This window comes from Taudactylus pleione, unplaced genomic scaffold (genome assembly GCF_031769625.1).
Source record: "Taudactylus pleione unplaced genomic scaffold, aTauple2 ptg000559l, whole genome shotgun sequence".
In the NCBI taxonomy this organism is placed as follows: Eukaryota; Metazoa; Chordata; class Amphibia; order Anura; family Myobatrachidae; genus Taudactylus; species Taudactylus pleione.
The window spans coordinates 1,451,174-1,523,262 of NW_028284961.1; the positions used below are offsets into that span (position 1 = coordinate 1,451,174).

Below are 72,089 nucleotides of genomic sequence, written 5' to 3' on the forward strand. Positions count from 1 at the left end.
GGAACAAATGCTTAGACAAGTACATGGAAAAATCCGTGGAAAAATAATCTGTAACAAGGCCATACTATTAATTATATGTAAACAGTATGTACAAGTTCAATAAATTTACTCCATAAGAGGCATTGTCACCTATTTATTAAACCACCCTTGAATTTCTATGTATGTTTTGATGCTGCTCACTTGTCAAAACAAAACAGCTAATAATGTGGTACCAGAAGTAATATATCTTATGGGTTATAATACCCCCGGGATCTTTTCTTGCTGTTATGGAGAATATATACTGTATATGGACTTTGATTAAAATAACTGTTATTGTCATACCCCTTTCACACTGAAACTGGAAAAAAACAAGGCTTTTATCTGGCAATTGTAGCACAGGCTTTTTGCTTGTTCCACATTGTACCCCTTTTCACACAGGAAAATTAAATTACTTGGTAAAGCACTTTTACCTGGTAATTTGCTGAGCAACAAAGGGTTTTTTATGTGCGATGGGTCAATCCAGGACATAATTACATCCCGAGTTGACCCTTTCATACAGAGCGTGCATTGGTAAATATCGTTCATCATTTTGGGGCTGAAACTGGATGATTTTTTTGGACGACTGAACGATATCGTTATCATTCTGAAGTGTGTTTCTGGTACAGTTCCATTATCTACTATTTTTTTTATTGTAAACTAGTTTATTTTTTACTAAAACTGTTATTCTTTTAATCCACTATGTGTGGATTTACACATTTTATTGCATGCCCCATGGAAGCCGATTTCCTAATTTATTAATAACACCCCATATGCATGAAAAGGTCCATATTGCTGCCCAGACATGTCTGTCTCAGTAAGCGTATTACCTAAAGGGTTACATTGAAACCCTGAACAATCTTCACATTGATTTTTTGTTGGACTTTATTCATTCATTATATTTGTTATTAGGACAGTATCACACTATTGTTGCTTTTTCTTTGATTCATATCTGGCATCAGCCTAATGGAAATGACACCAGTACTACTTCATCTTCTAAGGGAAATGTTTTTATATCTTATATTTACTTGTTTATTTGTATTTAAGCTTAGTCATTAAGGTTTAGCACCTTAAGAGGTTCCTATTTTATATTATTGTTAAATACCCTTACAAGTCGTGTGTTCAAACAAAGGAGCTCATTCAGACCCGCTCGCAAGTTGCGGCCGCTCACTGGCAAAAAGGGGTTGCATATTTAAATTAAGTGCTCACACTGTGGTGTGTAAGGATGCCCACTATGTTTTAGCGAGCTACGGCAAAGTACGCTCGCAAGTGTATAAAGACGCACCCTTTGCCACTCGCAACACACGTCATCTCCGGGAAATGTAGGATTATTCGGGACCATCGAGAGCCATCGGAGCTGCTCGCAGCCCTTGAGGTAGCCTTAACCCGCTGGAAGTACAGCGATCAGTGCGGCCTGAAATACATACAGGTGACGTGAACAATGATGCTACTTTGCAAATTATGCACGTCCTTTAAACAGAGTTTTGGCGGCCTGACTCAGCAACACCACTCCCCCATTTACAAGCACCTTCCCCAGTTACCACCCACAAACGGCACTGTCACTCAAAGTAGCGACCTGATAGTGGCTTATAAGCAACAAAAAATCAGATCGCAAAGACTGGCTTGCGCACGCGCACTGCAAATTATACACACGTGCAGACCGGTGAAAATCGCTCAGAGCAAGCGAGCGCAACTTAGTGATCGGGCCTGAATCAGGTCCAAAGTGAGTCCAGAGAGAACAAAGCAATGATTCAAGCCTGCTGTAGCCTGGTCACAATGTGGAATGTGGCTGTCTTTTGCTATTTTGCCTATTATAACTGTGCTCAAATGTGAGTCTTACCAGAGTAAGCTTAATATTGCCTGTTCTTGCATAGACTCTTCACCACGCTACTCCTTCATATAGCCACATAAGTATGAATTAAAAAAACTACATCATGCTGATCATTTTAACACATGACACAAATATAAATCTACCCATCCTCTGCACTGTATTCAAACACTCAGTCTGCATAGTCACATAATAATAAAAACTGCAACAGAATGATAATAAGAAACCCTTTTTATTCCTGATGTTTTTTGCATTGATACTTTATGTCCATGCATATGATTGAGGTAGTTATTTAATTGAGATCAATTAAGGTTACCCACGTGGGGATCTGAATCTGTGCCCAAGAAAAAACTGTAGTTGCATTGGACACATGTTGACAGATATGCCCTTATTGGATGTTTTATCAATCTTTTGCACATAACCACATTGGCTAAACCACTCTGTGTTGTCATATGCTGTACCATACATCAATCATCAGTTTCAAACCTATGATTGGATGAACTCATGTATTTGACGTCAGCCAGGGGGAGGCCACACCACAGACTGTGAGGTGACCAAGCCCCCCTAAAACCAAGGCCAAAAGAGGTGCCATCTCACTTTCCCAGTTCAGCCAGTGCTGATGGCACATGGGGACAGGCACAGTAGCATCTATTGATACTCTCCAACTTCCAGGCAACACTATTCTCTGAACACTCTCTCATTAGTAGCCACACCTTGTGTTCACTATCATGCATACCAGCAGCCTCATTGTGCTCTCTCATCCAACATACTCTGATTTCTTCATGATGCTGACAAAGCAGAAGCACTAGGGATCAGACATTCTGGACGTTCATTTATAGTAACCTACAGTATTTGATCATTATTGAACACATTAAAAAGGTTGTCAAACCAGTTGGTTGATCTGCTTGAACTCTATACCAGTAAATGCTCATGCTTATTTGATTTATTTGCAATGTTTGATGAAAAACACTCTGCCAGTTGATTGTATTGTTTGAAACTATTTCCCAGTAAGTGTTTTTCTCTGCACTGTCTGATGAAATAACCTCTTCCAAAGAATAGATGCAAAATAGGATTTTTTGTTTTTGCATACAGATTATTGCCTGTCTGTGTATTGTACCACTTACAGCAGTATCCGGTCATTAGGTCTACAGTAAAAAGGTAGACTATACATGTAAGACAGGGTCTGAAGGTGGACATGGTTTGAAGGTCAACACACTAGAGGTCGACTAGTAAGAATTTAGGTTAGTAAGAATGCCGACAGGTACAGAATGTCAACCAGCTTATTAGGTCAACACACAAATGGTCAAATTTTTTTTTTTTTTACATATTGCTACAGAACGAGTGATTCACCTTGGCTACATGAGGAATAGAACAGTGTTTTGTGCCTTAGCACATGTGATCACCAATTAAGGAAAAGGGACTTTTGCCATGATGTGTTTATGATTTGCATAACCAATGAACTTGAACACTTGTAAAAATAAGCTTTTATTATACCACAAACATTTCTGAACGTGCAATATATTTACTTAAATTCCTGGTTGGATTATTATCAAGGACGCTTAAATCAGATGTGTAATCCCATCATGAATCCTTACAGTACCTAGACTTTGCTTTACTCATTTGCAGTTTTATTACTATGGCCCATATTCAATTAGCTGTGAAAAATCTGAAAGGTTTCGCTTGTCCGACTTTCCGCCTACTTCGCGTGTTTTGGCCTTATCAGGTGCGCCCCCGCTATTTGCCATATTCAATTACAAAGCAGGCGAAAACGCGACCCGGCAAAACTGAAACAGGCGAAAAGTGCTGTAAAAACTGGGAAAATCAGCCTGAGACCCCCCAACCGATGCACTAACATTGGGGATCAATGCAGATGTCCCTGAATAACCCTACTGAAGCTATTTGGGGTAATTAAGTGCTGTCAACTGCCTGTAATTAGCGTATTTGCATAAGTGGTGAAGAATGGCATTAAGCAGTATTTTTTGGAGGAAATAAGTAGTACTGTCAAATTTGGGGTACCTGAAAATGGGTGCAAGTATATTTTAAAGTTTTAAAAGTGTCGTTTTTAAAAAAGTTAAATTTCTCAGTCATACAAGCACCTGCAATCCCCAAAACACTTGACCCCGTTTCAGAGCACGCCCAGAACCTTATTTTGCTAGTTTTTGAAGTTGTCCTCCCACTTTGTACTTTTTCACCCCCAAAATGAAAGTACTTTTATGGGGTGTTCAGCACTATTTTTTTTTTTTTTTTACATAGTTCACCTTTGGGGACTGTCTTAAGGGTTCTGGGTGGTATCGCCACCTTTGCACCGCCAAATAAAAAAAATGCACTTCTTTTCACCACCTATTCATAGGCGAATATTTTTTGCCTATTACATTGCATTGACTCTTTGGAATTGAATACGGCAAAAAGTTTCCGCCTGGCAAAATGACGTCATCCGTAATACTTTTTCACGGAAAACAGCCCCAAATTTATCAATGTAATTGCTGCTTAGGAATGAAGAGTGGTATAAAGACTTACATCCCTTTTAGATCTATATGCCGAATAGCACCAGGGAATTAGAATGCGGGTCCAACCCTGATGTGACCCAGCTGAGACCCCTTTCAGATAGGATCGGCCACATCGGTGCAGTACCGGCAGTTGGAGGTGACATCACCTGATCTTCCTATGCTGTAATGGGTTGCAGGTCAGATTACCCTGGTTACCCATTTACACTGCACTGCAACCTGGGTAGATCCTATGTTGGTTCAACCCTTGTATCTACCAGTGTTGAATGCTGGCTCAAAACAGGTTGTTTTAAGGATCCTTTCAGACTAAGCAAAATCCCGGGTTCATGTGCAATAACTCAGGATTTTGCTGCTAGTCTGAAAAGGGATATAACATCCACCGTGGAATAAAAACAAACCTCACACATGGTATTTGGTATTCTTTTGACATTTTTATACTATTTTGCTACTAGCTTGGTGTCTAATATCAAAATACCTCAATTTTTTTAATGTAATATAAGATATAAACTAGTGGCTATGTACTAATGTGGGTCATACATCTGAGCGGCTATTTCCGTTTCCACAATGCCAATCCAATCTACTCATTGGCAGACTCTGGTGATCTCAGATTTTTTGAGGAATCATAAAAATGCAACATGTTAAGAATCCCAATTAGTTGATTACGATATTTTTTTGATTGAAATTAATAAATTAAAATTTTCCAACATGTTGGATATTGCCGATCACCCATCCAGGCATCAGCAGATTGGGGGAATGGCAACAAAATAATTGCTGATGTATGAGCCCATTACGTTATTTAATACAAACTCTAATTATACAGATATGTCCTCTTCCATCTTTGCCAGTATTGCAGCATATCGCATCATGTGTTTGGGTACGCATGTTGCGTTTGCACCCGTGACTGCATGGTGCGAACGCAATGCAGGCATAGTGTAGCGCCATGCTAATAGCATGGCACGATGCATTCACATGTTTGCAGCATGATCGGCAAAGATGCAAGAGGACAATTGATTCAGGCAATTTATAAATGGAAAGATGCCATGCATGCAAACCGACATAGACATAATATACAACACAGGGAAATAAATAGAGACCTGGGATCTGGAGCTTTAGCACAGTGTGACTGTGTTGCTGGTAGTGAAGAGGTCATAGGTTAAGGCCCTTATGGGCTCTATAGCAACATTTTGAAGGCATTCCCATCCTAATGCTTCAAGTGTGACTCCTATCGCTACAGTGTTTGTTCAATGTATGCACCAAAGTAGAGCCCTAGTTTACATTAGGGTATAGTAGGTATTGGCCGCCGGTTCAAATCCCGACAGCGGCAGCCCAGCAAGGGTGAAGATCCCGATCATCCCTAAGGTAAGTATTGCTAACCTTATTCTACCCCTAACCCTATCCCTCCCTTATATGTGCCTAACCCTAACCTCCCTCCAAGTGCCTAACCCTAACACCCCTCTAAATGCCTAAACCTAACCCCCCATCCCTGCTGCCTAAACCTAAATCCCCCAGGGGGTGCCTAACCCTAACCTCCCCCTGGGGGTGCCTAACCCTAACCCCTCTTTCCCTAGCCTGAATCTAACTCTCCCAGGGATTGCCTAGACCTAAGTCCCCCTGGGAGCCCTAAACCTAAACCTACCCCCCAGAAGCTGTCCGCGCCCGGCACACCTTCGTTCATTATGCCGGACATTGGTCTTCCGGCATATGGTTAATGACATTAGTACCATGCCAGGATTAGAGAGTCTGGAAGCCGGCGTACGGCATTTAGACCGTCAGCCTCCAGACTACATCTCCTCATATTAATCCTGCTAACAGTGTCCTAGTCCCCTTAATGCCCCACAGTAGTTCCTTAGTTCACATTTTGCCCCATAGTAGTGCCCTCAGGGCCTGATTCAGACCTGCTTGCGAAAGCTATGCGCTCACAAGTGGGTCGATGGTGGCCCAGTGCGCATGCGCACGACAGAGCCGGATCCATTGTGCACATGCGCAAGACCCGGATAGCAACGGCCAATCCGTCGCTCCGGGTCTCGTACCAAAGGGAGCGTGCTGTCGATGTTGAGTGACAGCACACCCCCTTTGGTGGGTGGGCCGGGGGCGTGGCTGCCCAAACAGAGGCGTTCCTATGTGAACGCCTCTGTTTGGGGGCGGCCCCACTTACATCACAAGTGATGTCAGTGGGAGAGATTTCGGCTCTGTGAGAGCCGAAATCTCTCTGGGGCTTGTGGCAACGAGACCCTACCACAAGGGTCTTGTCGTAAGCCCGATGGTCTTGACCATCGCGACCATCTTCCTGGCCACTCATTATAGCTGTGGGAGGTCACCCACAGCTATGTGAGCGGCCAGGAGGCCGCTCTAAAAAACAAGAAGGCCAGATCTGATTCAAAGCGAGCGCTCTGTCAGATCGTCCGGCTCTGAATCAGAGCCTCAGTTCACATAATACTGCATTGTAGTTCCACAGTATACTACACACTTCTTTCCGTGTTTGTCCTCACTGACTGGTGAAGACATGAACTCAGGGAATGCTGGGATTACAGTCTCTCTAAAATGTATTAAGAATTTGGGGGGCCTGAGGCCAGGACCGTAGCTAGGGTAGTGCTGCCGGTGCCATCGCACAGGGCACCACAGGTCAGGGGGCGCTGTTTGGGCCTGTCAAATTTCTATTTATTATCATTCTCACTTGTAGTTTCCTCTTATTTCATCCCCAGCATCTCCTGGCCTCCTCTATCTCTTCCCTGGCCCTTCCCCATGAGGCCAGTCCACTTTTTTGGGTGCATTATGTCCCTTTGAAAAATGAGGGGGTGCCAAAGTGTTTTCTGGCACAGGGCACCAAAAATTCTAGTTACAGCTCTGCCTGAGGCACTTAACACACCCTATGGTCAGAAATAAGGAGCAACAAATCCCCACTATTAAACCCCACATCACCAGTGGTACATACACCCAGCATGTAATGTACAGTATGTTATAATGGTATTGCAGAGAAATGACAGAATGTATATTATGCTATTGGCACAGCAGGAAGTGATTAAAATAAAATCCTTTTGTAACCAGCGGAATCTGCAAGCTTTCAGTATATATAATTATCAGTAAATCTAGAATTCCCCAGTATAGTATAAAGTCCATTTGTGGCAATAAATAAGGCAGCCTATGGAGATAGGAACGACGTTGCAATCCTGGTGATTATAATGCATATAAATAGCAAGTGATATTGGATACTAATGCAGTCACTGCAGTGATCCCCTACAAGGCTGCTCTGTGATAATATAATGCATGCAGCCACCTGGAAATGTATTGAGTTGCCCACCGGTGGTTTCATAACCCAAAGCTTCTGTGTACAAATACACAGCATTGGTCACAGATTATACGATGTTAGCAGTTCTGAGTGAGTCTATGGTTACACAGAATGGCCGCAGGAACTGAGGCACCTGAGCCATATCTCCTGAATACGGGATTCAGATGTAGGAAGATAGATGCCATGAAAACATTTTCACTTTCCCATGAGGTGACTTGTGAGATTCCTGTACCATAGCTGTAACTGGCTGATAGTTCCTATTGTCAAAAAAGGGCAGAAGACGCAGCAGCTTGTACCGGCCTGATATGGCTTGTGACCATGCAGTGTCTGGCTACAGCTGAGTTTTGACAAGGTCATACAGGTTCAATCCATTGTCATGCTGGAGGCAGAACACCTGTTTGACCTCACCATCACACACTGCATTGTGACTTATCTGACCATGGAAGAACCTAGGCCTGCATGGCCTACGTGGCACCATTATAGGCTGCTCAGCCTGTTCTGTTTCTGCCTCCTGGGTCATTTCAGTCAAGAGATGGAATCCTAAAGAGCCCTTAGAATTGCTCAGCACAGCAACAAACCTGCTTTTACCGTTTTTAACTCAGTCACATTGCTGCAGGCAGGGCCGCCATCAGGGGGGACTGCTGGGTCTAGAGTCCCAGGGCCAGGCAAGGAGGCGGCCTGCCTGCATGCCCAAAGATGGACCTACCAGTGAAGCAGCAGGTGCCCCTTGGGAACAATGGGCCCATCAATATTCAGCACATAGTGGATAATTATCACTGCATAATCAATCCGCACTGCAGTGTCAGGCAGCCATCACTATTAGGGACTGTAGCTGCCTTGCTGTACATCCTGGTGGCAGGTGGCTGACCCCTCTCCTGGGCCAGCCATCTTACATGGAGCACTCAGAGCAGCCAGATCAGCCTACTTAGTTACCTACTTTTGTTAAAGCATGTCAGGGAGAGTGTGAAAGCAGCACCTATGAGCGCATCGGTAAAGTGGGCATGTACTGCTACATCTGAGAGGTGTGTCATACATGTGATGGGCATGTAATGCTACATCTGAGAGGCATGTCATACATGTGATGGGCATGTACTGCTACATCTGAGAGGCATGTCATACATGTGATGGGTGTGTACAGCTACATCTGAGAGGCATGTCATACATGTCATAGGCGTGTACTGCTACATCTGAGAGGCGTGTCATACATGTGATGGGCATGTACTGCTACATCTGAGAGGCGTGTCATACATGTGATGGGCGTGTACTGCTACATCTGAGAGGTGTGTCATACATGTGATGGGCGTGTACTGCTACATCTGAGAGATGTGTCATACATGTGATGGGCATGTAATGCTACATCTGAGAGGCATGTCATACATGTGATGGGCATGTACTGCTACATCTGAGAGGCATGTCATACATGTGATGGGCATCTACTGCTACATCTGAGAGGCGTGTCATACATGTGATGGGCATGTAATGCTACATCTGAGAGGCATGTCATACATATGATGGGCGTGTACTGCTACATCTGAGAGGTGTGTCATACATGTGATGGGTGTGTACTGCTACATCTGAGAGGCGTGTCATACATGTGATGGGCATGTACTGCTATATCTCAGAGGCGTGTCATACATGTGATGAACGTGTACTGCTACATCTGAGAGGTGTCATACATGTGATGGGCATGTACTGCTATAGCTCAGAGGCGTGTCAAACATGTGATAAGCATGTACTGCTACATCTGATAGGTGTGTCATACATGTGATAAGCGTGTACTGCTACATCTGAGGGGCGTGTCAAACAATTGACTTGAATCCAAATGTAAATGAGCCCCAAAGCAGTTAGTAAGATTTACTTGTTGATGAAAACACACTGATACTTTTCAGAAAATACATGTAGCCATAGGGATCATTGTGCCTTATAACCAATGCAGGGAAATTATAATAATGATCATATTTGAATGTATATATCTCAGTTTTAATTTACATATAACAGTTTCATAATGGGGGTAAGGTACAATCAGGGAGATTGCTAGGCTCTTCAAGGAGTCAGGGAGATTACTACTATTTCAGAGAGTCTCCCTGATAATCAGGCAGAGTTGGCAGGTATGGCACATGCCTTGTAGCACACTCCTGTCTCCAGGAACACAGACTCCTCCCCAGGTGGCAACAGGCAGAAGTGTGGGCCCCAAACAGAGAGAGAAATGTGGGGGGCTTACGGCTTCCTAGTACATTAAAGTTTTTATTTTTTTTATTGAGGCAAGGCATGCATGACATCATTATGTGATACACGCCAAACCACTGACAGAGGATCCGGATGCAGTGCAAAGAAAAGCAGCCAGAAGACACAGGAGAAGGTAAATGTCTGTGGTCTGTAGGGTACAGAAGGGATGTTGTTGGGGGAGACACTGCAGGGTTGGAGCTGCAGAAACAGGGCTGCCTATTTTGACAGTCCTGGGCCCCACAAAATCTGGTGGCAGCGCTGGCAGCAGGTGGCTTGGGCTCCTTTTATTTGCATAATTCATGCAAGAGACCTTCCCACAATGAAACGCGCCACAGATTTGTTCATATATTTCTTCCATCTAAAGTGATGTTATTTTTCTGTGGGTTTTATCAGTTTTAACAACACAATCATTAGTAAATCCAGAATTTCTATTGCTGTCTATGAAAAGGATTTGATGTTTGGTCTGATGGTCTAATGCCATTTTTTGCTATCAAAAGTCAGAGGGATGAAGAAGTGAAGTAGAGCCCCTGCATGTGAGCTAAGTACTTTTTTTATTTTCGGTCACTAAATGCTGACAATAATAGAGTGTCCTTTTGTTTGCTTAAAAAGGGACAAGCTGTATGGTGACCCTTATTTGATCTCCCACAATACTGAACCACTGCTACTGAGCTAAGTAGCCTCAAAACACATTATATATATATATATATATATATATATATATATATATATCTATATCTCCTCCACAGACCGGCACTCCTATGAAACACTTAGGTTACTTGCCTGGGTGTCCTCCCCCTGGTAATGCAAACGCAATCCGTATATACTCCGTGGTGAAATGGGTGGCACTCACAGGACTTCCAAACATCAGTTTAAATCACAAACAGGTCGTTTACTAGCCGACGTTTCAATCTCCTAGCTTGGACATTTTCCTCAGGGACCAACATGATACATTCCATTGCAAAAAAGTGGCACTCACAGGCAGAAACAACAAATCAATCCAGTGCTTAACTGTATCAACGTTTAAGGGTCAATACCCGTCATGTGTCCTGATGACGGGGATTGACCCCAAAATGTTGATACATCTTAGCCACACCTGTCATCGGCGTAGGTGCACAGGGGTGCTGTGCTGCTGTCTGTCAAGGGGCTGCTGCCTCTTTCAGGAGTTTACCCCAGTGTTGCTATAAGTGGATCTTCATCACAGAAGGGGACCAGGAAGAAGACTACTTTTAGTAGTTCAGGAAGTTCAACTAAACAATTTACTGTCACACAACCCTTTGTATTGGCAAACAAGTATGACAGCAAACACCCAGCTGCACAGTGGTTTACTAACGCCATAACAGCTATGCTGGTATTAGATGTAAGTCCAGTGTCTGTCATTACTGCAGTGGGTTTTACCCAGTTAAAGAGGTCCTGTGTCCCCAAAACAATGTGCCTTCAAGATTCCACTTCTTTAGAATAGCAAATCCCAATTGGTACAAGGACATTAAAAAAAAGCTTATTATTGTCTTCCAAATTGCCATTGTGCCCACTGTCCACTTAACTACAGATATGTGGACAAGTGGGACAGGGCAAACTAAAGATTACATGACTGTGACAGGCCACTGGGTAGTTGTATTGCCTCCAACAGTGCAAACAGCAGCAGCTAACAAATTCCAGCTCATTAAGAGGCAGGCTACTCTGTGTATCACCGGATTCACTAAGAGGCATATCACTAAGAACCTCTTAGAGAAACTCAGGGAAATCATTGCAAAATGGCTTACCCTCTCTTGGACTTTCCTCGGGATTTGTGATTTCTGACAATGCCAGCAACATTGTATGAGCATTACATGTGGATGAAATACACATCCAATGTTTTCCTCACATAATTAATCTGGTGGTGCAACATATTTTTCTAAATGACAGGGGCATGCAGGAGATGCTCTCGGTGGCCCGAAAGATTTTTGGAAATTTTCGACATTCAGCAACTGCATGTCAAAGATTGCAGCACCAGCAAGAACTGTTGAATTTGCCCTGCCATCAGCTGAAGCAAGAGGTAGTAACTAGGTAGAATTCTACCCTCTATATGCTTCAGTGGATGGAGGAGCAGAAAAAGGCCATCCAAGGTTACGCTACAGCCTATGACATAGGGACAGGAGCGTGAATGCACCTTAGTCAAGCACAGTGGACAATAATTTCCATGTTGAGCAAGGTTCTCAAACCTTTTGAACTTGCCACATGTGAAGTTAGTTCAGACACTGCCAGCTTGAGTCAGCTCATTCCCCTAATCAGTCTTTTGCAAAAGCAGCTGGAGAAACTGAAGGAGGAGCTGAAACAGAGTGATTCTGCTAAGTATGTGTGTCTTGTAGATTAAGCCCTTCATTTGCTTTGACAGGATCCAATGATTGTTAGTCTCTAGAAATCAGATCACTATATTTTGGCGACCATACTTGATCCTAGGTTTAAGTCATACATTGTGTCTTTCTTTCTGATGGACATAAATATGAAAAGCGGGTGGTGTGAATATTGTCAGCTCAAGTGGAAAGTGACATGGCAGCATCTCCTCCTACAGTTTCTACAGCTGCCAGGAAAAAACAAAATTTTCCTAAGAGACCCACTGTTGGTGGTGATGCAGATCAGTCAGCAAAATCTAATGACATCTGGTTGGGTCAGAAAGAACTGCCTACAATGAGTGATATGTCTACCATGACTTTGTCTGATATGGTCACCATTCAAAGAATGGTAGATGATTGTTTTAGGAATAGCATCTAAATAGGCATGTCAAACAGTCCATTTCACTACAGGGAGGAAAAAGAAGCAATTTGGAGTCCATTAAACAAACTGGCTTTGCTGTACTTAAGTTGCCCACCCTCAAGTGTGTACTCTGAAAGTTTTCAGTGCAGCCAGGTACCTTGTCAGTGTCAAAATGTGGAAAAGATGATGTTCATCAAAATGAATTACAACTTCCACGAGGAAGACCTTTACCAGAACTTAAGTCCAAAAAATACAGAAGCATCTGACTCTGTAATGGTGGATTCCAGCGAGGGCAAATTCATATTGTGTGAAGAAGAGGAGGATGCACACACTGATGGGGATGACGATGACGACATCTAATCTAATGTATTGTAAAGCCAGTTTGTGTATGGGATCATTGCCACCAAGGTCCAGTGCACATTGGCAGCTTGTTTTGTGGGGGTCCAAACAAACCAATAATTTCAGCCACAATGGGCAGTCCCTGTCACTGAAGTGATTGGTTTGTTTAACTGTGAATGTCCTGTTTCATATATACACAAAATAACGGTGGGTTGGAGGGCCCAAGAACAATTCCATCTTGCACCTTTTTCCTTTCCATTATGTGTTGGTTGGGGCATTGCTACCTGACATTTTAATGTTATAGTTTATGAATGTCCAGAAATTGTAAAGGCCACAGACAGCATCTCCTGCATGCCCCTTTCATTTTTTTTAAAGAAAACTCTGAACCAATTGCTGCTTGTGTCAACCTGATGACACAAGTCACACAACAGTGACATTCAGCCAAGGGTTCTCAGCCCTTAAGGCTGCTACATGGCCCAAAGGCCGCATCCTGCTACACGGCCCACAGGCCAGTTTTTGTCACTCCTCACAAGCCTTCAAGGCTGTAATGGCCACAAGTTGCCAAGAGTTCCAGGGCTCAAGGCTGTTGAAGGACTAATCATAGCTCAGTATTCCACTACTACTCAGCCCAAAGGCTGCATCAACAATTAACTATCAACTATCAATTCTTCAGCCAGGGGCTGGACCAATTATCAATTCTTCAGCCAGGGGCTGCACCAATAATCAATTTTTCAGCCAGGCGCTGCACCAATTATCAATATTAACTATTTTTACTTCAGCCAGTGGCTGCACAAATTATCAATATAAACTCTTCTTACTTCAGCCAGTGTCTGTTCCAACTATCAATTCTTCAGCCAGGGGCTGCACCAATTATGAAGTATCAACTCTTCTTACTTCAGCCAGTGGCTGCACCAACTATCAAATATCAATTATTCAATCCTCAAGGAGTAAACCAACCATCATCTTTGCACAGTCCTCAAATCTATTTATCAATCAGTTTTGAGCCAGCTAGCTGGATGCAACCTTTTGGCCCTTAACTAGATAAAAATAAATCAATATTGTGAGCTTGTCAAAATTGACTGGAAACAAATTAAAATAAATGTTATTGAGGTTAATAATACTGTAGGAACAAAAAAAGGCCCATTTTATGTGATTTTAGCTGTTTTTATGATTTTTTAAGAAAAAAATCAAGATCCAGAACCAACACTGAAAAACAAAACACAGAGGTGAGGTTTTGGCAAAACCAATCCAGATCCAAAACCAGGGGAGATACAGATCCAAAACCAAAACCAAAACACGGGGGTCAGTGCACATTTCTAACATAAATGATCTGTGCTCATACTCTCTGGCTGGCATAGACATGACATCAGGGAATTCTGGGAGTAGCATCACGGTCTCTCTAAAATTAGTTAAGACTTTGAGGGGCCAAGGGCATTTCACATTCCCAATTATTGTACATTAAGAGCAAAGTATCAACAAATCCAATCAACATAAATAACACTACTAACTCCCTCCTTCCCACTATTAACACACAAATAATCAATAATACATACATCTGGCATATAATAAATATCAACGGCATTGCGGAGAATATGTAAATGAATGTAGATAGTAGCAGAAGCATTGGCACAGCAGGAAACAATTAAAATAAAATCCTTTTACAATCATCAGAATCTGTAATAATTAGCAATGCAGCTGTTCCCCAGCGGCCTAGGGAGGTGCAAAGATCTTTTAATCCTGATGGTTTTAAAACACATAAATAGTAACGTTAAGTGGTTCAGTCCAAAAGTAGGGGCTACGAGGATTTCCAAGTCCTGGCTCTGGTCTAGTCACCAAGTTCAGCTACCATATAAGGAAAAATGTCTTCCAGGCGTTAGATCACATGGTTTGGATTGCACATAAAAGTCCCTCCCTCGTGATCAGGTGCCATTTTACATAGGAAAGCAGAGGGAGAGGGTCTGGGACTGAGGCGGGAGCTGCGTGCTTGTTGAAAAGGGACAGGGCGATCCAGGCAATCTAATTGTCAGTGTGTTTGTTTCATTTGTTAAACACACTGACTGCACACTGCAAACAAACAAGCTACTGTATGTGTGTGGTGTTTCATAGCGTTGTGTGCTGTTGGATACAAGCATTAGATCTGTATCCAATATCTGGCATCTGGTTTTAGACAGTTAATTGAGGTCCTGTGTCCCCTCCACCAAATTTGAACTTGATTCCATTTTACCAGAGCAGCAAATCCTCTCCTGTACCTGGACTTTAAAAAAATTGTATTCTTGTACTAGAAAATGCCATTTTACCAAGTATCCATTTAACCACTGATATGTGGACAAGCTGTAGCGACTAAACAAAAGATTACATGACTGTGACATCTCACAGGATGAGTGTATCACCTTCAGCAGCAACAGCATCTAACACACAGGCAGGCTAATCTCTGTATCACCAGCTTCACTAAGAGGCATACTGGTGGCAACCTGTTAGAAAAACTCAGGGATGTGATGGCAAAATGGTTTACCCAGCTAGGACTCTCCTCAGGATTTGTTTAATGCAACACATTTGACATTGAGAAATACACATACAGTAAATTGAGTTTCTCAATAGCACAAGCAAAAATTATCCAATATCAATGTCTAATAGGATTACATTACATTTGGAGGCAGATAACCAGTAAGTAATCTGTAAGCTCCTACTCCTAAACTTTTGGAACTTCTATTATCCTGTTTTAGGGACTCAGGACCTGATTCAGACCCACTTGCTAGAAGCGTTTGCACACAGCAGTCAGCTGTTATAGTATGCAAATCCCGCGATCGCACGGCAAGACATTAGTATGCCCACTATGTCTTAGCGTGCGATCACGGGCTGTAATTAAGACACCCACCAGCCAGTGATAAGACGCCCACTTTCCCTTCATTACACATGTCATCTCCAGGAAGTGTATGCAACAATCAGTATCATCAAGAACCATCGAACCCATACTCAGCACTTGTGGTTGACCATGCCCTACCGCAAGCACTGCGATCGCTGCAGTGTGTAACACAGCCAGGTGATGTGTACTATGATGCTGCGTCTTTATTATGCATGCCCCAGAAACAGCGTTATGACTCTCAGGCACGCCTGCGTTCACACCACCACACCCCCTTTTTCATTGACCTTCCTCTGTTACCGCACACAAATGGCTCGTCCTGTCACTCAATCTAGTGAGCCATCTATGATCAACGTACGATCACTTCCCGATCACAGTGACTGGTTCGCGCACGCACACTGCCTCTTTTACGCATTCGAGCAGATAGCGAAAATCCACCAGCTGCATGCGAACGCAGCCTAGCGAGTGGGTCTGAATTAGGCCCCCAGTGTGATCGGACTGCCCAATGTTAACACATCAAGTTGTGGATATAAGGAATTTTTGAATTATCTTAGCAACATTATTCATTGAGCAAGCAATTGCTATATACTCAGCCTACAGTCACTTTCAGTTATTGGTACTCTGCTTTACATATAAGGTGGTTTTATGTCTCTATGTAATCTTTGCTCCTGCACCTTCAGGAAATAAGGAAACACGATAACATAACTGCAATGATTATTAAACATTTATTACCAAGGAGGTTTATTATTCACATACAAAGTAACTTCAAGAAGGTAATTACATTATCACTTTACTTGCAGAATCAGAGAAGATAGAAGTCAACAAAAGCACACATGGATATAGACCAATATAAACAAATTATCAATGATTTCAATTTTGACCAATGTAGGAGAGGTAATCAGGGTTTTAACATAATTCTCATCCAGCTGTTTGGTCTTTTAGGAAATGGTAAATCCTCATTCATCAACACCTGTAAGTACGTCTGGGAGGATGGAGAATTCAAGAACTGGGCAAAGGCGAGGGGTTCTGATGGTGGAGCTACAGCTGAGAGAATACCATATAAGCTTACAGAGAACATCACTCTAGTTGATAATCTTGGATATAGCAAACTAGATTCCTACGAGACTGGAGAGATCTTTGCTCAGCTCGGTAAGAAATTAATGTAATTTTTCTGTCAGCGATTTTATGGAAATAAACACATAATTTTATTTCCATCATTAGCTTTAAAGAATTTAATACAGTTACCTAAATATAAATTATATCATGATAAAATTATACTAATCTCAGCGCTCAACCAATAAGACGTTTCTGTTAAGCTAAAGGTAGTTCGGAAAATAGTTCTGCTATGATTCTGGTGTCCCAGTGGCAGCTATAGTCTTCCCAAATGGATCCTCGTTGTATGGGTCCCAATGATTTATGAAAAACAAAAGGTGAAAGACAAGCGCCTCATAGCGTATTATATTAACCACAAAGTGCACACACCATACGTATTTAGTATGCGTACCACAAAAATGCTCATCCAGTAGCTCATACAAGAAGATCTTTGTTTCTTGAGTCTTTAGAATAGTTCTCTTACTCCCCAAGTATGGATATGTACCGGGTGAAAGAATATATTCACATAGTGTATTACCATAGGTAGTTTATTCACAAACAATAACACATACTAAAAAATGCATAATTACATCAAAGGAGAACAAAAAAGGCTTATCTGAGAAAGTCACTATATCAAGCGACAGAGGTCCCCACTTCCTCAACGCGTTTCGTCACTTATACCAATAAGGTTGGACTTCGTCAGGAGGATAGCATTATCAGAGGGATACCTTACCACCTTATGAACCCATACTAATTATCCCATGTGCCCATAATGGTCTGTAACCGGATTTCCGTTTTCGGGCGCCATTTTGGATATTATTGCGCATGCGCGGGGTTCACCGCACATCGCGAGTGTATACACCAGTGCCCGGTGACAAGCAACTTCTTAAGCACCATTGCGCATGCGCGAGACTCACCGCGCATCACGAGGTTTCAAACAGATATAGAATCGTGGACGCCATATTGACCTCCGTCGCGCATGCGCGGGAGCCAACACGCATCGTGAACACTTCAATGTGAATCAACTAAGCCACAATGAGTTCTATCTAGGAGGCATATACACTCCTATCATACCCGAGCATGTACCCCACTTACAGCTCGCTAAAGACTCATTATACTGCCGATATAACTCTCATTACTAGAGGGAGAGAAACGGCAGCGGCCATTTTGATGTAGTCTATAACAATCAATGTGTTGGCGCCATTTTGTTGGAGTGTCTCTTTGTACTCACATCATATGATATGCATAAGAGACCCAAATTCTATATCCATAGTTACAGATCATCACGAAAACATATCAACACACAATACTATATAAAATACATAAAAAATGTGTATATTAAAATGCTAAAAAAAGGGGTAATATAAAAAAGTTGATATAAACAAGTAATCTAAAAAACCAGCTGCAGATATATAATCAAGAACCTAATAAATATCAGAGTGTAAATAACAATAAAAATACAGAGAGAGGAAGAGTAAAATGCAATCATATTAGAATAATCCCTATAAAAATGGTGCAATCTCATAGGACTCATTCAACCCATATGGTACTAGGGTGTTCAAAGTAAATATCCAAAACATCTCTCTTTGCGATAGTTTTTTCTCTCTATCGCCACCCCTATCAGATAATAGTACTAATTCAATAGCTTTAAATTTCAGCCCTAATGGGTCGGCATTATGTTGTTTAGAAAAGTGCTTAGGTATGGAATGATTGTCAACTCTATTTCTAATGCACCTCACATGCTCTTGTATACGTAATTTGAGGTTCCTTTTGGTTTTTCCCACATATTTGAGTTGACAAGGGCATTCTAATACGTAAATCACCCATGTGGTGGTGCAATTCATTAAATGAGTGATGTTGTATGATATTGTATTATTAAAATTCCATACTTGATGATTCTTATTGTCCGCAAATTTACATATATTACAGTTATTACATTTAAAAAAACCTTTACTTTTCTGAATCCATTACATACTATTGTTAACTTTAGGTTTCAAAGTGCTAGGTGCAAGTTGCTTCTTTATATTCCTGGCTTTCCTAAAAGCTATATTAGGTCTCTCCGGTAGAATACCATTAAGTATTGTATCGGTCTTGAATATAAAAATAATCTAAAAATTTAAAATAGTTATGGTCCTCTGGATGAGGATAAGGATCTTAGTGTGGAACATAAGAATTTGATATGCTCCTTGATGGAATTTATTTTACATCATAACTATTTTAAATTTTTAGATTCTTTTTATATTCAAGTAGAAGGTACAGCTATGGGCACAGTATTTGCACCCAGCTTCGCCAATCTCCACATGGGAAGCTGGGAACGAAAATATATATATGGGGAACATATATTTAAAGACCAATTAATATTATATGCCAGATATATTGACGACATTCTCATTATATGGAATGGGACAGAGCATGAATTCCTAAATTTTATGGACCAATTAAGAGTGAATGAATATAATCTCACATTTACTTATAAATTTAGCAAAGTGGAGATTGAATATCTGGATTTGGTTATTGGAAGTGACACTAATGGAATTGTGAGTCGGAACCATATTAAAGGGGTAGATGCGAATAGTTATGTACATTTCAACAGTGGACACCTCACTAAGTGGAAAACGAACATACCATTTTCCCAGTTCTGTCGGATACGTAGGAATTGCAGTTCCACAGATGTCTACAACAATCAGGTTGATATTTTCTCCGAGAGATTTCGGGAGAAGAAATATCCTGAAGAAGTTATTAATAAAGCTAAGATCAGAGCAAATGAATTAGATAGGAATACCCTTTTGCAGTATAAATCAAAGGATCCTATTGATAATAAGATCATGTTTGTGACCCAATTTAATAGTAAAGAAAAGGATATTAAAAGAATTTTGAATAAACATTGGGACATTCTTAAGACCGATACAATACTTAATGGTATTCTACCGGAGAGACCTAATATAGCTTTTAGGAAAGCCAGGAATATAAAGAAGCAACTTGCACCTAGCACTTTGAAACCTAAAGTTAACAATAGTACGTTATGGATTCAGAAAAGTAAAGTTTTTTTTAAATGTAATACCTGTAATATATGTAAATTTGCGGACAATAAGAATCATCAAGTATGGAATTTTAATAATACAATATCATACAACATCACTCATTTAATGAATTGCACCACCACATGGGTGATTTACGTATTAGAATGCCCTTGTCAACTCAAATATGTGGGAAAAACCAAAAGGAACCTCAAATTACGTATACAAGAGCATGTGAGGGGCATTAGAAATAGAGTTGACAATCATTCCATACCTAAGCACTTTTCTAAACAACATAATGCCGACCCATTAGGGCTGAAATTTAAAGCTATTGAATTAGTACTATTATCTGATAGGGGTGGCGATAGAGAGAAAAAACTATCGCAAAGAGAGATGTTTTGGATATTTACTTTGAACACTCTAGTACCATATGGGTTGAATGAGTCCTATGAGATTGCACCATTTTTATAGGGATTATTCTAATATGATTGCATTTTACTCTTCCTCTCTCTGTATTTTTATTGTTATTTACACTCTGATATTTATTAGGTTCTTGATTATATATCTGCAGCTGGTTTTTTAGATTACTTGTTTATATCAACTTTTTTATATTACCCCTTTTTTAGCATTTTAATATACACATTTTTTATGTATTTTATATAGTATTGTGTGTTGATATGTTTTCGTGATGATCTGTAACTATGGATATAGAATTTGGGTCTCTTATGCATATCATATGATGTGAGTACAAAGAGACACTCCAATAAAATGGCGCCAACACATTGATTGTTATAGACTACATCAAAATGGCCGCTGCCATTTCTCTCCCTCTAGTAATGAGAGTTATATCGGCAGTATAATGAGTCTTTAGCGAGCTGTAAGTGGGGTACATGCTCGGGTACGATAGGGGTGTATATGCCTCCTAGATAGAACTCATTGTGGCTTAGTTGATTCACATTGAAGTGTTCACGATGCGTGTTGGCTCCCGCGCATGCGCGACGGAGGTCAATATGGCGTCCACGATTCTATATCTGTTTGAAACCTCACGATGCGCGGTGAGTCTCGCGCATGCGCGATGGTGCTTAAGAAGTTGCTTGTCACCGGGCACTGGTGTATACACTCGCGATGTGCGGTGAATCCCGCGCATGCACAATAATATCCAAAATGGCGTCCGAAAACGGAAATCCGGTTACAGACCATTATGGGCACATGGGATAATTAGTATGGGTTCATAAGGTGGTATGGTATCCCTCTGATAATGCTATCCTCCTGATGAAGTCCAACCTTATTGGTATAAGTGACGAAACACGTTGAGGAAGTGGGGACCTCTGTCGCTTGATATAGTGACTTTCTCAGATAAGCCTTTTTTGTTCTCCTTTGATGTAATTATGCATTTTTTAGTATGTGTTATTGTTTGTGAATAAACTACCTATGGTAATACACTATGTGAATATATTCTTTCACCCGGTACATATCCATACTTGGGGAGTAAGAGAACTATTCTAAAGACTCAAGAAACAAAGATCTTCTTGTATGAGCTACTGGATGAGCATTTTTGTGGTACGCATACTAAATACGTATGGTGTGTGCACTTTGTGGTTAATATAAATTATATCATACTAGCAGGGATACCCGGCTAGTACATCTGCAGCCTTATTGGTTACATTGTCCTTTCATATAGCTCCATTCCATTGATTCCGGTAAGGAGCCCACTGTTTGCTAACATGCATGCAGACAGTGGCATAACTACTGTGGGTGCAAGGGATGTGGCTTCTATGGAGCCTGAGCTTCCTCTGTGGTCCATCACTCCCTTTGCTCCCACTCAAACAAACAAGGTGGGCTGCTCCAGTCAGGTCTGTTGAGGGGAGCCCAGTGTGTCAGCAGTGTTGATTTGGTGCTGCCCAACCTGCTGTAATCCAGTGCACCAGCTGGCACACTGGCAGGCTGTCATGGAGAGACAGCACTGTCAGTTGCGAGGCAATCACAACTTGCAGACCAGCAGCCAATCAGCAATGATTAGCTGCAAGTTCATGAGCTCCGGTTGGTTTGAGATTCAAATTGCATCGGTGCTGAATGTCCATGTCTGCCGCTGCCTGCCCATGCATCAGCTGGAGAAACATGGGGTGGTGAGTTGCAGAGGGACATAAAGTGTAAGGGGCATTACTATAGTGTGGAATAATATTTTATATAGGGCACTACTACTATGTGGCTTAATCTGTAAAGGGCATTACTGTGTGGCATAATGTAAAAGGGGCTTAACTACTGCATGTAGTAATGTGTATAAGGTGCACTACTGTGTGGCATAGCCTGAATGGGGTCTGTGAGTCATAACATGAATGGGGGGAAATTTATGGGTTTTTTTTTTTAAATCTGGGGGCCTATTTATGTTCTAGCTATTTGGTCCACAAACTTCTAGTAATGCCATGCAAACACAGAAGTTATGGATTTAATATGAACTTGCATAAGTCATCATGTTTGCTCAGACTGAGGTTAAAAGGATACTTTTGTAGCTTACTCAAAGGTTTTTGACAGACTGACAATTTCAACTGGAGCCAGCCCCAGAACCTGGGTAATTTAAGATTGTCCCCCTTTTTAAGGATTGTGTGACAGTGTGTAGCCCTGACAAAGTTCAAACCTAGGCTTACACCTAAGCCTGGTCAAACTACACCATCATACTAAATTTGCTGGAGCCAGATTCAAAACTCTGGACTCACATAAAGGACAAACATACGGATAGACAGACATGCTATGTCACTTATTTTATAGATTTGTTAAGAATGTAACAGTGTAAGAACATTGTATTTCACTATGATTAAAGGGTTTATTCATCAAAACTATGAGTTAATTAAGTTTTGAACTCGTATTAAGTTCTACCTAAATAACGGAGGCATTCATCATCCCTCCTGTACATCATTTTCTTTTCCGAAAAACTGTCATTGTTACGGAGAAAGTATTTTAGAAGTTAGGTAGCTTACACCTGCTGCTCTCCTCCACTGATAGTCTTCGGAGCCGCACATGAGCCATGGACATCACGTGCATGTGTAGACTGCTGCACGGACACCAGGAGGTAAATTTACTAAGATGTGAGTTCTATTAAGAAGTGATGTTGCCCATAGCAACCAATCATATTGTACTTCTCATTTATCTAGCACCTTCTAGCAGATAGTACCAGGAATCTGATTGGTTGCTACAGGCAACATCACTTCTTAATAGAACTCCCATCTTAGTAAATTCACCCCCAGCTGTCAAGCTGTCACTCACACAGGTGGTAGTTTCTAAATCCATCCAGGTAACGGGGAGCATGGTGCTGGGCACGCTGGCTGCCAGGGTTCAGAGGAGGCTGCACTGAGGACTGGCAAACAGGACATGGAAAGATTCGACACAGCTGGAGGCGGAGGGTGCAGTGAGCATGGAGCTGGGGGGGAGCAAGGAAAGTACGGGGGATCTGAAAAGACTTATGTTACACAAGCTGAAGATACAATGGCAGCTTGTGCAGACTTATTAGTAAAAACAAAAACCCATTTTCTTCAGCGTTTCAGTTTTAGAAAATTCACTTTTCTGTTCTCTCTATTTAAAGAAGAGAAAACTCTGTGAAGTCGACAATTTCACTGAGTATATTTCTACTCTTAGTGATGCAGTCAACATACTGTCGGTCTCAATTGGGAGTAATCAGTTATGTGCTATTTATAGAGATTAGAAATGTTTTTATTCTCCATGCTTAACACTAAGGCGCTCGCTGACAAAAAGGGTCCGGATATTCAAATTTTACGCTCACACTGCGTGGCATAAGGTCTCCCTCTGTGTCTTAGTGAGCTACGGCACTGAGCGCACGCTAGTGTATAAAGATGCCCCCTTTCCCCTCGCAACGTTATCTCCTGGAATTGTAGGATTAATCAGTAACATCGAGAGCCATTGGAGCTGCTCGCAGCCCTTGAGGTAGCCCTACGAACAGTGCTGGCTGACATACATGCAGGTGACGTGTACAATGACGCTACTTTGCTAATTATGCACGCCCTTTAAACAGCATTTTGTTTGCCTGACACGCCTGTGTCTGCAAAACCACTCCCCCGTTTACGAGCACCTTCCCCCGTTACCACCCACAAATGGTACATTCTGTCAATCATACTAGCGAGCTGTCTTTATGCTACGAGCACTCGATTCCCATTGTAGTGAGTGGCTTACGCAGGCACACTGCGACTAATATGCATGCGCAGTTTGCAACAATCACCTGGCAGCGAGCGATCGCGCCTTAGCGACCGGGTCTGAATAAGGTCCTAAGCCCCGTATTCAATTAGATGCAAAAAGCGGAGATCCGCTGAAAAGTATTGTGGATGATGTCATTTCGCCAGTCGGAAACTCTCCTCCGTATTCAATTCCAATTGGTTTTCAGGTACGCGAAAATGCATTGCAATGTAATAGGTGAAAAAGATTCGCCTCTGAATAGCAGGAGGAAAAAAAAGTGCAGCATTTGTGTTTTTGGAGTGCAAAGGTTGGGAAACCACTCAGCACCCTTGGGACATCCCCCCAAAGGATTACTGTCAAAAAATCCCTAATAAAAAAGCAAGGAACCCCCCGAAAAAGTACTTTGAAAAAGGGGGTGAAAAAGTACAAAGTCAGGGTACAAACATAAAACCTATCGAAATAGACTTTTTGGGGGATCTGCAAGTATAGGGGAGGTGTTTTTTTGATTGCAGGTGCTTATTTAAGGTGTGTTTTTTAAAACTTCACTTTAGCAACTTTAAAACATGTTTGCACCCTTTTCTACGTACCCCAAATTTGACAGGACTTCTTATTTTAATTTAAAAAATACTGCTAAATGCTATTTTCCACCACTGTTTTAAAGGTGCTAATTAGAAGCAATTGACACAACTTAAGTACCCCAAATAGCTTTGTTAGGACTATTAGGGGGAATCTCTATTGATCCCCAATGTTAGTGTATCTTTTAGGGGGTGTCAGGATGATTTCCCCAAAACTGACAGCACTTATCACCTGGTTCACATCCGCCGGGTTGTGTATTCGTGTGTTTTGGAATTCAATATGGCGATTCGTGGGGGTGAGCATGAAAAGTTTCTGCGGCCAAAACACGCAAAGTCAGCTACAAAAGCAGGTGAAAATTTTAATTTCACCTACTTTTGTGTAAATTAAGTGCCAGGGCTATTCATTATATAGGAAATATTGAAATTTACAGATACAGCTGTATCCTCAGTGCTGTCTTAACAGCAGTGTGGGCCCTGGGCAAAGCAATGCACTGGGGCCCCTACTCACCCATTCATGGGAAAAAAATGTAAATGGTCAATACAATTAAACCCTCCTGCATGCCCACCAGACCTCCCACACATGTACAGAGACTCTGTCTGACTGGTCTGAAGCCGAAATTGGGACTGAGGTCAGAATACAGTTCACCATCGTCCGGCTTATAAAAATATCGCAAATTTACCAACTGGCCACGGCTGCTGGGGGGCAAGTTGGCGGGCCCCTACAAGCTTCGGGCCCTTGGGCAAGTGCCCAACAAGCCCAATGGAAGAGATGGCCCTGTGTGTCCTGCTACATCTTTGCTCCACACACCATACGCAATGTAGCGGGCAGTGCTATTTTTGCCCTGCCATGCTGCTGCTTTGTGTTCTAAGTCACATCATGCTGCAGTAGGTTGTACCATAATGAACTGAGGCACTGGAAAAGCCAGAGAGTGTAATACAACTTTCTGTCCACCACATGTCACTTTTCTTAAAATGCACTGCACATGTGCCAAATAGCCAACAAAGCTTCTGTAGTGCTGCATGCTGATTGGCTGACATAACTTTTAATTTGTTACACTATACAGTACCACAGCATATTTATCATGAGTCCAGAGCTGCAGGTGACTGTGTAATAAAGGATTAAATCATTTGGTGAGTCCTGTGATTTCTAAGACTACATATCTGTGTTGCTGTGAAGATGCAGACACAGCATTCCATAAAGTTGGAGCAACTCAAGTTCAAAATTCTCAAGGTGCTCTGCCGAACTCATACATTGCTCTGAACTAGCCACCACCTTTCATTTCTATGTTATGCCACACAGCTGCATTAGACTCTGAACCACTATAGACATTGTATTGTACATGTTACTTGGTGGAAAGATGCCTGCTTAACATGACATACACAACAGGTGTGACTGCTGCTATAGCTGGCTTGTGAGTGGGTGAGTGGATAAGGTGAGTGCTTTACAATGCTGGCCCATCCGGTTCAAAGCCTTGAAAGGGATATTGCAAGTTTATAAATCAGTATTTATTTATTTTTTAGCCAATAGTCAATGTCTATTGTGTGACAAAGAAAGTAGGGGGAAGTGTGGAGCACTACATAAAGTTGAGCAGAGAACTTTAAGAGTATTGAACCTGAAATGATCTCTATTATGAAAAACTGCCTGTATGTCTTTACACCATGTAATGACAGTATACTGAACAGTATGGATGGCCCATAACAAGTACAGTATAATGTCTATATCGGTTTAGTCTTGACACAAAGTGATCATTTAAAGCAGCGCCCCTGGCGTAGTGACTATTTACACTGTTGGAACATGATTGGCCAGCCTCTCATGGATCACCGTCAGTATTGTATTCAATACTGTAGTTTTCATCCGCAGAGCATTCACCACCCAGCAGTTAAACTGTGCATTTCATGGCATAGATTCTATAGCAGCATACAGTACGCCACAACAATATGCGGATTTACATGAAGCAGCTATGGGCAAAAATGTAAGACGACACATCTGTGTCTCTTGGTTACCATTCAGCCCCGATGTAGCATGCCATCCCCATACACTAGCATGAGAACCTGAGATTTCATACTGTGCACACAAGTGTTCTCATAATTATGGGTGCAACCTGGCAGAGGGTGGCTATTTACATATAGGCTAAGTGTTCTGTGAGCAATGTTGTGAATATATAGATGGAATTGTGGGCTAAGCTTATACAGAGATCTGTCTGATTGCAGATGGATCTCTATCACCGGCTGTAGTGTTGGTATAAATTTCTTTTTATCCATATTCCAGGTAATTTGCTTCCTCTGGGAAACATTGTTAAATGGAGCAGAGTATTTGACCTTGTTAATAGAATTGTGGAGGCGGAAAAAGAAATAAAGACTTCAGATTTTATTGTCCCAGTGTTTGTGCACAGGTAAGGGGATAGTAAGGGGATAACATGTTCTGTACATCTCCCCACATTATATAATATATTTATTAGGGCTGTATATCAGAAAATTGTAATTAAGGAAATGCAGTAATAATCTCACAGAATATTTTTAGTTTAGAAAATAAGTTAAAGAATTTAATTTGTGCTCCAGTCTTCTGACAGACATGATGCGCTCCCAACAGGGATCTGCCAATCTAAGAGGCTCACCAAGTTTTATGCTTCTGAAATTGTAAAGTTCTGCTGATAAGATAAAGCAGAGGGTTTCATGCCAGCATAGAGCCTTGGCATTCTGGGAATGAGACTGGGCATGCACTGACTGACAGTGGCTCCACTACCATGATCCTACTATTAGATTGAAGCTTCAGCAGTAATACTATTATTTAGAGATGAGCAGTTTGATTCTATTCAGTTACATTTGGATCTAAATAAAACGGCATCATATTGGCTATCCAGCTCTCACGTGTTTAGATAACCAATAAGATAAATCTGAAATTGCACTAATTTGGTGAATAAACATAGTAGAACCAAACCGCCTGTCTCTACTATACTGTATTTGCATAGTTGGGTGTCATGAGTCAGCATTTGGTGCCATATTAATATATGCTCTCCTGCTTAGTGGACTGCCCAAAATATGCCTTTGTGTACTGGACCCTGCTTTCTCTTGATGACAAAGCTCTGCCTGTGCACCTGGTCTTGGCTTGTCTCATTTTTTCACTACTTTGCCTGTGACCCTGATTTCGGATTCCCTGACGGTGCTCCAGTCTGCTAATTCTGTACCTAGCTATTGTTTCACTCCTATTCCATCATCTCCATGGGGCAGCTAGAGGGCTATGCTTCTTCACCCTGCCAGTCCAAACCCTGTTCTGTCTGCATCCAATCCTACAAGAAACATTATATTCGGTAAGCCTATGGCAAATCAAATGGAGCTAACACCCAACATCAGCTTATGTCTATTATTTAGCTTGATGGTGAGCTCCATCTTGTCATGCATTTCACGTTGACTTACCCATACTTTGGCCTCATCTACATGCCACCTACAACACCTATCCTGGTCCCCTTGGCACAGTGCAAATTGCTGTTGAGTCACCAGAGCAAAAAAAACACATCGCAGAAAAACAATAAAAAGTGCAAATCACTGGGATTAAAAGCAGCAACTTGCTTTACGTCTAGTTCTGAATGAGTCCATCAGGGTTTAGGTATCATCAAAGCCTCGATACTCTATGTAGCAGCTTTAGTTTGCCTGCTGGTAGAACCAGCCCTAAATATAATTTATGTTTAATCAATTGAAAAACAAAAAGCATTAGTACTAGGAAACTAGAGTCATGTGGATATTTTTGTTGTGGATTTAAAGAGAAGTTAAACACAATCAATGAGTTTATTTTTCTAAATGCAAAAACAAAATGTACCGTAGCGTGTCGGCTCCTGGAGATTAAAATTAAAATGATCACTAATGCAATCACATTACTTTTACACCGGGATGGGCTTCTATTGGAGCCTCTATACCTGGATGTGATCAATGATATTTATTGGTGCTACTAACAATCTTACAGCCATGAATAGCATTGATAAAAAAACACATATTCAGTCAAATACACAATAATTAAGTAATGGGTTCCTCTGTCCCTACAGTATATCTGAAAATGAATATTTGCGATTTCAGTAGTACATTTGGCTTATGGTAAAATCAGTGACAACACATTAGGAAGAATGATTAAATTCATAGAAACACCAATTACCTAAGTACAATGCATTTTTTCAAATCAATCAGTACAGACAGTATGCTGGCCATGTTACTTTATGTAGAAACATACCAGTTCAATGACTATTTTCCAGTAATAAACAGAACAACAATCATAAGAGTAGCTATTTAATATACTGTATTGCACATTCTAGAATTTTTCAACAAAGTTCTCAAGAAGGACTTTACTTAAAGATTGTATTACAATGAAATTATTTTATCAGATCATCCAGAAAAATCTTGTTCTGTCACAAGAGGCAAATAGAAGAAATATGCGATAAAATGTTCTACCTCTAGGAATTAGGGGAAGGTTCAGGCACAAAAATTACCACAGTTACAGTTATGCCATTTTTGTAAAGTGTAAAGTTTCGAACTATTGTCCCTAACTTGCAGAAGGCTATTACTAGTACAAAATACAGTAAGGTGCAATTCAAAAGTTAAAGGGACAGTAATAATGGCACATGATTATATTTTGAAGTAAATAGCAAAAGTAACAGGTATTTAAAATATTTCAAAAATAATAATCGTCCAATTTTAATTGAATACGGCCCACAATATTATTCTCTGTAAAGTACTATATATGCTCTGGTAACCTCATTCATAGTGTAATCCAATCAATAATTTAAGTTTAATTTGTCTTTCTTCTCATTTCTCTTGTGTAGTGTAAAGAGATTAGCTGCACCTCAAGAAATAGATGAGCTAAGAGATTTGATAAACACTGCCAAGAAGCTGACAGGTAAATCTGTAATGTCTGATACTATAAGGTAAAAACAGTTGTTTAAATTAGAAAAACAAATTCAACATTTTATCCTCCAGAAATCCCAACTGACCTATCTGAATAAAATCTGAATAAAATCCTATTCTGGCTCCATGTTGTCAGCTGAACTATTGCACAAACACCTACTCATCTATCCCATGTATTTATTAGTACCAATATGCCTGTATGTTCTGTGTGTTCTACATACTTCCATGTGTTTTATATGTTTAGCGTGCTCTATGGGGCTATTTATTAGTTGGGAGTAAGGCACAAAAGCAAGTAACTGTGCATATTGGTAAAACCATGTTGCACTGCAGAAAGTGTTAAAGAATGTTCAGACAAAGAGTTATATTTGGGAGAGGCATGTACCATACAAACTCAAACATAAATTGCAGTGCAACAAGCTGGAGTTGATAATCGGGAGACCAGCCTCGTGCTCACTATGGGGCGTATTCAATTGGAGGCGAGAATAGCAAAAATCACGCACCCGTGGTTTTTCCTGCAGTTGCTGGATTTTTGCTATTCAATCAGGAGCTTTTTTTTTGATTTTTTGAGTGCCGGGTTTTTATTTGCGCACCTCCAGAGCACGGCTAATTTTTCTTAAAATGCACAGTTTTAGGAAAAATGGTTGGGACATGGTCAATGACCCTGGTGGCACCCCCCAATGACTAATTAAGCAATTAGTCAGTAATACTCGCCTTCCAAAGTGCTGTCTTCTGCATCCAGCATTGGGACCCTGTCTCCTGCAGCAGTGGTGAGTATGTCAGTGTGTGTGAGAGTTTATGAGTGTATGTGTGTGTGTCCCCAGTGTAAGTATGCACCCCTGTAATGGGCATCCCAGCAGCTCTTGTGAGTCCATGCAGCCCCTGGATCCTAAATGCAGCCCCCGGCACTCCCAGCTGCCCCCTCCCCAGATAGAAAATAGAGAGCAGGCCACCATGAGCTGCAGAGCTGAAAACCCTGAAACCACGTTTTTAAAATTGGATACTGAGGGTATCAAGAGCATGCATACTCACGGTAGTCCAAAATTGGGCATGAGGGGTGCAAGGTTTTATCCTAGCTACACCTCATGCTCAATTTAATATGCCCCTATCTGTGGTTGAATTTTCAGGCTGCAGATCTATAGCAAGAGAATTCTCAAGGCCTGAATTAGCTTGGATCGCAGTTGATAGTAGGCATGCAGACAGCAAATTGTTATGTACTGTGCATGTTTATGCATCTTAGTGCATGTGCATGAACCAGCCACTGTGATTGGGACTGCAGTGACTACACAGACCCATCACAGAGTTATTGACAGGAACTACCATTTGTGAGTGGTGATGGGTGGTGACCAGCGAAAAGCAGGCATGCCATGGCGTTTGAACGCCATTGCAGTGGAGCGCACAAATTATCCACTGAGCTGCCCTATGCAGCCTGAGGCGTGATAGCGTGCGCTGAAGTTTTCAATTTCTGAGTAAGGTCAGATCTTGTGCAAGTGTGCATTGGGCTCCGATTGTACTCGATCTTACCGATGGTTTTGCGGTCTTGCTAAGCATTCTGGATATGTGTATGGTAAAGTTGGCATCCTTATGTAGTGCTGCGGTGACATAGCAATCAAAATGAATAATCATACTTTTGCAGTGGAACTGTATGCATATTAGAAATTTACATTAGCAATTGTGTTCCTTGCTGAATCAGGCCCTCAGTCTCTAGTCATACAAATATTGAGACTGCACAACATTTTCTACAAACAGATACTATGATGGAAGCAGCACAGACTAATTTCATAGTCCACTGTATAAGGTTCATATCAGACAAATAGGCACCTTTTTAGGCACCTTTTAATGACAAAACACAGGACAGCCATGGGAACTAGCTTTGCCCCTACTTATGCAAATTTGTTTATGAGCAGAAAGGAGTACCTCAGCATTTTGCCCAAATATGACTTTGGGGCAAGCCTATCTCTATGGTGTAGGTATATAGATGATGTTGTTTTCATTTGGAAGGGGATATAACAAAACTTTTGGAATTTCTTGACTACATCAATCGCAACAGCAATAACTTACTCTTCATGACAGAACATAGCAAAAACGTAGCTGATTTCCTTGACATCACCTTCCACATTGATAAGAACAAGATACAGTATATACCAAAACATACTATAAACAAGTTGTTGTGAATTGTTGCATTCTGTCAAACAGTCAATTAAAAAAAATTAAGAAACTGTACACATCTTTCAAACTATGAATCACAAGGACAATTAATTCCTTCCTAAGTTATATGATGCGAAAGAATTAGAAAATGCATTCCAGAAAATAGAAGCACACTGCTATATAATAAAGAGAAAAAATAGGGATACGACAAACAGATACAAGACAGATACATAGCATAGTATAGCAGATATAGCAGAAGGCTCCATAAAGATTCTCATGATACAATGGCATGTTCTACTAGAGGATGAGTTATTGGCAGACATAATTTCACCCAAACCACAGGTCAGTTTTAGAAAAGCCCCAGGTCTCTGAAAACAATTAGTGGTTAACCATATGAAGAAGAGAGAGGGCACACTGCTGACCCTCACTGGTACCATGTTTAAAAAATGGTTTTACTACTGCAGCACATGCAGCCATTGTAAAATAAATCAGACAACAACAAAGAATATCTAACATTTCACATCAGCAAATATTAAAGGGAAGTTAAAATACAAGAACACACATGGAATAGCACAGGGGTAGTATACTTGATAGAATCTTCCTTTAGACTTCAATATGTACTTTAGGCAGGACAATAAGAAAACTGAAAACAAGAACATCAGAACACGTAAGAAACATAAAGAAGGGCCTGGAATCACACAGTATATCCAAACATTTTAAGAAACATCACAGTATGAACCAAAAAGGTCTGAAATTCTAGGCATTAAACTGATGAAGAAAAACTGAGGGGAAAGAATTTTTTATGACAATTAAACAAAAAAGGAGCTTAAGTAGATGTTCACATTAAAGACATTAACACCACGTGTGCTAAATTTTGACAATGAAATCAAGTCAGTCATCACCACTTAAATCACCACATGTAACAGAACTAAGCTTACCCAATAGAATTATACACAATCCCAGTATGTGTAATATGACCCAGTATACATAATACAATTTCAGGTAGCATTTAGCATAATAAAGTATAGCTCTATCAATTTTCAAACAACAAGACATAACTGGATATCACAATATATGTCATGGGCATTTTAGGGAAAGTAGATAATCAGTGAATTACTCAAAGCTCACTGTGGGGGTACTTCTATTTTATTTTAGTGACACTGATTGCATTCTATGACACTGAACCACCCACATAGGAGGCCGTACACACATAAAGAACCTGCATCTGCATGGGGCTTATGCAAGTTTCGATGGTGCAATCGATGGTGGCATCTTGGTCCTTACACCTTCAGACACATGGATCTCTACCTGGGAAGGACTTTGCAAATGCGGCAAAAGATGCAGCTGAGGCTGCGACTGTGTCCAGCTCAAATTTGGCCCCATTTTCTGATTATTTTACCTCTCAAGTCATTTCTTTTCCAAAACTATCTGCTCATGTAAAGCTTTTAGGGGGTCTATTGTGTAAATAATGTGGTAATAGTTTGAAATATAGCATGTGATTATGGCATATTTCATATATATTTCTGCACTATTTAAATTAAACTTCTGTTGGGACAGAGCTTGCACTAAATGTCTGTCCTGGCAAAGTTCCAGGAGTTTAGCTTCACTTCTCCAAGGTGGATATCCAATGTGCTTGTATCAGTTCAGTAACCCATGCTGAATAGAGAGCCATGGGAGCTCTGCCTGGGAAGTTGTGGGAGCCTGCCTGGGAAGTTGTGGGAGCCCTGCCTGGGAAACTGCAGGACCCCTGTCCAAGAAGCCATCATAGCCCTGCCTGTGGAGCCATGGGAGCCGTGCCTGGAGAGCTGCTGGAGCCCTGATTGAGGAGCCATGGATGCACTGCCTAAGGAGCCATGGATGCACTGCCTGAGGAGCCATGGATGCACTGCCTGAGGAGCCATGGATGCACTGCCTCATTAGGCATGGAAGCCCTACCCAAGGAGTCACAGAAGGCCTGCCCAGGGAGCCACAGATGCACTGCCCGGAGAGCCAGAGGAGCCCTGCGCAGGGATCTGCAGGAGCCCTGCATGCAGAGCTTGGAGAATGCTGATTGGTAACCAGGGGAGCATTGATTGGTAGCACGCCAGGCTTTACAATGACTGGAGGTGGGGAATACAAATAAGTGACTAGGAGAGCAGTGATTGGTAGGACACTAGGCTTTACATTGACAGCAGATGCCATTTTAAATAATCACCTGCAGCCAAACGGGAAGCAGCAGCTAATAAAAAATTCTGCTTTATAAATAAAGCCCTAAGGGGTCTGTTTATAAAGATGTGCAGTACTTAATTGTTACTTATTATTATTATAGCATCAGTTTGATGCGATCTATATTGTAGATAAGTAGTGATTCATGTACCCTCACCTATGTTGCATAGCAATTTGGGGTTTCCTTCTTCTTTGTTCAAGTCTTATTTTTCAGGGAGTTATTGTTTTTTTTTCCTTATTACTTACCTGTGCATGTGCCAGCTGCTTCTAACTGCTTGTAGCAGCAGTGGTTGATGTGTTAAAAAAAAGGGGTGGAGCAACCAGAGAGGATGGGAATCGGCACAAGGACAAGCATGTTCCCTGTCCTTTGCATACAGGAGCAACACACTTCGCCATCCTGAGATGTTGAATGCGAAGCCAACAAAAAAATGGAAAGCTATGCTGTCTGTCCTTTCATGAATCACAGTCAAAGAGTGTCTCTCCTTACCCATGCTCTGATGTAAGTATTGCAGTCTCTGGTAGGCACCTACTGCTGAAGGGTTCCGTGTGGTGTATGGAGCATTAGGGTCCCGGGGCTGGGTGATGCAGCGTTGCCGAGGCTATTAGTCACTGCTACTGGTTGAGCTCTTGTCAGGGGCATCCGGCAGGCTTGGTGTGTGCGCTGTTCTTGCCGTTCTGGCTCCTGATCTTTCTTCACTTTCAGATTCCTGCCCATCTGCGGGTTTGAACGTGGGGGGGGGGTAAAACCCTCCACGGTAGGTTCCAACCATGAAGTGCAATACTTTTATCAGAAAATGGGTAAGGAGAGACACTTTTTTTTACCTCACAGCAGATTAAAGCACTAGCACTTTCATGCAGTGTATGAAATGAACTATATAAAGCCCCTCATTGAGTAACTTGGAAAACACCTAACTCTGAAACTTATCTACTAGTTATTTTGGACGCAAAATGCCTTAGGCGGTATCATTCATTGACTGTTTAAAACCTATTAACTATAATGGTTTTTATTGTTATTTATAGCATTTGTTTTATTGTTGATTTTAGTTTTATAGATATTTCTGTTTAGAGAGTATACAAAATATATGTTTTAATACTTATACTGTATTTGTAATAAATAAATATAAATAATTCAATTATATAAATCTTTCTGGCTTTTTACCAAATTTGATTTACTCATCTTAGCACATTTTATAATACATCAATAACCATCACCAATATATATTTATATATACTAATATATATCATACCAACCAGTTCTCTATATTATATGGCTTCTGCTGCCACAATCCCACATGGACTGTTTCCCACAGCAGCCTGACTGGTCTGCCTTCTCATCAGCCCACACCTGAGCTCTATCCACAAGGCAGCCCTTACACAACTTCCCAGAATCCTTTTCTTCTCTGTGTGGATGGATCTCTCCTGCCCCACACAGAATCTTCTGCTCACCAGTTCCATCTCTGGTGCTGCTGCCACATATCTCCCTCCCCAGCTTGAAACCCCTGGGTTCAGCGACATGGGTCGAGGCATTCTCATAATGAAGTCCCTCTTCATTATTCTAAGAACCATCCACTGGATCCAAGATCATACAGACTCTGGTCATTTCTGGGGTTGCATCCTCCAAGTTCTGGAGGTAATTTTTCTCCTTACTTTTTTCCTAACTTTATGGTACCAATGGTGGTAATTGCTTTCTTTTTGCAGTACTTGAGGCTCACCCTTGGGTACTTCAACAGGCATTAAGAACTTGAAGTAACTTTTTCCAAAGCGACATACTTCATCTTTACTCTTGCCACTTAAACCTATTAACGGCACATCTTTAACCTTCAGCCTTAAAGCCCTGTATTGGTTACTGGCTTATTCCACCGATGGCCCCTTGAAAGATGAGGAGCTAACATTATTCTGAGAGTCACCAGCATCACAAATTCTAGACCTTGGCTTTATGTCAACCGACAACATTCTGGCACAGTCACCCTCAGATTCCAGACTTCCATGTTTAATGAACAATTTCAACATGTTCCACCAGCACAGGTTGAAGTTCACTCTCCACAGAGGTCTTTAGTTTCCAATTTACTTTAGCTGGACTACTTGCTTCAAGCTTTATCATGTGAGACCACTCCACTTCCTCATAGACAATTCCAGCAGCACAGCAAATGACATCCTGCTTGCATGGCATATTTTCACATACATGAGTATGATTCTTTATGAGACTCCCAGAATTAATTTTCTCCAAGGTTCTGCTTTGCCCTGCAGAACTGTGTGATTGAGGTACCTTCTCACCACACTGAACACTCGGCAACAAGAGAATCTCATCTTTTGAAGCCATCACTATCTCCATAGACGTCTGTACATCCTGTACCTTTGCTTCACAGGTCATGTGATCACCTTCTGTATATGTCCGTTCTTTATTATCAACTTTGGACACAGTTTTGCAATCTGGAATTGCGCCCATTTTGGAGAACTTCATACCCTCAGCTATCACTGCAAGCTGATAGTCACTGCAAGGAATCTCATCCACTTTTTCAAGATGGACCCAACTCCAATACTTCTGTCCCTTCTTGTGCACTGGTATCATCTGGAGGACATCTCTATGGTCCCATTGCTGCTGAAAGACATCATACTGGAACATCTTACTTAGTTCCTGCAATTCATTGTTTGTCCGTTGCTCATCACACAAGACACTTGGCACCGGTAGCATATCACTCTGCATGCCAGTCTTTTCAGCAACAACTTTAAACAATTGCTGCTTGTGGTTATGTACGTCTGCCACACTGGGTTCAGAAAAGACATCGGACACTATTTTAGGTCCAGAATCCAATTTCAGAATGTTATTTAAGTTATTTTCCTCTACTGATTTTCCCACTACCGTGTGGAACTTTATTTGAGCCATAGACAGCTGCTATTCCAGCTGGGCAATTTTTGCCATGGTGCTTTCAAACTTGTTCTCTGATTACCTCAGACTGCGCTCCACAACTTCATGTTCAGCAAGTCTCAACTTTTGTACAATTATTTCAGACTCTGCCACGTCCAGTTCACTCTGCAACTCCAGTTCTTTGGTACTACTCTGCACATGGAATCTTTGCAACTGGTTCTGTGTACTTAGTAAACACTTCTCCAGGTTCTCACTCTGTTCTTGCAACTTCCACGCCCTGCCATGGGAAGGTTAGGCTCTCTCTCCAAAGATTCACTTTGCTTTGCGTCTTTATGCAGACTTTCCTCCAGGAATACATTTCTTTCTGTCAGACATTCTGAAACTGCTTTAGCTGCAAGTAAATTGGAATGGAGAGTTTGTACTTGCTCCTTACAGCTGACTTTAAGACGGACCATCTCCATCTCTTTTCCTTCATGGTCAGTTTCCCACTGAGTGCAAGTCTGCAGCATCTGGAGATACTTCACTTTTACTTCACAAAACTTTCCGCCAGAGAATTTCTCTCCAATTCACAATCTTTAAGCTTTACTTGAGTGGACACAATTAAAGAGTCTTTTTCTATTAACACCAGAGTCAGATCCACCACTTTCACTTGCATGCGTTCTACATCATTCTGAAGTCTCTGGACATATTCTTTCAACTCTTCTACTTCCTGCTGAAGTACCACACACTTTTGCTGCATATCAACAATATCTTGCTCTAATACATTATATTCTTCTAGGAGCACATCATTCTCATACTTTGTAACACATTGGAACATTTTAGCCTCCTCAAGGTGTTCAGACATAACCGCTAATCTGAGGTCTGTCTCTTTAAAAACTTCAATTTTTTTTATTTCTTCCTGCTCAAATGCCATTTTCAAAGATGACAACTCACTCTGTAATGTCTTTTCAATTTGTTCATGCAAAAGCTTCTCATTTGTAGACTTGTCCTCCAAGTTGCTTATTTGGTCGCAATAGCGAATAAGTGTTTCACGCCAAACTTCACACAGAGAGTCAACTTTTTCCATGCTGACATACTCCTCTCTGGATGGACCTTGCACCATACACTGACCACACATTGACATCTTTATTCTGCTTTGTAAATGTCTTTCAATGTAATAACATTGTTTACCCCATCAATTTGAAAGGATTCACCACAGAGGATTTCAAACAGCTTTAAATCCTTTCCATGTAATAGACTTTCTTCACATTCAGACTGAACTCCAGCACAGGTTTTCCATCTCTCTAGATTGAGAATGAAACTTTGTAGAATATTTCTTTTTGTTTCCCCATGATTCTTGGCACAAAAAATACACAGGAACAACTTGTTTTTATTTTCACTGTATCAGACTTTGTCTTCACAAGTATTTTTAACACAGAAAAACATTTTTCTTCATGTGGCACTACAATTACCAGCATGCATCAAACAGTCTCAATAGCCTTTCAACCGGAACCTCTGCTCCCTCAGCACCACACCTTGACTTAATGAGCATGAGCAATTCACCAGGATAAACCACACAATTTCTTTTAACCCTTCCAATGCCGAGGAAGTGCACATTTCTCTTCATAGACACAGTATATACTGCATAACTGGTCATTTCAATAAATTTGCACACCTATAAACTATGATTTGTAGGCATGCATACAACTTTTCCAATAAATAATTCAACAGATCTTTAATCACTCACCATCTTGACGAGCCTTCCATCACGAAGGTACACTGAGCCTCCTTTTGTCCACTTACTTGCTGTAATCCATTTTTTTCCCTTTGCAGAGCTGTCTTACATAGACCTTCCTTTGTGCATAGAATCTTTATGCCCGCATTCTCCACCAAATTGTGATGACTTGGGGTATTTAGCTCAGTAGATGGGTGTCAGTGGTGCAGTGTTTAGTGCTCAAATGAGGACCCATGCTGCTTTTCCAGGTAAAATAAATGGAAATGGTACTTTAATGTCAGCATAATCGGGAAACAAAAATAACAAATGCCTAGCCCAATCAGGGAAACTAACTCTCTTCTTCAACCCTCTCTACCGTGGGTGTAGCTAATCTGCTAATAAAGTCTCTCACAGTCTCTGTGCCTTCCCTGTATCCTCCAAGTATAGAGTCGGCCCTGGCTTCCTCAGCCTGCAGTCCAGCTGCCTCAATGTCACTCAGTCTGAGAATTTGTGGTCCCCCCTTGCCTCCTGCAAGGTCTAGACACAAGCCTCTTGGCCCCCAATGGCTTGCTCAGCTTCAATGTGCTCTTTGCTGCCACAATCCCACATGGACTCTTTCCCACAGTAGCCTGACTGGTCTGCCTTCTCATCAGCCCACACCTGAGCTCTATCCACAAGGCAGCCCTTGCACAACTTCCCAGAATCCTTTTCTTCTCTGTGTGGGCGGATCTCTCCTGACCTACACAGAATCTGCTGCTCACCAGTGCTATCTCTGGTGATACTGCCACAATAAATATAAATATATATATAAACACAACATTGTCATGGCTTAACATATGGTTTACCATACCCATATATCAGGAGAGTGCCATTTGGACAACCCCTGTTTTAAACAAATAGAAATAAATACACCATTGTCTAAACATGGCAGAACTTTCCATAGACAGGAATACAACTGGGAAATTTATCAAGAATCATGATTATAATCATGTTGTAATTTAAGTAGTAGTTATAGAAGTTTTAAATAGACTACCTCCTGGGTAGCATATCTTGCAGAAACATACAGAGATCAGTGTGATCAGTGTATGTTTCTGCCACTAATTATTAAAACCTAGTGTAAAATGGTGTGGGATTCCCCTCCAAAAGAATAACCAGCCCCATGCTCTAGGATCCAGTCCTAGTTTTAAAAATCTGGGGAACAAAGGACCTCATTCAGAGTCGGTTGCAAGCGCTGAGTGCTCACAAATGACTCGATGTTTTGGTCCTGCGCACACACAGCGGCCACACTGCACGTGTACAAGCCAAACTCTATCGCTCACGAGCTTACTACAAAAGGGGCAGCTGTCGATGTTGATTGACAGCTTGCCCCGTCTTGTAGGCGGGGCAGGGGGTGGCTACACAAATGGAGACATTCCTGATGGAATGCTTGCCGTTTTGTGGGTGGCCACACTGACATCAGCAGTGATGTCAGTGGGGAGTTTCCTGCTCAATTAGAGCAGGAAGCTCCCTGGGGCTTGCGGTTGCCGAGACCCAACCTTAGCATCTCGTTGCAAGCCCCAATGGTCGCGATGGTCTTGACCATCGTGACCATCACCCTGGTCGGTTACTAAGCTGTGGGTGGTAACCCACAGCTTAGCTAGCGACCAGGAGGCCACACAGAAAAAAAAGAATCACCCGCCCTCATTCAGAGAGAGTGATCGCTTCTTGTGAGTGCCTCTGAATGAGGGCCAAAATGTTTAGGGGTCCCCCATATTTTTTGAACTGGAACAAGCTCGTTGGCACCTGCAGTCCCACTGTAAAAAACAATAGTATTCATTAAATATTATCACTGCATTCACCAACCATGGATGCAGGGAAGAACCCCATGCTTCAGCCCCAGTCTGGGGTGCTCAGAAGAGGGGGGGACCTTTAATTTTTGGTGGGGTCCCTACCTCCCCTGGGATCCATGGATAGGGCTGACTAGTTTGGGGTGTTAATGCTTTGGCCATGGGACCTGGTAATAGAGTCTCCTGTTTGTGGCATTACACTATGGCTAGTTTGAGCCCGGTGCTGGTTTTAAAATATGGGGATCCCCACACCATTTTTCCATATACTTTTAAAACCAGTCAAACAGGTTCACAGAGCCCAGTGCTGGTTCATAAAATATGGGGGACCACTACAAATTTGTGCCCCATATTTTTAGGACCAGGACTGGCTACCAGAGCCCAGGGCTGGTTATGCTTTTGGGGGGCAACCCCATGACATTTTTATTCTAAATGTAACCCTTTATTTACACTCATTTACAAGTAGCCTGCGTGTATCTCACTGGTATATGCAGGCTGCTTTTTCAGAAGTTTTGGGCTACGGGAACATGGGTAGGAAACAGAGGTAGGAATGACCACATACACCATCAGAAAGCATGATCCAGTTAAACATGGGAGCTTATTACATTTCTGTATTTATATTAAAAAAACACGATTGTTCCTACCTGTGTTTAATCTCAGACAAACATGGGCCAGGAAATTTACTCCTAAGACTTGAATAAGAATGAATAGATATATAGGAAATGTATGTTTATAGTTATATTTGATGATTATTTTATATTAAAATCTACAGTAATAGATCTTAGTTTTACCATAAGAAGAAAACATAACTTACTGTACATACATTATTCTGAGAGGGATGTGAAATTCATAGTCACTGTTAGACAGAGGGAACCTCACATCTATATCTTACATGCCCAAACCAAATTGGTGTACAATGGTACATTATTTGAAGACCTATTCATCATTCTTTTTGGGCCAATTACACAAGCGTAACAATTGTTTCTGCATGTTTTTAGTAATGGGCAGTTTTATTATTAGGGGCTACCTAATATTCAGAAAAATCTGAGAACTAAAGGTTTCTGGAGTTTTCTTGAGGGAACCAATGGCTATCTCCTGATGGAGGTGGTTCCTCGAGCCCCACTCCTTCCAACAGTATGGAGGTCCTTGCAAATATGATCACTTTACCGCCATCACCTTCTTAAAACTCAATTGTATTTTCACACAATTTGCCACCTTAAACAACTGTTGACACATCTAGCCTACCAATAAGCCCCTGTACTCAGTATTAATGGTTTTACTCATTATTAACACTATAGTCAGGAAAAAATAAGTACGGCTGAGATTTTTATTAGAGATGAACGGGTCTGGTTCACTGAGAACCAGACCCACCCAGATCAGAGTCAAGAACCAAGCTAGGCTCAATGTTTCCTGTGTGTCTTGGACATCAAAATGAGGCAAAACATCATCCTCCCACTGTCGGATTCTCGTGGGTTTTGGATTAAATATAAGTCCCCGAAATCTGCGCCATTTTCACTTTGGCTGTAGAGAGAGAAGCTAGCAGATGTAGTCAGTCACTGTCAGTCACTCAGTGTGTGTGTCCAGTTGGGTTAATGGCCTGAAATCTGTGGCTGTGTTGTCCGTAAAGGGATTTAGGCTGCAGTATATAAAGGGGGGCTTCCTTCAGTGGGTGCTGCAGCTGCTGTGTCACTTGTCCTGTCAATTATATGTGGATGCTGCTGTGTTTTTGTCCTGTCCATCAGGCTAAGGCTGCAGTCCATGAAGGGGTGCTGTGTTCTCCAGGGGGCGGTGCGCTGTCAATTTGTGGTGCTCTTCACCAGTTTAAAAAAAATGTAAGTCCTTTTTTGTGTGTGTGCGTTAGAAACTTAGCAGCGCTATTATTTTTCGATGACACTGCCACAGTTTATTGCCCATGTATTTGTGACTCTGCAGGTGGTCTGTCAGCACTCGTCAGGGGAGCTTTGTTTTCCATCAAAAAGGGGTGCTGTCTGTGTTGTTCATCAAGGGGCTGCTGCCTCATTCAGGGGTGCTCTTCCCCAGTGTAAAAAAAATAAAAGTTTAATAAAATTAATAATATCAATATTAATCCACAAAAAATAAAATAAAATATATTTCTTTTTGTGTGTGTGCATTAGCAACTTAGCTGCGCTATTATTGTATGGTGACAATGCCACAGTTTATCATCCACATATTTGTGACTATTTGTGCAGGTGGTATGTCCACAATTGGCAGGGGTGCTTTGTTGTCCATCAATTTGTATCAATATCAATCCACAAAAAATAAAATATATATTTTTTTGCGTGTGTGCATTAGAAACTTAGCAACTTAGCTGCGCTATTATTGTTTGACTCTGCCAGCTAGACCACAGTTAATCGTCCATGTATTGTGATACTATAAGTCGTATCACAGAGTGTTATTCTAGTTCATAAATAATTAATGTAGTGACACTGTAAGTGGTAGCGTAATCTAATATTCAGCTTTTTACTTTAACTCAATTTTGAATAAATTATTAGTCTACACATCGACTACAAGACCACATCAAATTGCTAAATAAAATGTGTTATATTATATAAAACATAATGGCATTACTGTAAGTGGCAGTGCAGTGTGTTATTCTTATTCACAAATAATTAATCTTGTGACACTGTAAGTGGTAGCAGAGTGTTTTATTCTTATTCATAAATAATTAAACTTGTGACACTAAGAGGTAAATTTACTAAGATTTCAGTTTGGTGGAGATGACAATCTCGGGTGCGCTTAGGCATGTTTTTCATCTTGCAAATATACTAAAAGCAAACTTGGGTGATTTTGGGAGAGAGTTTTATCTCCTCACTAGTAAAACTCAAGTGAGGTCGCAGACTCAAATTTTCTTACCATTGGGCAAACTCGGAAGTACTTTTCATGAAAAAGATGCAGTTTGTAAATTTACCAAGAATCAAGTATAACAATCTTGGGTGAGATTAGAGCAAACTCGCATAGAAATGTAAGTTTCAAACACTCAACCTCAATACACAGATCAGTGTGTTTTGTGTATTTTTCTGCATGAATACCTAATGTAAAGAGTTTCTATTAAAAACAAAATAACGTAGGATCCCCCCCAATAGCAATAACCAAGCACCACACTGGTCAGCCATTTCTGATCCAAAATTCCAGGGAACAAAACAAGTAGGGTTCCACCGTAATTTATGAACCAGCACCTGGCTTTTAAATATATGGGGAAAATTTGTGTATGGGTCCACCTACATTTAAAATGAGAACTGGGGTTTTTTGGGGAAAGTTTAATTTTTTCTTGGCAGATGCACTTGCTGGAGATACTGAAGGAGACACCACTGCTGCATCACGTGCCACTTGAGTTGACAATTTTCTTATCAACAGCTCTTTGTATCTCTTCAGATCTGTGTCCATTGGGAAGAAAGACACAATGTTTTCATCCCTTCTGGGATGAAAATCCACTCTCAGCAGCATCTGGCATAGTGTTCAAGGATTCTCAAGAAAGACTCAATGTGAGACTTAAACCTTAAATCTTAAATTTTGCATTTGCTCTGTTCAGCTTTTTAAGCGAACAGTGGGTACACTGACATTTTGTAGGCCAAGTTTTTTTAATGTCCCTGTACAGGTTTGGAAATGCTTTTCTAGTGAAGTGGAATCTTTGCAAAGGATTGTTGAACAGTCAATTGGTTTTGAAAGCACTACTAGCAGTCTTCCTGGTCGCCTTCTGGGATGAAAATCCACTCCCAGAAGCACTTTTTTTTTTAGTGCGGCCTCCTGGTCGCTAGCTAAGCTGTGGGTTACTACCCACCGCTTAGCGACCAACCAGGGTGATGGTCGCGATGGTCAAGGCCATCGCGACCATCGGGGCTTGTGACAAGAACCTAAGGTTGGGTCTCGGCAAGCGCAAGCACAAGGGAGCTTCCAGCTCTGATCGAGCAGGTAGCTCCCCACTGACATCATTGCTGATGTCAGTGGGGCCGCCCCAAAATGGCAAACATTCTGTCAGAAATGCCTCTGTTTGGCAGGCCACTGCCCCTGCCTGCCTCCCAAATGGGTTGAGCTTTCAATCACCATTGACAGCTCGCCCCCTTTGGTGTGAGACCCGTAGCGACAGAGCACCCATCGCTAGCCGCATCTCGCGCATGCACACATCAGAGCCAGCTCCGATGTGCGCATGCCCAGTGGGCAAATATCAACCCAGTTGCGAGTGCTCAGCGCTTGCGACCGGGTCTGAATAAGGCCCATAGTGCTCAAGGATTATCAAGAAAGACACAATGTAAGACTTAAACTTTAAATATTGCATGTGCTCTGTTCAGCTTATCCACATATCTGTGGTTAAGTGAAGAGTGGGTACAACTGCATTTTGGAGGCCACTAATTAAGTTTTTTGATGTCCCTGTACAGTTTGAGAAATGCTTTTCTAGTGAAGTGAAATCTTTGCAAATGATTGTTTAACAAGTCAATTGTTTTTTAAAGCACTACTAGTACCCTTCCTGGTCCCATTCTGGGATGAAAATCCACTCCCATCAGCAGCAGGCATAGCAATCAAGGATTCTTCTGGGGCAAGGACTGATGTGAATGAATAAATTTGCTTTGTAATCAAAAAATTTAATTAATTTTACTACCAATCAACCCTTCCTATCCCTGCCTTCTACTACATACATACTCCAACTCCCTCAGGTCTCTTGAATAATAAAAACATTTGTTTCTTGATGTGCCATGTTGGAAGTTGAACTGCCACGTTTTTCTGCTGCCCACTGCTGCCGCTTAGCTTAGATAACCAGCTAGCTTGGGTCAAATTTTGGGCCTAAACTGATTTTAGGAGATTTTAGCAATTAAAAAAATTAAAATACAGATCCAAAACCAAAACATGCAACGGGTGGTTTTGGCAAACCCAAATCCATATCCAAAACATAAGGAGATACAGATCTAAACCCAAAACACGGGGGTTGGCACACTTCCCTAACTTTTATATAGGTTAATGTTTAAAAGTATGTACAAAAACAAATAACATTAGCTGGTTAAATATGTAGATAGTATAAATATAATAATATCATATAAGCCCAAGGTTTACAGTAGTAATCAAAACTGTACTAAACAGCAAAAAAGAAAAAAAAATATGTATTTACATAAAATTCCCAGCTCTAGTGGATGAGGTAATACAAAGAGTGGTGGAACTATTTGAATCCAAATATGTCCTTCTCTTCAACACTGTCCCAACTACTCTGAAGAGTATCCATGATGACACACGGGCAGATTTTTTATTATTTTGTGCTTTCAGAGAAGTTTTACATGTAACCAAATGGATCACAGGGGGGTCCCCATCACAATAACAAGTAGGGGTCAGAGAGGGAAGTTGCCCCGAATAAGGTCAAAACACTGTGACTATGGAGAAGCTAACAGTAAAGTATATCTCCAATAGTATGTACTAAAAAGGGGGGATTGGGGGTAAGGGAAATTCAGTCGGTGCTGTCAAACAAGCAGCTGATTCAAATGGAGTTGTCAACTCCCAGCACAAGCAAAAAACAGAAATACGTATGAACAGCGCTAAATCTCTTTTAAATAATTGTATCTATAACGATGAAACCAATAACAATAAATATGATTAAATACAACAATTGGTGTTTGTTGAAATCGTGAATAATCTATATGGGTTGATTATAACAATAATATAGTTTATTATTAAAAGTTTTAATATATCATCAATGTGCATATAAATAATAATAATAACTTATATAGCACAGTATATGCAAATATACTAAAATATATACTAAATAAAATAAATGGATTGAGATGAATAAAAAGTCTCTTGTATCCAAACGACATACTTATTTCAATGAGCAAGGTGTCTCTGAATCTTTAAAAAAGCTCTATGAATTAGCAGCAATCTCAGTCCAAATGGTATACGCAAATTGACTTAACAACAGTCACTGGTCTAGATGTGTATATCCGGGATATTATCCAGCTATTTAGTGTATTACCAGTCTCTTATGAAGTGTCCACAGCTCAAGAAGGTGCCATTTTCCTGCACTGGCATGCTGACATGAAGATGGAGGCTGGAAAAAGAGGGTGAAGTGATGCCGGTCCGGATAAATCCACAAAGATTCCAGGTGTTGTGTAATGAAGTAGGGAGGCTAAACACGTTCCGCTGTGGTAGAACCCACAGCTTCTTCAGTAGCATATATCCCCATATCCAGAGGAGGGCTTTTTATACCATTATTTAATTTGGAATTATGAGCAGCTGTTATTCAATCAAGAAAACAATCAATCAAGCCATATAGAAAATCACCACCTATTTCATATACAATAGATCATATTAATAAATACTACATATAAAAGTTTGATTTTATAATTATACATAAATTCTCAAAAGATACCTTTATCCACGGAGCTTGATGTCCAATCACGTGACTCTGTTAAAGATAACGTGACTCCAAATGGCCTGTAATGGCTCAATAATGGTTCACGTGTTATCTCCAATAGTATCATTCTGTATTTTTATCTTCCTACTATATTACACAGATATTTACAGAGAATGTTTAATCATGTAAATGGTCTATTTTCTCTACCACATAATTACACAATAGAGTAAAGTCTATTTTGTGTTTTAGGGATATATTGCACCCAGGGGAACCCATGAAAACATGAGGAGAGCATATAGAAGTATCATATATATGGCTCTAGTCAGAATCTAACCCATAGCATCAGTGCTGTGAGCCAGCAATACTATCCCATGTGTCATTTGCCCTTCTGCTCCACTGGAGGTTTCTGTCCTCCCTGAGCTCACCTTAGGAAATATGTTTTACAGTTTGACAGGTGTACCGCCCCAGTCAAACTCCCCACCTTTATGTACTAGAATATATGTTATGAGTCTCATAATAATATATAAATGCCATAAAAGCAGTGTATGTGTAATTTCAGGTGTATATCCTATTGTTGTTCTCACCCACAAGACAAGCGGGAACCGGACTGATACAGAAAACACATTCAGGAACATGGGCGTTGATAGGATCTTTTCATTTGAAAATTACACTGAAAACGATACTCACAAATTGAGAGGAAGGCACGAGGAGGTCCTAAAGTTCTTATATGAAGTTATTAAAGATGTTCAATTTCGTGCTGGAGAACCACGGGATCCTGTGAGGGAGATGAATGACAGGAGGAAATTTGTACTGAACTTTGTACTTGAAAGGGAATTAAATATCCAAAGAGTAAATATAGAAAAGGAGAACACAATGGAGGAAGCTTTGCTGGAGAGGGAGCTAGGAGCACAACGTCAGGCATTAGATGCATAGGCAAAGAGGGAACAACAATTGCATAAAGCAGAATTACAGAGGCAAAGGCAAGAGTTTAATAGAAGTAGAGAAATTAACCAAGAGAGAATTCAGCAGGAAGCGAATAATTCTGAAAGGCATTATATGAAAGCAAAGAAACGATGTGTGCTACTTTAGAGAAAATAATTACCATTACGATATGGGCTTAATAAGTCAGTAATTGTGTTTTCACAATAGAAGTTCTGGAAGAAAATCTCAAAAAGATTCTAATTAAAGATTTCACAAAATATCCTCACCGATCTCATGCAATGTGTAATTATATTATAAAAGCACCAGAGCAATCACATCAATCCCCCCACTGGGACTGACTCTGATATGGGGGGTAATAAAAAAAAGTACCAGTAACTTTGCACCTGGGTAAAACCATGCTGCACTGCAGGGGGGGGGGCAGATGTACAATGTGTAGAGAGATTAGATTTGGGAGTGGTGGGTCCAAACTGTAATCTAAATTGCAGTGTATGGATAATGCTATACAGCATTTGTGGGCTACAGTACAGTACATAGAGGAACAGCCTGTATTTACCCTGCATGCAGACATAATAAATATTCCATAGACAAAAAAACTTACGGTTTCATATGGCCCATTAAGACTGCTTAAACATGATCTGAAAATTCAAAAAACCTATTGATTTTCTGCCACTCAAACTTCAAAAAGTAATGAAATGACAATAATTAAGGCTGACGCTTTAATGGACGTGTTCCTTGCGCAATACAGATATGGTATGCCATCACACCCTGTGGTTAATGGCAGATTCAGCACTCTCACAGAATTAGATTGTTGTCACTCACAAAATGGTGGAGCTGCTAATTCACAGAATTGTGTGCTCATTGAAATACACACATGCAGACTATGCAACTGAGGTCTGAGCAGTATTGTGACTCCCACATCCCACTCAGTGCCCACAATCTTCCCATTTGATCTCCAAAATAATCTCACTGGCTCCAACATCCTTCTCACTGCATACATTTATCTCATTTAGAAAACACGTTCAGCTCCCTTATTTTTATAACTATCATACTCTGTCTATGCATGTACACTATCTTCCCTTATATACCTCCATGCTGCTATATATTCCCCAATCCCTACTGCTGTGTGGTCTCCAAACTGTGATAGTCTGTGTTCCCTCATCCGCACCAATGTTTTTCCCCAGCCGCACCACCTTGCATCCGTGCCTTCTCCACAGCCATTTCTCTTATCTGTGGCACTCTTTCTTCCTCCATCTGCACTACTCTGGTCCCCCAACCGTGCATCTGTCTCCCTCCCCATCCACACCAGTCTGTCTTCCCCAATCCCTACTGCTGTGTGGTCTCCAAACTATGGTAGTCTGTGTTCTCTCATCTGCACCACTCTGTTTTTCTCCATGTGCACCACCCTGCATTAATTCCATTCTGTTTCCTTCTGCACCACTGCCTTCCCCTAAGCCACGCCGCTGTCTTCCTTTCCTCTGTGGAACTCTTTCTTCCTCCATCTGCAGCACTCTGTCCCATCCAACTGTGCAACTCTGTCTCCTCCCCCCACCCACACTGCTCTGTCTTCCTACCCATCCACACTTTTCTGTCTTCCCCAATCCCTACTGTTGTATGTTCCCTTATCCGCACCAATCTGTAGTTTACCCATCTGCACTGCTCTGTCTTCCCATGTCCATGCCACTCTCTTCCCCATCCATGTCACTGCCCACCCAAATTGTGCTATTCTGTTTCCCTCCATCCGCACCACTGTTTACCACCCATCTGCATTACTTTGGCTACCCCCTCCCTCTGTACTGCTTAACCTTCCCTCCTCTACACGTCTTTATGTCACACTTACCCACGCTGCTGGGTCTCCTTCCCCCATCCACACCACTTTTATCCCATCTGCACAGCTCTATTTTCTGCTCAGACCTCAGTTGCATAGACTGCATGTGTGTATTCCAATGAGCACACAATTTTGTGAATTGGCAGCTCCACCATTTTGTGAGTGACAGCAATCTCTTTCTGTGAGAGTGCTGAATCTGCAGTTAACCACAGGGTGTGATGGTATACCATATCTATATTGCGCAAGGAACACGTCCATTAAGGCATCAGCCTTAATGATTGTAATTTCATTACTTTTTGAAGTTTGAGTGGCAGAAAATCAATAGGTTGTGTGAATTTTCAGATCATGTCTAAGCAGCCTTAATGGGACATATTAAACTGTAAGGATTTTTTTCTATGGCATTTCATAGCTTTTTTAAAATGTATTAACTATCAGGGTTTGGATGAGCAAACCAGACACCTGCAGGGGAGAAGGGCAACAAAATGGTACTCTAATGCACAGGTGTAAGAGGGGACAGCACACACGAGGTTGGTTTGGGAGGTGCAGAGTGTGAGATGGCTGTAGGTCTGTGGGGTAGCAGCAGCAGCAGTGGTGGTGCAGAGCAGTGGCAGTGGTGCAGTGCAAAGTGGGCATCAGTGGGAGACAGAGGGCTCACTGGTAGTGCGTATACACCTGAGAAAATCAAATAAATAAGTCACAGATGGACAAATGCAGCAGTGAGATCTACGTATCTATGTTGAAAGTTGAATGTGTAAAAAAAAAAGAAAAGTGTAGCCTCCCACAGGACAACCAGCCACAGGCTATGGAGCCCCAGTTCTGGTTGTGCTAAATATAGGGGACAAACGATGTAGGAGTCTCCTGTATTAAGCAGAACCAGCAACAGGCTTTTGAGAACCTGTCCTGGTTGCCAAAATACGGGGGACAAATGACCCTGCCTGCTGGTACTTGTGGTTCTCCAAGTACCAGCATGCAGGGGATACCTGCTGGGACCTGTAGTACTATTAAAAAAGACAATATTTATATTTTCTTATGCACCACACTATACATAATCAACCCGGCACCCACCGCCCAGGGGTGCCGGGGATAGCCCCGGGCTATCAGCCTGGGCCTGGGGTGCCCTGAGGGGGGGAACCCTTTATTGGTGGGGTCCCCAACTCCCCAGGGATCCCCAGTCTGGGCTGACTAGTGGTCAGGGGTGATGCTGTGGCTGGGGGACCCGGTGAAAGAGCTCCCCTGGCTGTGGCATCACCCCCCCCCCCTAGACGGAGTCTGGTGATGGTTCTGGGAAATACAGGGGGAGCCCTATGCATTTTTCCCCCTGTATTTCCAGAACCAGGGCCAGCTCAGAGCCCTGTGCTGGTTGCGCTAAATACGGGGGACCCCTATGTTTGGGGACAAATGATGTAGGGGTCCCCCGTATTTAGTGCAACCAGCAAAGGGCTCTGAGCTGGTCCTCGTTCTGGAAATACAGGAGGAAAAAAGGCATAGGGCTCCCCCTGTACTTCTCAAACCAGCATCGGACTATTTCTAACGGGGTGCTGATGCCATAGCCAGGGGAGCACTTTCACCGCCCCCTCAGCCACAGCATCAACCCTGACCACTAGTCAGTCCAGGCCAGGGATAACTGAGGAGCTGGGGACCCCTCCAATAAAGGGTTCCCCCTCCTCAGGGCACCCCAGGCCCAGGCTGACAGCCCGAGGCTATCCCCAGCACCCCTGGGCGGTGGGTGCTGGGTTGATTGTGTTGTGTGGTGCATTTTAAAGAATATTTTCTTTTGCAGGTGAACTATAGGTCCAAGCACATCTCCCTGCATGCTGGTACTTGGAAAACCACAAGTACCAGCATGCTGGGCATTAGGGCCCACTGCCACCTGTAAAAAAATATTGTAATATTTTAGTTTACAGGTCTTCACCTTGGGGACAGCGGCATTTAAGCTCTTCTGCATGGCCACCACCACCCCAGGACTAGGGCATCTACGCACCTGCCAGGGCTTCGGTGCTTTCAAATGGTGGGCGCGAACCCGCCAGGGCTTCCAGCTACTTCACCTGGCAGATACCAACCCACCAGGGCTTCGGTGTATTCGCCTGGCAGGCACTAACCCGCCAGGGCTTCGATGACTTCACCTAGTTGGCGGCAGCCTGTGATAGCTCTTTTTTGTGGCTGCCTCTTACTAGGGCTTCTGGTGTCTTCACCTGGCTGGTGCAAACCCGCCAGGGCTTTGGCGTCTTCATCTGGCAGGCACCAACCCGCCAGGACTTCCACATCTTCACCTAGTGGGTGGCAGCCTGTGTCAGCTCTTTTTCATGGCTGCCACCCACAAGGACTTCCGGCATCTTCGCTTAGCAGGCGCCAACCCACCAGGGCTTCGGTGTTTTTGCATGGTGGGCGCCAACCCATCAGGGCTTTGGCCTCTTCACCTAGTGGGTGGCAGCTTGTGTCAGCTCTTTTACATGGCCGCCACTCACTACGACTTCCGTTGTCTTTTGGTGGGCGCCGCTGCCGTATTCGGCATAATGACTGGTGGAGTCTGAATCCTCTTGGGTCCATTCCTGCTGCGAATGCCCTAACTGCCGCCGGACCCTCCGCTGCCGCCGGACCCTCTGCCGCCAACACCCGCGCCCCCACCGACACCCACGTTCCCCTCCGACAACCACGACCCGCAGCCGCTGAGGTCCCCACCGCCGCATCCGTGTCCCCTCCACTGCTTTGCACACTACCGCCCACAAATGACGGCCATCTTGCTGCACCCAAGTGAAGCCACTATGTCTACACCTGCTGGAAGCTCCTACTGTGGCTGTGCAACAAGTTGAAAAGTCCTATCTTTATAATGGTGCATTCTTGAAGTAATAGTTTAAAAACTGTGACTTTCTAATTTACCTGAACCCCAAAAGCACATACCCTGGCACATTAGCTACCTAATAAAACAAACTCCAAATCTAAATTCGCCCCCTACCCTGAGTTTTGCCTTCCCAAAAATCCCCCATAGACTACTGCAGAAACGGATTCCTAATTGACAATGTCAGAAAAAAGTGACAGTTGGAGTTTTAGATTGCACCCAAATCCTCATTTTTTATGTTTTTGCCCTGAAATTTGGCATGCAGCACCATGCAATAGTTCTATCCGGTCATCCCAACTTTCAGATCCGTACCTCCTATAGCTTTTGAGGTGTAGCCCCTTGAACACCCTTGCCCCCCTTCAGAATTCTCTATGGCGAAATCCGTTTTTTTAGATGCAGCCTTAATATAAGGGCATGACTGTGCCAATGTATATTCACCACTGTGCCCTTATATTATATATACACACCACTGTGCCTATGTATATACACAACTGTGCCTATGTATATACACCACTGTGCCTAGCCTATGTATATACACCACTGTGCCTATATATATACACCACTGTGCCTATATATATACACCACTGTGCCTATATATATACACCACTGTGCCTATGTATATACACCAATGTGCCTATGTATATACACCACTGTGCCTATTTATATACACCACTGTGCCTATGTATATACACCACTGTGCCTATGTATATATACACCACTGTGCCTATGTATATACACCACTGTGCCTATGTCTATACACCACTGTGCCTATGTATATACACCACTGTGCCTATGTATACACACCACTGTGCCTATGTATATACACCACTGTGCCTATTTATATACACCACTGTGCCTATGTATATACACCACTGTGCCTATGTATATATACACCACTGTGCCTATGTATATACACCACTGTGCCTATGTATATACACCACTGTGCCTATGTAAATACACCACTGTGCCTATTTATATACACCACTGTGCCTATGTATATACACCACTGTGCCTATGTATATACACCACTGTGCCTATGTATATACACCACTGTACCTATGTATATACACCACTGTACCTATGTATATACACCACTGTGCCTATGTATATACACCACTGTGCCTATGTATATACACCACTGTGCCTATGTATACACACCACTGTACCTATGTATACACACCACGGTGCCTATGTATATACACCACTGTGCCTATGTATATACACCACTGTGCCTATGTATATACACCACTGTGCCTATGTATATATACCACTGTGCCTATGTATATATACACCACTGTGCCTATGTATATACACCACTGTGCCTATATATATACACCACTGTGCCTATGTATATACACCACTGTGCCCTTATATTATATATACACCACTGTGCCTATGTATATACACCACTGTGCCTATGTATATACACCACTGTGCCTATGTATATACACCAATGTGCCTATGTATATACACCACTGTGCCTATGTATATACACCACTGTGCCTATGTATATACACCACTGTGCCCTTATAATATGTGCACCTCTAGCTTTGCAGCATGGTTTCTACAGGTGCAAAGTAATTTGCTTTCATTGGTTTACTCCCAACTCAGAATCAGCCCCACATATATTGTGTAATCCATTTTCACATCAGCATGTTATCTCCAGCAGGGCCAGCTCCAAGTGGAGTAGTGCCATGTTTGAATATTGTTTATTGCCCCTTGTCTCCAAGCATGTGGCCTAATTTCCATAGACCATGCCCGTATATGACACCATTTAGGGAGCATGCCCATATGCACGCTTCCTGTTTTATGTCATGCTAGGGGTGAGCCCAGCAATTTGTCAACAGCTGGGCTGTCCCCCTTCAATCTCCGCATGTGTCCAAAATATGGGACTGTACCACAGAAATTGGGACAGTTCGGGTGGACTGCACCCTCTATGGTGGTGGTGCCCCTGTTCAACTGCACTAGTCGAATGTCCCAAGAACCGGCCCTTATCTCCAGTGTATGTAATATTCCCCTAATAGACAGCATCATACTATTATTATAATCATACACTTATGGGCAGATTCTGCTGAACATGAGCTGCAGTTGGCAGCATGCACTGTGCATTTTTCCATGTTTTATGGAAATCTTATTCTGCTCAAATTCTCATTCTCATTTTGCTCACACCTGCACTGCACCTGGGAATCCTGGCTTCCACCACGCTGTGGTGCCTCCACCTTCTCCTCACCAAGGTACCGTCTTCCTAGTGCTAAGTGGCTCCACCCCAAGACTCCTTATGGATGTATATCTTTGCCCCACAACCTAAAAACAATCTGATGCCCCCGATTGTCAACATTCAGTATAAATTACCTTTTGATGTCCTGAATTATCTATAAACATAGCTACTGTACATGTAAATGGATACTGCAATTTCATAGATGTAATATACTGTATTTCATTTTCTAAAGTAACATGGCTGTTTTGAAACCTGCTGAATGTGGTTACATTTGTATTGGCTGGGCATACTCAGTAAAACTAGTTACCATATGTGGTAAAAAACTAAATCACAGGTTCTCAAAATTGGTTCTCAAGACCCCAAACAGTGTATGTGTTCCAGGTCTCCTTATAGAATCGCAAGTGAAATAATTATCTCCACCTGTGGAACTCTTAAAATGTGTTATGAGTAATGAATGCACCTGCTGGGTGACATGGAAAACATGACCTTTGTGTGGTCCTGAGGAAAGAGTTTGAGAACCTCTGAACTAAATCACCTATTATTAACCAAAATATTCAATGAACCCCAACTCATGGCCCACATGCACAGTACAATTGCATACTCTGAACCTGGAGGAAAGTGATAAAAATAACTAATAAAATCAGGGGCAGATACAGCAATTAGAAGAATAGGGCAATTCTAGCTGGGCCAGACCCACTCTCTCACCGTGGCAGTGCCAGATTAATAATGAGATAACAGTGGCACATGCCCAATCCCCCTCTCTCACAGTGCTACCTGCCACTGATTGGGTCAGCAGCCGCTGTCATACAGTGATAGTGACAACAATGTGGCATCATTTAGTGCACTGCTATCTGAACTTTGCCTGCTGTAAATTTTTGCAGCAGTGGCGATCAGCCTGCTTTGGCTTACTGCACCACACTCTAGGGGAGGAGGGGTGCTGACAGATAGACATGCAAACCTGCACTCTGATACTGACTGTGCTGTGACTGAGAGGGAAGTAGGGTGATGGAGGAGAGGATGGTACCAGAGTATAGGGAAGGAGTAGGGTAGAGTAGGAGTAGGGTAATGGAGGAGAGGATTTGGCTGGGGTGTGAGAGTACTAGAATTATGGAGGAGATTATGGGGTTGATGTGTGAGGGAAGGATGATGATTTAGGATAGGATGTGGCCAAGGTGTAAGTGAAGGAGTAACATTGAGGAGAGTATGTGTATGGGGTGTGAGGCAAGGACAGAAATGGAGGAGAGAATGTAGCTGGAATGGGAGAGGAAGAAATGGAGAAGAGTATGGGGCCAGAGTATAAGGAAAAGGAGGATGGTGCAGGTGAGTATGTGATGTATGTGAGGGAAGGAAGATGATGGAGGTGAGTATGTGATGTATGTGAGGGAAGGAAGATGATGGAGGTGAGTATGTGACATACAGATGTGTCCACATACACCTTTGTGAAAATTGAGCCATGGCCTGCCATTCATGGAATCAGATAAAAAGCCCTGCCAAGATATACATGTCGGGATATGTGTAAAGGGGCTGAAATATAGTGTAGTACCAGTTTTCAGACAGTAAGTGGCATTTTTAGAAAAGTATACTGTGGCTGCCTAAGTAGAAAGCTGGAGCGGAAGATCTTATTCAGTAAGCTGCCTCTCATTGCAGTGCCAGACAGGCTTACAAAATTCCCTGCATACTTTGGCTATATATACAGTAAAAAGTCCTACAGGATAGAAAATAGCACTTGGAAATATAGCACCATATTTCATATGCTGAAAAAAAACCTGTTGCTATATTTCTAGCTGTATCTAGAACAGAAGCTGTAAGTTTCAGATCAGTTTCACTATGTAAGAGGTAAAAGACTTCAGTATTTCCCTGTAGGTGTTATAGCATAGTGGTAAGGTGACTGCACATTACACCAGGAAATTAGAGTTTGAACCTCAGTGTAAACCTATTTTTTTCTCCAAGAATAATTTTCATGATTTAATATATATACAGTATAATTCAAAAACTGACCATGATTAATTTACTATATGTTTATATCCTTCTCCAGGTAAACTCTTTGCTTTTCTCAACACAGAGGGGATGTGGGAAAAATTAATTTTGTATAGGCTGCACATTTTCCACAGATAGACAACAAATCACATTTTCATTAGCCTTCCCCCTGTTTTTTGTTACTACTCATTAATGTTGCCCCTTGTGTATTGGGACACTTTTGTACATTAACACAGAAGCATGGATGGGATCAGTGAGACCCCTCTGTATTTCAATGACACAGATGCATGCATGGACCAGGATCAGAGAGACCCATCTGTATTGCAGTGGTCAAAAAAAAAACCTGTGAAAACAAATAAATAAAAAATGGCATGCCCCCTCCACAAAAGAGCCCTGGTATTTTAGTGACCCAGTGCTGGTTTTGATTAAATACAGGGGACAAATGACATAGGGGTTCCCTGTACTTAAGCACAACAAGCACTGGTGTAGTCAGAACCAGCCCTGGTTGCAAAAATATGGGGGACAAATGACATAGGGGCAGTGTGCAACTAGCAATGGGCAGTGATCTGGTTCTGGAAATACAGGGGGAAAAATGAGAAGGGTCCCCCTGTATTATTCAGAACCAGCAACAGACTTTTTCTAGCGAGGGGGCTAATGCCACAGCCAGGGAAGCCCTTTCACTGGGCCCCCCTGTCAAAGCATTAACCCTGATCACTAATCAGTCTAGGCCAGGGATCCCTGGGGAGCTACGGAGCCCCTAATCAGGGCCAACTCTTAGGGTGTTCGACCAGTGTGGTTGAACAGGGGCACCGACCCATAGAGGACCCCTGCCAATATCCTGCTTTCAGCAGGACAGCACTTCCTGCTGTTCCACCTATGGGTCGAAGTATCCCCTGGGAGGTTGGGCACCCCCACCACTGCAGCTGTGTGGTGGTGCCAGATCCCAGAGTAGCTAAATGGATGCTGCGTGCATGCAGGCAGCATCAATTCAGTGCCAGGAGAGGGCTGGGGGAAGCCCAGCTAGTGAAGAAGTGCTGGGCTCACCCCCAGCCTGACATTACAAGGGTGCATTTTACCTATTTAGCACAAGGCATGGCTACCCCTTGAGCCGACCCTGCCCCAATAAAGGGGTCTCCCTATCCAGGGGTGGGTTGATAGTGTAGTTTAGCGCATTTCAAATAGTTACAAATATTTTTTTTTGCTATGAAACTGCAGGTCCCAGTAAGCCTCACCCGCATGCTGGAACATTACTGGTTTGCTGGTACCCGTAGTTCTACAGCAAAAGCAATATTAAAAAATCACAGAACACACACACTGTAGACAGTAACATTTTATTAAACATACATGCACTCACACATGTATACTGGTTCTGACTTCTGGTTCTGAATGTGTCAGGAGGGCTGCTTATAGTATGTTGCCTAAGAAGTACCAGGTCTTTACAGATCTAATAAAGGAGTTTTGCAGTCCTCTGAGTGCTGCTGATTTTTTTGAACTGCTGGAAAGTATCTACTGCAAGCCTCTATAAAATAAACATTAAATAATGATTTCAGAATTTATTAGTGTATTATATGTTTAAGTACCTACAGGTACAGTAGTTTACTTTAAAAAATAGAAACATCGGTTAACATTGATATTCCAGAACCAATGTTTAGGTCTAAACAATCTTTGTAGTCAATGTTAAAAACATTGGCACTTCAGTTCCAATGTTTTCTTTTGATATTCTAAGTCTTGTGCACACACTACAAGCAGCTATCCTCCCCATCCCCATAATTGGCTCTGTGTGCTCCCCTTCAACCCCAAAAAGCAATGTGATAGCAGCAGCTCTCCTCCTCCCTCTGATCATAGCTGCGGTTGCTCTGTGTGCCTCCTCCCCTACCCAAAACACAGCAACAGCCTTTCTACACACACTCCACTTCCCCGAACTCCACCACCAACCCTTGGTCTTACCTTGCTCACAAGTATATTTTCCTGCTAGCTGAACATCTAGTTCCAGCTAGAAATATAGCAATAGTTAATTTTCAGCATATGCAATATAGAGCCATATTTCCAAGCACTATTTTCTATGTCATTTATCTAAAATGTGATTTTATGGCTCCAGTATATTGGATCTGAATCTGGTTTTGGAATTTTTTTCTTGGTGTTTTGTTTTTCTGTTTTGGAACAGTATTTTTTCTTAATATATCATAAAAAGAGCTTAAATCACAAAAATGTGCCTGTTTTTCTTCCTACAGTATTATTAACCCCAATAACATTTATTTACAGTAATTTCCAATCAATTTTGACCACCTCACAATATTATTTTTTTTAATCTAGTTAAGGCCAAAAGGTTGTATCCAGCTAGCTGGCTGACTAAGCTAAGTGACACAGTGGGCGGCATTAACATGTGGCAGTTCAGCATCCAAGTTCCAAAATGGATACAGTGTGTTATACAGTGTGGGTTGGATACACCAATAGTGCACTTACTGTGACAGCAGTGTCGGCAGAGCAGGGTTGCTGACAGTGTCCTCAGTACATGGAATGGCAGTGCTATGGTGCTGGCAGTGTCCTCAGTGCAGGGTACAGGTGGTGTCAGCAGAGCAGGGTGCCAGCGGTGTCTTCATTGCAGGTTTGATGTCTGTGTTGGTAGTGCAGGGGTTGCTGATGGTGTCCTCAGTACATGGGATGGCAGTGCTGCAGTGCTGGCAGTGTCCTCAGTGAAGGGCATCTGCGATGTCGGCAGCACCAGTGGTGTCTTCAGTGCAGGTTTGCTGGCTGTGGCAGCAGTGCGGGGGTTGCTGATGGTGTCCTCAGTACATGGAATCGCAGTTCTGTGGTGCTGGCAGTGTCCTCAGTGAAGAGTAGCGGCAGTGTCGGCAGAGCGGGGGTGCCAGTGGTGTATTTAGTGCAGGTTTGCTGGCTGTGTCAGGAGTGCGGGGGTTGCTAATGATGTCCTCATCATTTTATCACCATCATCAGTGTCCCAATCATTTTAAAACACTACACTATGGGCCTCATTTATTAACGAGTTTTATCAACAAAATGAGTGATACATTTCACTGTGTTTGATAAATGGTGCTCCAGCCAATCAGTTCCCAACTGTCAACTGTTAGAAAAGTGACAGTTGGGAGCTGATTGGCTTGAGCAACATTTTTCATACACAGTGACATTTATCACTCGATTTGGTGATAAAACTTTTTAATACATGGGTGCCTTTGATTGCTTCCTTGTGTTCTCATCATTTTGAGGTAAATAAAGGACACAAAGGGCCTGGATGGAATTGCAGAACCGCACATAAGTGCACACAAGCGACTGTGCAATTATGTCCATTTAAAATGCAAATACAGAAGGAGGTGTCGCACACACAGACATACACGCTCACCTACTTGCTGCATTTGCGTGATTTCAGCTCTGTGACTGAGGCCACAGCCTGGTGTCACCATCAGAACAATTGCGACTGATGGTTGCCGATGTTCCTTAGGCCAGGCTACGGGAGCTAAAAATTCCCACAGCCTGGCCGGGTCCAGGCAGCTTGCGAGGCCAGAAAGTCTGCGTGCACCCATACAGACTCTGCCCTCGCCCCTCCTGGAAAATGGGGACAACACGCCCCTGTTTCCAAGAACGCTGCCAGGGAACATCCCTGCTCCACCTCTAAAACACTGCAACCTGTCAATCAGACTGTGGCCGGGAGACACTGCAAGCGGACTCGCAGTCAGAGGCTGCACATGCTCAGTACACCTCCTGCACATGTGCAGTCCTCCAACCATCAGATTAGTGTACATCTCTGAATCAGGCCCAAAGAGCTCCATTCCGAGGGAGTGATATATGTGGGACTATACCTACTCTAAGCCAACATAAAAAAAGTATGATTTCAGAAGTTTATTAGTGTATTATATGTTTAAGTACCTACAGATACAGTAGTTTACTTTAGAAAATAGAAACATTGGTTAACATCAGTTAACATCGATGTTTCAGAACCAATGTTTAGGTCTAAACATTGTTTTGTGATTAATGGTAAAAACATTGGTACAGTATTTTCAATGTCCTATTCTTAGTGCTCACTCTCTAAGCAGTTCTCCCCATTCTCCCATCCTTGATAACAGCATCACTGGCTCTGTATGACCCCCTCCTCCACCCACAGCAGTGTAACAACAGCAGCTCACCTCCTCCTCCTCCTTTCCCCTCCATGAACACAGCAGTGGTAGCTCTGTTTGCCCCCCTCACCCAGGGAAAAATTAAGGTCCGTGGGGGCCCCTGGGCAACAAACGTGTGGGGGCCGCTATCAATAAAATGTATATATATAAATATATTTATATACAAATATTAGGGGTGTGCACCGGCCACTTTTCGTGTTTTGTATTTTGGTTTTGGATCTGGATCTTTCTTCGTGTTTTGGATCTGGATTGGTTTTGCCAAAACCACCCTTCCGTGTTTTGGGTTCATGGTTTTGTGTTTTGGATCTGTATTTTTTTGAAAAAAAGCATAAAAACAGCTAAAATCACAGAATTTGTTGGTTTTTCTGCTCCTATGCTATTTTTAACCTCAATAACATTAATTTCCACTCATTTCCAGTCTATTCTGAACACCTCACACCTCACAATATTGTTTTTAGTCCAAAAGGTTGCACCGAGGTAGCTGGATGACTATGCTAAGTGACACAAGTGTGCGTCACAAACACGTGGCCCATCTAGGAGTGACACTGCAGTGGCAGACAGGATTGCAGTTTGAAAAACTAGGCCCCAAACAGTACATAATGCAAAGAAAAAAAAGAGGTGCAAGATGGAATTGTCAATGGGCCCTCCCAAACAGGACATGAACACTTTAACAAACCAATCATTTCAGCACCAGGGTCTGCCACACGACTGTGGCTGAAATGATTGGTTCGTTTGGGCCCCCACAAAACAAACTGGCAATTAATCTGTCCCTGCACAAACTGGCTCTACGAAGATGTCGTCCTCATCCTCCTCATCCACCGATTCTTCACCCTCTTTAGTGTTGTGTACATCCTCATCCTCACAGAGTATTAATTTGTCCCCGCTGGAATCCACCACCACAGGTCCCTCTGTAAGTTCTGGAGGCTGGTCTCCCTGGAAGAGTTGATCATTAATTTTTATGAACATCATCTTCTCCAAATTTTGTGGAAGCAACCTCCTACGCCTTTCTCTGACAAGGTTCCCGGTTGCACTAAACACTCTTTTGGAGTACACACTGGAGGGGGGGCAACTCAGGTAAAATAGAGCCAGTTTGTACGGGAGCCTCCAAATTGCCTTTTTTTCCTGCCAGTACAGGTATGGACTGTCTGACATCCCTACTTGGATGCCGTCACCAATGTAATCCTCCACCATTCTGTCAGTGGTGACAGTATCATATGCAGTGACAGTAGACATGTCAGAAATTGTTGGCACGTCCTTCAGTCCGTCGACACGGGCGCACGCTTGGCGCTGTTACTTTGTTGATACACGTGTGGCTACAGCGCACACAAGTCACAAACAGAAAAAAAAATGTTTTTTATTTTTTGGAGCACTTATTGGACACAGGCGCATGCTTGGCGCTGCTCCTTTGTGAGATGCACGTGCAGCTACTGCGCATACATTTCGCACACAAACACAGAAAAAAAAGAATTGTTTATTTTTTGTGGAGCACACTTTGGGGGTTACACCACCCTTTAACAGACGAGCCAGCTGGCCCTTGATTTATGAAAGGCACACGCTGATGCACGTGCGGCTACTGCGCACTCAATTCACAAAGACAGAAAATATTTTATTATATTTTTTTGCCATCCACTATGGGGTTTTTTTGCACTTGGGGGGGAGCACCCCTGATGGACAGGTCACCCCCTGGACAACACTACAGCACCCCTTTAGGACTACAGCCTTTATGAGACACTGCACAACACAGCCCAGCCAGCCCCTATAGACTTTGGAGTGGACACAGCCCCTATGGACAACTGACTGCACAACAGAGCCCAGCCAGCCCCTATGGACAACAAGCTGCACAACACAGCCCAGCCAGCCCCTATGGACTTTGGAGCAGTGGACACAGCCCCTATGGACAACAGCAGCACAGCACTACACAGCCAGCCCCTATTTACATTGGAGGAGTGGACACAGCCCCTATGGACAACAGCAGCACAGCGCAGCACAGCACAACACAGCACAACACTACACTACACTACACTATACAGTCCAGCCTGCCCTAACTCCCACCCTCCCTCTTCACTGTCCATAGCCAAGTGAGAAAATAGCGCCGACGCGGGTACCTTTTATAGAATCCAAAACTTGCAAGATCCGACAGCGGGATGATGACGTTTTGCCTCGATTTCAGATCCGAGTCAGGCGGGAAAAATAGAGGCAAACTCGGATCGGACTCAGATCGGGGGGGCTCGGGGGGTTCAGAATACAGAAATCCGAACCCGCTCACCCCTAATAAATATATATAAGGGATGAGTGAGAGGGAGAACCGAACCCACCTGAATATCGGGGATCTGGGGCAATCTGAGCCAAGCTCGGATCTCCCTGCCTGCCCTGGATCCCTAACCCAAGGCAAAACCTCGCGATCCCACTCTCGGGGCGCGAGGTTGTGGTGTCATGAGGTTTCGTATTGAGCGGAGTTAACGCTGATTGGCTGAGAGAGCCATCTGTCATGGCTCTCAGTCAATCAGCATTAAGCCCATTTAATATTCACACAGGAAGCATAAAGAGGATGGCGCCCACCATCACCCACTGCCCTACACCGCATGCACCCCTGTTGCCAACACCATTGGCACCCTACTGGCAGCATCCCCCGCTGCTGACACCACTGCTGCCGACACTCCTGCACATACTGAGGACACCGTCAGTGACTGCCAACACTGCAGGCATTCCCACAATGAGGACACCACCAGCACCCCTGCACTGCCAACACTGTCAGCACACATGCACTGAGGACATCACTGGCTCTCCCGCTCTGCTGACCGCCAGAACCCTGCATTGAGAACACCCCTGCATTGTCAACACAGTCAGCAAACCTGCACTGAGGACACCCAGGGCCAGATTAACAATGGGGCGGATGGAGCTCCAGCTCCAGGCCTCCACATAAAAATAGGCCCAACATGACAGTATGATAACCAGGTGCCTAACTTACCCCCGAAACACTGACCATAGTATTTAAATAGTTTTTCAAGTTATCCCCACAAAAAAAAATGATGCAACTTTTCTATTTCTAGATACTTAGAGAGACATTGTCATGGCTCTCAATCAATCAGCATTAAGCCCATTTAATATGCACACAGGAAGCATAAAGAGGATGGCACCCACCATCACCCACTGCCCTACACTGCCTGCACCAGTGTTGCCAACACCATTGGCACTCCACTGGCAGCATCCCACGCTGCTGACACCACTGCTGCCGACACTCCTGCACATACTGAGGACACCATCAGCGACGGCAACACTGCCGACACTGCAGGCATTCCCACAATGAAGACACCACCAGCACCCCTGCACTGCCGACACTGTCAGCACACATGCACTGAGGACAGCGCTGGCTCTCCTGCTCTGCTGACACCGCCAGAACCCTGCATTGAAAACACTCCTGCACTGTCAACACAGTCAGCAAACCTGCACTGAGGACACCCAGGGTCAGATTAACAATGGGGCGGATGGAGCTCCAGCTCCAGGCCTCCACATAAAAATAGGCCCAACATGACAGTATGATTACCAGGTGCCTAACACCCCCAAAATACTGGCCATAGTATTTAAAAAGTTTTTATAGTTACCCTCCCCCCCCAAAAAATGATGCAACTTTTCTATTTCTAGATACTTAGAGAGACATTGTGTTCATAGTATAGGGGGTGTACACACCAAAGTGACTCTGACCCCACCCACACAGCACTGGTTACAGCTCCTCCCCTTCCCATTATAGGCCCTTGAACATTTTCAGCTCCAGGCCCCTGTGGGCCTTAATCCGGCCCTGAGGACACCGCTGGCACCCCCACTCTGCCAACATTGCCGGCACCCTGCAATGAGAACACCCCTACACTGCCAACACAGTCAACAAACCTTCACTGAGGACAATGCTGGCACCCCCACACTGCTGACATCACCAATACCCTTCACTGAGGACACTGCCAGCACCATAAGCACTGCCATTCCATGTACTGAGGACACTGCCAGCAACCCCCACACTGCCGATGCAGCCAGCAAATCTACACTGAGGACAATACTGGCTCACCCGCTCTGCCAACATCACCAGCACCCTGCATTGAGAACACCCCTGCACTGCCAACACAGTCAGCAAACCTGCACTGAGGACACTGCTGGCACCCCTGCACTGCTGACATCGCTGGCACCCTTCACTGAGGACACTGCCAGCACCACAGCATGGCCAATCCAAATACTGAGGACACCATCAGCAACCCCTGCACTGCCGAAACAGCCAGCAAACCTGCACTAAAGACACCACTCTCACTGCCAATATCGCCAGTACCCTTCACTGAGGACACCGCCAGCACTGCCATTGCATGTACTGAAGACACCATCAGCAACCCCTGCACTGCCGACACTGCTGTCACAGTATGCGCACTATTGGTATATCCAACCCACATTGTATAACACACTGTATCCATGTTGGAAATTGGAAGATGAACTGCCACATGTTAGTGTTGCACACTGTGTCACTTAGCTTAGTCACTATATCAGGTTTGGTATTGCACAGACAAAACGAGAAGAAAAAAATCCTTTTGTGGGGCACTCTTGTATTTTGAATTATTGGCAATATGACATTAAGGCAGATGATGGAGGTGAGTATGTGATGTATGTGAGGGAAGGAAGATGATAGAGGTGAGTATGTGACATATATATGAGGGAAGGAAGATGATGGAGGTGAGTATGTGACATATGTGAGATAAGGAAGATGATGGAGGTGAGTATGTGACATATATGAGGGAAGGAAGAAGATGGAGATGAGTATGTGACATAAGTGAGGGATGGAAGATGATAGAGGTGAGTATGTGACATATATGAGGGAAGGAAGATGATGGAGGTGAGTATGTGACATATGTGAGGGAAGGAAGATGATAGAGATGAGTATGTGACATATGTGAGGGAAGGAAGATGATGGAGGTGAGTATGTGACATATGTGAGGGAAGGAAGATGAAAGAGGTGAGTATGTGACATATGTGAGGGAAGGAAGATGATGGACATGAGTATGTGACATATGTGAGGGAAGGAAAATGATAGAGGTGAGTATGTGACATATGTGACGGAAGGAAGATGATGGAGGTGAGTATGTGACATATGTGAGGGAAGGAAGATGATGGAGGTGAGTATGTAAAGTATGTGAGGGAAGGATGATAATGGAGGTAAGTCACATATGTGAGGGAAGGAAGAAGTTGAAAATGAGTATGTGACATATGTGAGTGAAGGAAGATGATGGACGTGAGTATGTGACATATGTGAGGGAAGGAAAATGATAGAGGTGAGTATGTGACATATGTGAGGGAAGGAAGATAATGGAGGTGACTATGTGATGTATGTGAGGGAAGGATGATAATGGAGGTAAGTATGTGACACATGTGAGGGAAGGAAGATGAAAGATGTGAGTATGTGACATATGTGAGGGAAGGAAGATGAAAGAGGTGAGTATGTGATATATGTGAGGGAAGAAGATGATAGAGGTGAGTATGTGATATATATGTGGGAAGGAAAATGATAAAAATGAGTATGTGACATATGTGAGGGAAGGCAGATGATAGAGGTGAGTATGTGACATATGTGAGGAAAGGAAGATGATAGAGGTGAGTATGTGACATATGTGAGGGAAGGAAGATGATTGAGGTGAGTATGTGACATATGTGAGGGAAGGAAGATGATAGAGGTGAGTATGTGACATATGTGAGAGAAGGAATATGATGGAGGTGAATATGTGAAGTATGTGAGAGAAGGAAGATGATGGAGGTGAGTATGTGATGTAGGAGAGGGAATGAAGATGATGGAGGTGAGTATGTGATGTATGTGAGGGAAGGAAGAACATGGAGGTGAGTATGTGACATATGTGAGGGGAGGAAGATGATGGAAATTAGTATGTGACATATGTGAGGGAAGGAAGATGATGAAGGTGAGAATGTGAAAAAAGTCAGTGAATGAAAATGAAGTAGGTGAGAATGTGACATAAGTGAGGGAATGAAGATGATGGAGGTGAGTATGTGACATATGTGAGGGAAGTAAGATGATGGAAATGAACATGTGACCTATGTGAGGGAATGAAGATGATGGAGGTGAGTATGTGACGTATGTGAGGGAAGGAATATGATTGAGGTAAGTTTGTGACATATGTGAGGGAAGGAAGATGATGGAGGTGTGTATGTGACATATGTGAGGGAAGGAAGATGATGGAGGTGTGTATGTGACTTATGTGAGGGAAGGTAGACAATGCAGGTGAGAATGTGATGTATGTGAGGGAAGGAAGATGATGGAAGTGAGGATGTAACGTATGTGAGGGAATGGAGATGATAGATTTGAGTATGTGATGTATATGAGGGAAGGAAGATGATGAAGTTGAGTATATGACATGTGAGGGAAGTTAGATGATGGAAGTAAGTATGCAACATATGTGAGGGAAGGAAGATGATGGAGTTGAGTATGTGACATATGTGAGGGAAAGAAGATGATGGAAATGAGTATGTGACATATGTGAGGGAAGGAAGATAATGGAGGTGAGTATGTGATGTATGTGAGGGAAGAAAGATGATGGATGTGAGTATGTGATGTATGAGAGGGAAGGAAGATGATGAAGGTAAGTATGTGACATATGTGGGGAAGGAAGATGATGGAATTGAGTATGTGACATATGTGAGGTAAGGAAGATGATGGAGATGAGGTTGTGACATATGTGTGGGAAGGAAGTTGATGGAGGTGTGAATGTGACATATGTGAGGGAAGGAAGATGATGGAGCTATGTATGTGACATTTGTGAGGGAAGGAAAATGATGGAGATGAGTATGTGACATATGTTAGGGAAGGAAGATGATGGAGATGAGTATTTGACGTATGTGAGGGAAGGAATATGATGTTGCTGAGTATGTGACATATGAGATGGAGAGAAGATGATAGAGGTAAGTCTAAGACTGGTATGTGAGGGAAGGAGAATGATGGAGGTGAGTATGTGACTGATATGTGAAATAAGAAGGATAAAAGATGGGACTATTTGACTGTTATGTGATGGAAGTAGATTGATGGAGGTGAGTGTGTGACTGGTATGTGAGGGAAGGAGAATGATGAAAGTGAGTATGTGACAGGTATGTGAGGGAAGAAGTTGATGGAGGTGAGTGTGTGACTGGTATTTGAGGGATGGAAGATGATGGAGGTGAGTATGTGACATATGTGGGGGAAGGAAGATGATGGAGGTGAGTTTGTGACACATGTGAAGGAAGTAAGATGATGGAGTTGAGTATGTGATATATGTGATGGTAGGAAATGACTGAGGTAAGTATGTGACATATGTGACTGAAGGAAGATGATGTAGGTGAGTATGTGACATATTTGAGGGAAGGAAGATGAAGGAGGTGAGTATGTGACATATGTGAGGAAAGGAGATGATGGAGGTGAGTATGTGATGTACGTGAGGGAAGGAAACTGATGGAGATGAGTATGTGACATATGCGAGGAAAGGAAGATGATGGAGGTGAGAATGTGACATATGTATGGGAAGGAAGATGATAGAGGTGAGTATGTGATGTATGTGAGGGAAGGAAGATGATAGAGGTGAGTATGTGATGTAGGTGAGGGAATGAAGATGATGGAAATTAATATGTGATATATGTGAGGGATGGAAGATGATGGAGGTGAGTATGTGACATATGTGAGGGAAGGAAGATGATGAAGGTGAGTATGTGACAAAAGTGTGTGAAGGAAAATGAAGCAGGTGAGAATGTGACATAAGTGAGGGAATGAAGATGATGGAGATGAGTATGTGACATATGTGAGGGAAGGAAGATAATGGAGGTGAGTATGTGAGGGAAGAAATATGATTGAGGTAAGTATGTGACATATGTGAGGGAAGGTAGATGATGGAGGTGTGTATGTGACTTATGTGAGGGAAGGTAGATAATGCAGGTGAGTATGTAATGAATATGAGGGAAGGAAGATGATGAAGTTGATTATATGACATGTGAGGGAAGGTAGATGATGGAAGTAAGCATGCAACATATGTTAGGGAAGGAAGATGATGTAGGTGAGTATGTGACATATGTGAGGGAAGGAAGATGATGGAAATGAGTATGTGACATATGTGAGGGAAGGAAGATGATGGAAATGAGTATGTGACATATTTGAGGGAAGGAAGATAATGGAGGTGAGTATGTGATGTATGTGAGGGAAGGAAGATGATGGATGTGAGTATGTGTTGTATGTGAGGGAAGGATGATGATGAAGGTAAGTATGTGATGTACGTGAGGGAAGGAAATTGATGGAGATGAGTATGTGACATATGTGAGGAAAGGAAGATGATGTAGGTGCTTATGTGACATATGTGAGGGAAGGAAGATGATGGAGGTGAGTATGTGACATATGTGAGGTAGGGAAGATGATGGAGATGAGGTTGTGACATATGTGAGGGAAGGAAGATGATATTGGTGAGTATTTGACATATGTGAGGAAAAGAAGATGATGGAGTTGAGTATGTGATATTTGTGAGGGTAGGAAGATGACTGAGGTAAGTATGTGACATATGTGACTGAAGGAAGATGATGTAGGTGAGTATGTGACATATTTGAGTGAAGGAAGATGAAGGAGGTGAGTATGTGACATATGTGAGGAAAGAAGATGATGGAGGTGAGTATGTGATGTATGTGAGGGAAGGAAGATGATGAATGAAAGTATGTGATGTACGTGAGGGAAGGAAAATGATGGAGATGAGAATGTGACATAAGTGAGGAAAGGAAGATGATGGAGGTGAGTATGTGACATATGTGAGGGAAGGAAGATGATGGAGGTGAGTATGTGACATATGTGAGGTAGGGAAGATAATGGAGATGTGGTTGTGAGATATGTGAGGGAAGAAAGATGATGGAGGTGAGAATGCGACATATGTGAGGCAAGGAAGATGATGGAGGTGAGTATGTGACATATGTGAGGGAAGGAAGATGATGGAGGTAAGTATGTGACATACGTGAGGGAAGGAAGATGATAGAGGTGAGTATGTGACATACGTGAGGGAAGGAAGATGATGGAGTTGAGTATATGACATATTTGAGTTAAGGAAGATGATGGAGATGAGTATGTGATATATGTGAGGGAAGGAAGATGATGGAAATGAGTATGTGACAGATGTGAGGGAAGGAAGATAATGGAGGTGAGTATGTGATGTATGTGAGGGAAGGATGATAATGGATGTGACTATGTGACATATGTGATGGAAGAAGGATGATAAAGTTGAGTATGTGACTTGCATGTAAGGGAAGGATGATTATGGACGTGAGTATGTGACTGGTATGTGAGATAAGGAGGATAATAGAGGTGAGTATGTGACTGTTATGTGAGGGAAGGAGAATGAAGGATGTGAGTGTGTGACTGGCATGTGAGGGCAGGAGCATGATGGAGGTGAGTATGTGACTGGTATGTGAGGGAAGGAGAATGATGGAGGTGAGTTTGTGTCTCGTATGTGAGGGAAGGAAGTTGATGGAGGTGAGTGTGTGACTGGTATTTGAGGGAAGGATGATGATGGAGGTGAGTATGTGACATATGTTGGGGAAGGAAGATGATGTAGGTGAGTATGTGACATATAAGAGGGAAGAAAGATGATGGAGGTGACTATGTGACACACGTGAAGGTAGGAAGATGATGGAGTTGAGTATGTGATATATGTGAGGGAAGGAAGATGACTGAGGTAAGTATGTGACCTATGTGACTGAAGGAAGTCGATGTAGGTGAGTATGTGACATATGTGAGGGAAGGAAGATGATGATTGTAAGTATGTGATGTACGTGAGGAAAGTAAGATGATGGAGGTGAGTATGTGACATATGTGAGGGAAGGAAGATGATGGTGATGAGGTTCTGACGTATGTGAGGGAAGTAAGATGATGGAGGTGAGTATGTGACATATGTGAGGGAAGGAAGGTAATGGAGGTGAGTATGTGACATATGTGAGGTAAGGAAGATGATGGAGATGAGGTTGTGACGTATGTGAGGGAAGTAAGATGATTGAGGTGAGTATGTGACATATGTGAGGGAAGGAAGATGATGGAGGTGAGTATGTGACATATGTGTGGGAAGGAAGATGATGGAGGTATGTATGTGACATATGTGAGGGAAGGATAATGATGAAAATGAGTATGTGACATATGTGAGGGAAGTAAGATGATGGAGGTGAGTATGTGACATATGTAAGGGAAGGAAGATGATAGAGTTGAGTATGTGACATATGTGAGGGAAGGAAGATGATGGAAGAGAGTTTGAGACGTATGTGAGGGAAGGAAGATGATGGAGGTGAGTATGTGACATATGTGAGGGAAGGAAGATGATGGAAATTAGTATGTGACATATGTGATGGAAGGAACATGATACAGTTGAATATTTGACATATATGAGGGAAGGAAGATGAGAGAGGTGAGTATTTGAAATATGTTAGGGAAGAAAGATGATAGAGGTGAGTATGTGACATATGTGAGGGAAGGAAGATTATATAGATTAATATGTGACATATGTGAGGGAAGGAAGATGATGGAGGTGAGTATGTGACATATGTGAGGGAAGGAAGATGATGGAGGAAAGTATGTGACATATCTAAGGGAAGGAAGATGATGGAGGTGACTATGAGATGTATGTGAGGGAAGTACGATGATGGTGGTAAGTATGTGACATATGTGAGGGAATGAAGATGATGAAAATGAGCATGTGACACATGTGCGGGATGGAAGATGAAGGAGGTGAGTATTTGACATATGTGAGGAAAGGAAGATGATAGAGGTGAGTATGTGAATTATGTGAGGGAAGGAAGATGATAGAGGTGAGTATGTGACATATGTGTGAGAAGGAATATGATGGAGGGGAGTAAGTGATGTGTGTAAGGGAAAGAAAATGATCGAGGTGAGTATGTGACATATGTGAGGGAAGGAAAATGATGGAGGTGAGTATGTGACATATGTGAGGAAAGGAAGATGATGGAGGTGAGCATGAGACATATGTGAGGGAAGGAAGATGATGAAGGTGAGTATGTGACAAAAGTGAGGGAAGGATAATAAAGCAGGTGAGAATGTGACTATTTGAGGGAAGGAAGATGATGCAGGTAAGTATGTGACATATGTGAGGGAAGGAAGATTATAGAGGTGAGTATGTGACATATGTGAGTGAAGTAAGATGATGAAGGTGAGTATGTGACATATGTGAGGGAAGGAAGATGATGGAGGTGAGAATGTGACATATGTGAGGGAAGTAAGATGATGGAAGAGAGAATGTGACGTATGTGAGGTAAGGAGGATGATGCAGATTAGTATGTGACATATGTGAGGGAAGGAAATAATTGAGGTTAGTATGTCACATATGTGAGGGAAGGAAGATGATGGAGGTGACTATGAGATGTATGTGAGGGAAGGATGATGATGGAGGTAAGTATGTGACATATGTGAGGGAAGGAAGATGATGAAAATGAGTATGTTACACATGTGAGGGAAGGAAGATGAAGGAGGTGAGTATGTGACATATGTGAGGGA

At 42.5% G+C, this 72,089-nt stretch overlaps 1 pseudogene; it reads left to right on the forward strand.

Annotated features, from left to right (window-relative positions):
* Positions 1-16,621: 16,621 nt before the first annotated feature.
* On the forward strand, positions 16,622-47,717 carry LOC148481843 (uncharacterized; annotated as a pseudogene).
* Positions 47,718-72,089: the final 24,372 nt, after the last annotated feature.